At 44.2% G+C, this 51326-nt stretch overlaps 1 protein-coding gene across 1 annotated transcript; it reads left to right on the top strand.

Moving 5' to 3' along the window:
- Positions 1-23038: 23038 nt before the first annotated feature.
- On the top strand, positions 23039-47754 carry LOC116572757 (zinc finger protein 791-like). The gene is made up of 5 exons (XM_032312036.1): positions 23039-23224; positions 42809-42930; positions 43266-43392; positions 43577-43637; positions 44791-47754. Exons 2-5 carry the CDS (start codon positions 42928-42930, stop codon positions 46523-46525), a joined length of 1926 nt encoding a protein of 641 aa, XP_032167927.1. The 5' UTR covers positions 23039-23224; positions 42809-42927; the 3' UTR covers positions 46526-47754.
- The last annotated feature ends 3572 nt before the right edge of the window (positions 47755-51326 follow it).

The following is a 51326-nucleotide window of genomic DNA, read 5'->3' as shown; positions in this document are numbered from 1 at the left end:
TCGATCCCACCACCCTGAGATCATGACCCGAGCCGAAGGCAGCGGCCCAACCCACTGAACCACCCAGGCGCCCTAGTAGGTTTTTTTTTTAATTAAAAACAGAATAACCATACAACGCAGCAATTTCATTTCTGGATATAGACCCATAATAGTTGGAAGCAGAGTCTCAAAGAGATAGAAACCTGTGTTCACGACATTATTCCTCAAACTGGCCAATGGAAGTGACCCAACGTACACCAACGATGAATGCCAGAGCAAAGGGTAGTGCATCTGTACAATGGAATAGTATTCAACCTTTAAAAAGTAGGACATTCTGGGGTGCCTGGGTGGCTCAGTGGGTTGGGCCTCTGCCTTCGGCTCAGGTCATGATCCCAGGGTCCTGGGATCAAGTCCCGCATCGGGCTCTCTGCTCAGCGGGAAGCCTGCTTCCTCCTCTCTCTTCTGCCTGCCTCTCTGACTACTTGTGATCTCTCTCTGTCAAATAAATAAATAAAATCTTAAAAAAAAAAGTAGGACATTCTGGGAAATTCAAATTAAAACCACATTGAGATACCACCTTACACCAGTTAGAATGGCCAAAATTAGCAAGACAGGAAACAACGTGTGTTGGAGAGGATGTGGAGAAAGGGGAACCCTCTTGCACTGTTGGTGGGAATGCAAGGGGGTGTAGCCACTTTGAAAAACAATGTGGAGGGCGCCTGGGTGGCTCAGTGGGTTAAGCCGCTGCCTTCGGCTCAGGTCATGATCTCAGGGTCCTGGGATCGAGTCCCGCATCGGGCTCTCTGCTCAGCAGGGAGCCTGCTTCCTCCTCTCTCTCTGCCTGCCTCTCTGCCTACTTGTGTTCTCTGTCAAATAAATAAATAAAATCTTAAAAAAAAAACAATGTGGAGATTCCTCAAGAAATTAAAAATAGAGCTTTCCTATGACCCTGCAATTGCACTACTAGGTATTTACCCCAAAGATACAGATGTGGTGAAAAGAAGGGCCATCTGTATCCCAATGTTTATAGCAGCAATGGCCACCGTCACCAAACTGTGGAAAGAACCAAGATGCCCTTCAATGGACAAATGGATAAGGAAGATGTGGTCCATATACACTATGGAGTATTGTGCCTCCATCAGAAAGGATGAATACCCAACTTTTGTATCAACATGGATGGGACTGGAAGAGATTGTGCTGAGTGAAATAAGTCAAGCAGAGAGAGTCAGTTATCACATGGTTTCACTTATTTGTGGAGCATAAGGAATAACATGGAGGACATGGGGAGATGGAGAGGAGAAGGGAGTTGAGGGAAATTGGAAGGGGAGGTGAACCATGAGAGACTATGGACTCAGAGAAAGAATCTGAGGGTTTTGAAGGGGTGGGGGGTAGGAGGTTGGGGGAACCAGGTGGTGGGTATTATGGAGGACACCTATGGCATGGAGCACTGGGTGTGGTGCATAAACAATGAATTCTGTTACCCTGCAAAGAAATTAAAAAAAAAAAGGACATTCTGACCTATGCTACATGTTCAAAAATTGTGGTGCTAATAGGCTGTTTTGATCAATGTACTGAAAACCTTTGAGCTGTACACATTGTACACATTTCAAAATCTCTAGGCACACACTGAAAAGCTGAATTTCCTGCCAGTTTAAAACGGGTACCTGGGAGTTTTAATGAACTCAGCTCACAGGTTATGGTTGGAGGAGTAGAGTCCCTGCGATGAGGCTCAGGCTGCGGGGTTCAAACCCTAACAGAACCAAGTGCTTGGGAGGTCACGGAATCCTTCTGCTGAAGTACTGGGAGTCTGGGTGGAGAAGGGATGGGCGGAGTCTCGTCACTGCTCACAGGTAAAGATCAATAGGGAGCCAGTCTTCATTGTGTCCAGTGAGGTAATTGCTTTCTTAAGATTTTATTTATTTATTGGAGAGGGAGAGAGAGAGAGAGAGCACTAGCGGTGGGGATGGGGTGGGACAGAGGGAGAGGGAGAAGCAGACTCCCCGCTGAGCAGGGAGCCCAGGGCAGGGCCTCCATTCCCGGACCCTGGGATCCTGACCTGAGCTGGGCAGACGCTTAACCAACTGAGCCGCCCAGGCGCAGCGGGGGGTGAAGTCATTTTTAAGGGTGTTTGTCAAAAAGGGTCATATTACATAAGAGTCACTTTGCAGCCTCATGCCAACCCCCTAGTTCCCGTCTGGCCTGGTCTAGCCTGGTCCGGGGCCCTCTTGCTCTGAATAAGGGTGTAGCTCCCCTGAAGGGACTCTAGAACTCACTGCGCATATCTGCGTCCCCACGTTTAGAAGGAGCTGCAGGAAGACGCCACTGTCCCTCCAGGGTCCGGACCAAGTATTGTCTAAAAGCCAAGGGCGTCTGGGTGGCTCAGTGGGTTAAAGCCTCTGCCTTGGGCCCAGGTCATGGTCTCAGGGTGCTGGGCTCAAGCCCCACATGGGGCTCTCCGTTCAGCAGGGAGCCTGCTTCCCCTCTCTCTCTGCCTGCCTGCCTGCCTCTCTGACTACTTGTGATCTCTTTCTCTGTCAAATAAATAAAAATCTTAAAATAAAATAAAATAAAATGAAAGCCAACGTCCAAGGAGGGGGCGGGTTCCCCACCCTCAGCAGAGAGACCCCTGCGCGGGAGAGATCTGGACCTCCTGCCCTGTTGTCACTCAGGAGCGGAGGGGCGGGTCCTTGCGAGCGGTCCAATCAGGGGCGCTGCCGGGGCAGGTGGGTGTGGCGACGCCCCGCAGCCACGTGGACGCTTGTGATCTTGCAGTGGGTGAGTCTCACCTGCTCTTAGCGGTTCCAGGTGGCTCTGCTGCCGCGTCTGTAGCGTGGAGACCTCCACTGGGTGCGGGAGCCATAGGGAGGACGCCTGCGGACCGAGAAGCCGGGGAAATGGTGAATGTGCGGGGCCGGGTGTGCCAGGAAGGGGCGGAAGGTGCTGGCGACGGGCGGTGGCGGGGACCCAACCTCCTGCAGGAGCTTCCGTCTGCGGAGCCGAGTCCGCGGTGGCGCCGCTCGGACCTTAGCCCCCTCCGGCGCGCGGGCTGGGCTGGCAGTCGGGACCCCGGCGTCCTGTCCCGTCCCTGCGCGCGGCCGCGTCTCCCCGGATCGTGCGGTGACCACGGGGAGGTAGGATCGTCAGGGGACAGTTTTGACTCGGCCTCCGGGGTTCGTGCGCGGGAGGTGCTGTGGTCCGGGGCCCCAGTCCCTCCTTTCTGTCGAGGGGCACCCGTTTCTCCTGAGTGTTCCCGATGTTCGGGAAGCAGAGGGTCGAATCCACGACCCTGTCCCTCGGCCTATCCTTTCCTTGGACTGGCAATGAATGCTTGTTTCCCAGTCCCGCCCGCCTGCCCCGACGCCAGCTTCCCCTCTTCAGTTCACCGCATCAGCATCAACCGTTTGTCCTCCGCGGTGCAATTCACTCAGCTCAGTATTTTAATTGTACATCATTTATCTACAGTCAGTGGATGGCTCGTTTTAAAAAGTTTATTTTTTGTTTCTGGATATTTTACACGAGAGAAAGCCCAGAGTAATAATCTGGAACAACGTTGCGTGATATCCTCTCCCCAGGGTCTTTCCTGGGCTCAGCTATGCTTTGGAACTTTGAACAACCTTTGAAACTTTCTTGGATGGTCTGTTCTGACCCCACTGCCCCTTCCTGGGTTTGTCACATAGAAAACATTTATTTCACTCTTTTAAAGTCTCTCCTGTACGATAAGTGTAAAACATATTAAATCAACAGTCCTTGAGAACCAGTGTATTTCCAGAGGCAAGAAAAAGGAGAAATTCGGGAAAAAATAGTATTATATTGCATGTGTTAAGGTTTTTTTTTTTTTTAAGATTTTATTTATTTATTTGACAGGCAGAGATCACAAGCAGGTAGAGAGGCAGGCAGAGAGAGGAGGAAGCAGGCTCCCCAGCTGAGCACAGAGCCTGATGCGGGGCTTGAACCCGGGACCCTGGGACCATGGGAACTGGGACCATGACCTGAGCCTGTTAAGGTTTTTTTGCTTCTCTTTTTCTTCCCCTAGACGGTGGAGTTTGTTTCTGAGGTCTCTTCCTTCCTTTTGGGTGATTTCAAATGAAATTCCAGGGCTTAGACTTGCAACACCAGAGTGTTCTAGCATGATCGTTTATAAAACGATGTCCTACCATGCAAATAATAATGAATTAATTATTCTTTAACACAATAGTGCAATAATGACATCTTTATTTTCTGAAAGCAGGATATAATTGTGGGTTTTCTTGTTAGAAAAATACCTGACAGTTTTCTTCTCACCTTTTACATAATCCCTGGGTTTGAGGGATTTTTTTTTCTTTAATATTTATTTACTTATTTGGGAGAGAGAAAGAGCACACACGCACCCGCACCCGCTCGAGAGAGCGAGGGACAAGCTATATGCAGCCCAAGGCTGGGGTTCAGCCTCACCACCTGAGCTCATGACCCCAGCTGAAATCAAGAGTCAGACTCTCAACCACGAGTTTCCCAGGTGCCCCGTGTTTGAGGGATTTTGCTGGATTGTTCAGACACTGGGTTTGTTACTTCAAATAGCAGCGGTGGTCTTGAGCCACTCTGGGGGGTGTCAGAGGCATTCACCTCTAAAATAAGGTCCATCCTGCCCTCAAAGTACTTCAAGGCCCAGTCAGTTCTTTCTGTGGAGCTCCCCCTGCAGGTGTCCTATGCACTCAAACACACCCAAGAAGGAGCCCTTTATTTATTTATTTATTTATGTTTTAATCTTCAATTTATTTCTTTTTTTAAATTTTTAAAAATTTTTTATTTTCACCATAACAGTATTCATTATTTTTGCACCACACCCAGTGCTCCATGCAATCCGTGCCCTCTATAATACCCACCACCTGGTACCCCAACCTCCCACCACCCCACCCCACCCCCGCCCCTTCAAAACCCTCAGATTGTTTTTCAGAGTCCATAGTCTCTCATGGTTCACCTCCCCTTCCAATTTCCCCCAACTCCCTTCTCCTCTCTTTCTCCCTATGTCCTCCATGCTATTTGTTATGCTCCACAAATAAGTGATACCATATGATAATTGACTCTCTCTGCTTGACTTATTTCACTCAGCATAATCTCTTCCAGTCCCGTCCATGTTGCTACAAAAGTTGGGTATTCATCCTTTCTTATGGAGGCATAATACTCCATAGTGTGTATGGACCACATCTTCCTTATCCATTCGTCCATTGAAGGGCATCTTGGTTCCTTCCACATTTTGGTGACCGTGGCCATTGCTGCTATAAACATTGGGGTACAGATGGCCCTTCTTTTCACTACATCTGTATCTTTGGGGTAAATATCCAGTATTGCAATGGCAGCGTCATAGGGAATTTCTATTTTTAATTTCTTGAGGAATCTCCACACTGTTCTCCAAAGAGGCTGCACCAACTTGCATTCCCACCAACAGTGGAAGAGGGTTCCCCTTTCTCCACATCCTCTCCGACACATGTTGTTTCCTGTCTTGCTAATTTTGGCCATTCTGACTGGTGTAAGGTGATATCTCAATGTAGTTTTAATTTGAATCTCCTTGATGGCTGGTGATGATGAACATTTTTTCATGTGTCTGATAGCCATTTGTATGTCTTCATTGGAGAAGTGTCTGTTCAGATCTTCTGCCCATTTTTTGATATGATTGTCTGTTTTGTGTGTGTTGAGTTTGAGGAGTTCATTATAGATCCTGGATATCAACCTTTTGTCTGTACTGTCATTTGCAAATATCTTCTCCCATTCCATGGGTTGCCTCTTTGTTTTCTTGACTGTTTCCTTTGCTGTGCAGAAGCTTTTGATTTTGATGAAGTCCCAAAAGTTCATCTTCACTTTTGTTTCCTTTGCCTTTGGAGACATATCTCGAAAGAAGTTGCTGTGGCTGATGTTGAAGAGATTACTGCCTATGTTCTCCTCTAGGATTCTGATGGATTCCTGTCTCACATTGAGGTCTTTTATCCATTTTGAGTTTATCTTTGTGTATGGTGTAAGAGAATGGTCGAGTTTCATTCTTCTACCTATAGCTGCCCAGTTTTCCCAGCACCATTTATTGAAGAGACTGTCTTTTTTCCACTGTATATTTTTTCCTGTTTTGTCGAAGATTATTTGACCATAGAGAAGGAGCCCTTTATACTGAGAGAAAGTACGGAGCCCTGGAAAGCGGGGGATGGGAGTGCATGGGGTTGGGGGTGGTGGTCGGTGAGACACTCTTTCTGAGTTTGCAACGCTTTTCTTTGGGCCATTTCTAAACCTAAATTGGAGTTTTGCATTCCCAATGTAGAGGAACTCAGAGTGTAAATTGTTTCCATTGTGAAAGTCAAGTTCTGTGTTCTGGGTTAGGGTCAGTGAATGGGGAACTTGTTCGGCTAAGAACCTTGAACTGAATCCTCGTGAGAGTTTCCTCATTCGGGAGAATGGAAGCCGAAGGGAGGGAGCAGTTCCATTTCACCCTGGGGAGGGGAGGGTGTGCAGGACTCCCAGGGTTCATGCCTGTGGCTTCTTAGGTGCCCCTGCCTCCTAGGTGACACCCTCCCTCACCAGGGACAGACGCACTCTGAGGCTTCTGTCCCCACTGGCTGAGTCTAGAATGTGGAACCTTCTGTCCCCACTGGCTGAGTCTAGAATGTGGAACCTTCTGAACGTGCCTTCCCCTTCTGTCCTGGGGGAAGCCGGCTGCCCCTCTGTGCTGAATCCCATGTTTGTTTCCTGGATTCCTTTCCTGATCCAAACAGTGCAGCGCTTTGGCTCTGGCTTCCCTCAGCACTTGGGCTCCTGGGCTGTCAGTTGATTGAGAGACAGGGTAGAAAGCTAGAACACTAGGGAAACCAAGTAGAATTTGTGATCTGCTTAGTCAAGTGAACCTCAAGATGGGAGATGAATGTATTTAAGTTCTCAGGTTATTTTTCATTTTTGGATCAGCTTTTGTTTATAGGTGTCCCTGGAGAACACTGACATTCAACAGGCTACAGCAATTGAATAACTATTTTAATCGATGTGAAGAAAATGGCCCAAATCTTATGGAAATCTTTGAAAATCTAGTGCATTTAAGGAGCTAAACTCAGGGCTCCTGGGTGGCTCAGTCGTTAAGCATTTACCTTAGGCTCAAGTCATGATCCCAGTGCCCTGGGATGGAGCCCTGCACGAGGCTTCCTGCTCCCTCTCCCACTCCCCCGTCTCTTTTTGTCAAATAAATAAATAAAATCTTAAAAAAAAAAAAGGAGCTAAACTCAAACCCCTAAAGCCTTAAAATATGCTACCTATTCCTGAAAATATCCTGAGTGTGGCTTAAGGATAGGATGCACCGTTGATGGAAGATTGCTGACCACAATGGTCAAGAAAGAATTCTTGTGATGTTTTATGGTGCGAAAAGTAGTTTTTGTTAGAGCACAGGGACAGGACGTGTGGGCAGAGAGCCACACTGTGATTGTGAGGAGTCACTGATTACACAGGGTTTTCTCTCCTTTGGAGGTGAAGGTGACGTTAGGGCCCCAGGAAATTGAGTCCCTCCGTTCCTGGAGGCCCATTATTAAGGTGGTGTTTTTCTTGTAAATCATTAAGACAGCAACTGGAGTGTAGTTTCAGGTTCTAAATAACTGTGATTTTTATCAGCTGATCATTTGTTTTTCCCCTGCCTTTGTTCTCGGGCACTACTAGTGCCTCAGGAACATCCTGTGTACATCCCACCGTAAAGGGGGTGGTTTCGGGGCACCTGCGGCTCAGTGGGTTAAGCCTCTGCCTTCAGCTCAGGTCATGATCTCAGGGTCCTGGGATCGAGCCCCAAATCGAGTTCTCTGCTCAGTGGGGAACCTGCCCCTCCCCCCATCTGCCTGCCTCTCTGCCTACTTGTGATCTTTTTCTGTCAAATAAATAAATAAATAAATAAATAAATAATTAAATCTTTAAAAAGGGGGTGGTTTCAGGGTGTCTGCTCCCGTTTTGCCCTCAGCTTGCCTCTGGCTCTCTCATCAGTGATGTGGAACCGAACTAATGGGAGTTTGCTCCTAGGAAGTTCGGCCAGAGGTGTGCTAGGGCGAGTGGAGCCGGGAAGGCACAGATCACAGAATAGCTGGGGACCTAACACAGCCTCTCTTGGGTCATGAAAACCGTGTCTCATCTTTCTTTTGCTGGGGACCCGTAACTGTCTGCTTGACGATGCCATGTGCTCTTTTACTTAGAGATTTGGAAATGTTCTTCGTATGGTTTACACTTTTGTAATTGTTAGTGTTTAAGGAAACTCTGGGACGCCTGGGTGGCTCAGTCAGTGAAGCGTCTGCCTTCCGCTCAGGTCATGATCCCAGGGTTCTGGATCGAATCCCAAACTGGGGTTCCTTCCTCGGCAGAGAGCCTGTTTCTCCCTCTCCTTCTGCCTGCTGCTGCCCCTGCTTGTGCTCTCTCTCTCTGTCAAATAAAGAAAATCTCAAAAGAAAAAATTTTACTTGAGCCTCTTTATGCTATTCTGTGCAAATTGGCCCACCTTGAATGAGCCTGCCCACCCCACAGAAGGCTCCAGAGTGTTTAAACCGCTAGAGAAGACATACTCCTGTTAATGCCCCCAGGTTCTCCTTTTCTCTCAAGGCTCCAGGGACCTCTCATGCCTCTGGAGTTACACATGTGGCTTGAAGTTGTCTGTAGGCTTCCGAGGCAAGAACCTGCCACTTTCCACCCACACTATATGCCATTAGAGGTGCAGTTACCACGAGGTACTGGGCTTTCCTGAAAACAGACGTTCCCCTGGACCCTGAGCATGGGACCACCCAGTTGTCCATTATGCGCTTGGTCCTGGAAACAGCCACCCATGAGCTCAGCACAGCTGATGAGACCCTGAGACACAGGAAGCAAACCCAAGCCCCCAGCATGCTGCTGCAGGAGGGCTGGCCCTCCCCTCTCCTCAGTGCCCTGCTAAGTGCCGTTGTTCTAGAAGAGGTCACCCCTGTCCCAGACCCACTGGGTCCTTGGTAAGCTCCTTGGGTTTAACTGAGTAAATTGCAATAGGGAGTTTATCTTTTTGAAGACTGTTTATTTGAGAAAGAGAATGAGAGAGAGAATGAGAGGGGGAAGGGTCGGAGGGAGAAGCAGACTCACCGCTGAGCAGGGAGCCTGTTGCGGGCCTCAATCCTGCGACTCTGATGATGGCAGTTGCTTAACCAACTGAGCCACCCAGACACCTGGGAGTTTACCTTTTTGGATGACATCACCACATTCGTACATGATGGGGCTCAGTGAGATTTGCTGCTTTTTATCACTTTCTTGGGGCATCCTTGATAAAGAATGGGACCCGGACATAACCCAAACGAACAACCCAAATTAACAAACATCAGTCAGTGATATTGTTTTAAAACTTCCTTGATAAATTAGAAAAAATGCGAGGAAAATGGGAGGAAAAATGATCAGTTAATGAAACTACAACTTACAAATTTTTTTTTTTTTTTAAAGATTTTATTTATTTATTTGACAGAGAGAAATCACAAGTAGTCGGAGAGGCAGGCAGAGAGAGAGAGAGAGGGAAGCAGGCTCCCTGCTGAGCAGAGAGCCCGATGCGGGACTCGATCCCAGGACCCTGAGATCATGACCTGAGCCGAAGGCAGCGGCTTAACCCACTGAGCCACCCAGGCGCCCTACAAATTTTTTTGATAAGGATCGGAGAAGATCCCATCTGAGGTTCTATTCTCTTGAAGATAATAATCATGGAAACAGAATATTGCATTACAAACATTGTTTCCAGTTCTTACAATTTCCTTAAGAATAGTAGAACAGGGGCGCCTGGGTGGCTCAGTCATTAAGCATCTGCCTTTGGCTCAAGTCCTGATCCCAGGATCCTGGGATCAAGCCCAGCATCAGGCTCCCTGCTCGGCAGGAAGCCTGCTTCTCCCTCTCCCACTCCCTCTGCTTCTGTTCCCTCTCTCGCTGTGTCTCTCTCTGTCAAATAAATACAATCTTAAAAAAAAGAATAGTAAAATAATATACTTCTATTCTTGTGACAGCTTCTCCCCCCCACCGTAGCTTTATTATGACATAATTGGCAAATAAAATTTGCATATATTTAAGATGTATAATGTACAGATATGCACATATACTGTGAAGTGATTTCCACAATCAAGCTAATGAGCACATCTATGATTCAGTTAAAAAAAAAAAGACAAAAGAAATAATGGCTGGAGATGTCCCAGATCTTGGGAGAGATATGGATACCCTGGTAAATGAAGTCAAATGTCACCAAATGGGTTCTACCCAAAGAAAACTTCACAGACACATTATCATCAAATCATCAAAAATCAAGACCGAATTTTGAAAGTAACAAGAGGAAAGTGACTCATCATAAACAAAGGAATCCCAGTTACACCGTCAGTGTACTACTCAGTAGAAACCCTACTTACAACCCAGAACAGAATTAAATGCTATATTCAAAGTGCCGAAAGAAAGAAACAACCAAGAATGCTTTTCCTAGTAAAGCTGTCCTTCAGGATTGAAGGAAAGAAAAACTTTCCCAGACAATCAGTCCCTGAGGGGGTTTTATCACCAGTAGACCTACTGGTGATGAAATAGCATTAAGAGAAATGCTATAGGGAGTTCTTCAAGCTTAAATGAATGGATGCTAATTAGCAACATGAAAAAAATGTGGAAGTATGGGGTGCCTGGGTGGCTCAGTGGGTTAAAGCCTCTGCCTTCAGCTCAGGTCATGATCCCAGGGTCCAGGGATAGAGCCCCTCGTCGGGCTCTCTGCTTGGCAGCGAGCCCGCTTCCTCCTCTCTGCCTGGCTCTCTGCCTACTTGTGATCTCTGTCAAATAAATAAAGAAAATCTTAAAAAAAATATGGAAGTATGAAACGGGTCTAACTAATATTTTGTTTTGTTTCAGGATTTGATTTTTAAAAAATTATTTATGAGATAGAGAATGAGCAGGGGAGGGGCAGAGGGAGAGAGAGAGCGAGTGAGAATCACAACCAGACTCTCTGTTGAGCACAGAGCCTGACATGGGCCTCCATTTCAGTACCCTGAGATCATGACCTGAGCCGAAATCCAAGAGTCAGATGCTCAGTTGAGCCACCCAGATGCCCCTTAAAGATCTGATTTTTAAGTAATCGCTACATCCAACGTGGGGCTCAAACTTACAACCCTGAAATCAAGAGTTGTATGTTTCACTGACCGAGCTAGCCAGGCACCCCTATTTTTGTTTGTTTTTAAGATTTTTATTTATTTATATGACAGATCACAAGTGGGCAGAGAGGCAGGCAGAGAAAGAGGAGGAAGCAGGCTCCCCACTGAGCAGAGAGCCCGATGCAGGGCTCGATCCCAGGACCCTGGGATCATGACCTGAGCCAAAGGCTCAGTAGGCTCTATGAGCAGGGTGGAGCCTCATGTGGGGCTTAAACTCACGACCCTGAGATCAAGAGTTGGACGCTTAACCGACTGAGCCACCCAGTAGGTTTTTAAGATAAACCAAACTGACAACCTTTGGCTAGACTAAGAAAAAAGTATTGAATATTCAGACGACTGAAAGCAGAAATGCAAGAGGAGAAACTGACATCACAGAAATACAAAGGATGGTCAGAGACTATATACATGCAAACAAACGGGTAACCTAATATATTTGGATAAATTCCTCAAAGCATACAACCTACCAAGACTGAATCACGAAGAAACAGAAAATCGTAGAGACCAATAATGAGTAAAGAAATGGCATCATCAATAAAGTCCCGACAGACAAGCCCAGGACCAGATGACTTCATTGGTGAATCCTACCAACCATTTAAAGAGGAATTAATACCAATCCTTCATAAACTCTTGCAAAAACTGAAGTGGAGGGAACAACGCTTCTAAAATTACTTTATCAGGCCAGCATTACCTGGATACCAAAGCTGGACAAATCAATGAGCTATGCCACATTAACTGAATGAAGGATAAAAATCACATGGTCATCTTCAAACATGAAGAAGAAGCCTTTGACAAAACTCCACCCTTTCGTGTGAAAAATTTCCCACAATTTAGTATTCAAGAAACTTTATAGATTCTGCTTTTTTTTTTTTTTTAAGATTATTTATTTATTTATTTGTCAGAGGGAGAGAGAGTGAGCACAAGCAGACAGAATGGCAGGCAGAGGCAGAGGGAGAAGCAGGCTCCCTGCCGAGCAAGGAGCCCAATGTGGGACTCGATCCCAGGGCGCTGGGATCATGACCTGAGCTGAAGGCAGCTGCTTAACCAACTGAGCCACCCAGGTGCCCCTAGATTCTGCTTTATAAAAAAGATTTTATTTATTTGACAGAGATCATAAGTAGGCAGAGAGGCAGGTAGAGAGAGAGGAGGCAGGCTCCCTGCTGTGCAAAGAGCCCAATGTGGGGCTCGATCCCAGGACCCTGAGACCATGACCTGAGCCCAAGGCAGAGGCTTAATCCACTGAGCCACCCAGGCGCCCCTACAGATTCTGCTTTAAGCAAATCCATGCGCTATTCTTTCTGTGTCTGACTCATTTCGCTTAGCATAATGTCCTCCAGATTCATTCAGGTTGTACAAATGTCAGGATTTCCTTGTTCCATAAGGCTGAAAGTATTCCTTTGTATATATATGCCCCACTTTCTTTAACACCTAGGTTGTCTCCATGTCTTGGCTATGATGTACAATACTGCAGTGAACATGGGAATACAGACATGTTTTCAAGAAATAACAGGTGTTGGCGAGATGTGGGGGAAAGGGAATCCTCCTGCACTGTTGGTGGGAATGGAAATCGGTGCAGCCGTGTGGAAAACAGTGTGGCGGTTTCTAAAAAATGACAAGTGGAACTACCATACAGTCCAGGAATTTCACTTCTGGGTATTTACCCGAAGGAAGTGAAAACACTAATTTGGAAAGGTATATGCACCCATATGTTCATTACGTTATTTGCAATAGTGGAGATACGGAAGCAACCTAAGTATTCAGTGATAGATGAATAAAGATGGTGTGACAGATAGGTATAAAATGGAAGGCTGGTTACCGTCTGTCACCGTACAAAATTATTACGGTATTATTGACTATATTCCCTGTGCTTTAATTTACATCTCCGTGACTTACTGTGTTTTATAACTGGAAGTTTGCACCCCTTAATAACTTTTACTGATTTCATCAATCACCCAGACTCTTCCCTTTTGGTAACCACCAGTTTGTCCTCTGTATTTATATTTCTGTTTTGTTTTTTAGGTTCCACGTACACATGAAATCACGTGGTATTTGTCTTTCTCTGACTTTTTTTCACTTAATTTAATACCTTCTAGGCTCATCTGGGTTGTTACACATGGCAAGATTTTACTCTTTTTTTTTTTTTTTGTCTTTGATACTAGCCATTCTGAGAGATGTGAAGTGATATCTCACTGTGGTTTTGGTTTGTGTTTCCCTGATTTTCCCTGATGCTGGGTATCTGTTTCTGTGTCTGTTGGCCATCTGTGTGTCTTCTTTGGACATATGTTTCTTCAGGTCCTTTTCCCATTTTTATTTTTATTCTTTTTTTTTTCTTTTCAAGATTTTATTTATTTTACAGAGATCACAAGTAGGCAGATGCAGGCAGAGAGAGAGAGAGAGAGAGGGAAGCAGGCTTGCTGCTGAGCAGAGAGCCCAATGTGGGGCTCGATCCCAGGACCCTGGGATCATGACCTGAGCCGAAGGCAGATGCTTTAACCTACTGGGCCACCCAGGTACCCCTTGTTTTTATTCTTTTTAAAGATTTTTTTAATTTGTCATAGAGAGCACAAGCAGGGGGGCAGCAGGCAGAGGGAGAAGCAAGCTCCCTGCTGAGCAAGGAGCCCAATGGGGGACTCAATCCCAGGACTCTGGGATCATGACCTGAGCCAAAGACAGAGGAGAGGCTTAACCCACTGAGCCACCCAGGCGTCCCCCTTTGACCATTTTAAAATAAGACTTTTTTTGGTGTTAAGTTGTATGAATTCTTTTCTTTTCTTTCTTTCTTTAGATTTTATTTATTTGAGTGACAGAACGAGTGTGAGAGACAGCACATGAACCGGGGCAGAGGAAGAGGGAGAAGCAGGTTCTCCTGCTGAGCAAGGAGCCCGACATGAGGTTCAATCCCAGGACCCTGGGATCATGACCTGAGCCGAAGGCAGATGCTTAACTGACAGAGCCACCCAGAAGCCCCAAGTTGTAAGAGTTCTTTATATTTTAGATATTAACTACTACTTTGATATATCATTTGCAAATATTTTCTCTCATTCAGTGGTTTGCCTCTTCATTTTGCTGATTGTTTCCTGTGTTGTAAAAATCCTTTTACTTTCTGCTTATTTATTTTTGCTTTTGGTGCCCTTGCCTGAGGAGACCTTCAAAAAGGTACTGCTGAGACCAATGTCCAAGATTTGTAGCCCATGTTTTGTTTTGTTTTTGTTTTAGGAGTTGTAGTTTCAGGTCTTTAATTCATTTGGGGTTTATTTTTGTATGTGGTATGAGAAAGTGGTTTGGTTTCATTCTTTTGCAAGCTGAGGTCCAGTTTCCCCAACACCATTTATTGGTTTTTTCCTAATCATATATTCTTGCCTCCTTTGTCATAGATGACCTTGTAAGCGTGGGTTTGTTTTTGTATTCTGCTCCACTGATCTGTGTTGTCTGTTTGCATACTAGTGCATACTGTTTTGATTATTATAGCTCTATGGTATAATTTGAAACCTAGGAGCATGATAACCTCCAGCTTTGTTCATTCTCAAGATTTCCTTGGCTATTGAGAGTCTTTTGTGGTTCCATAAAATTTTAGGATTATTTGTTCTAGTTCTGTGAAGAATGCCAAAAATGCTATTAGTATTTTGATAGAAATTGCACTTAATCTTAGACTGCTTTCGGTAGTATGGACTTTAATAATATTAATTCTTCCAATCCATGAACATGGTATAGCATTCCATTTATGTGTGTCATATTAAACTTCTTCCATTATCTTATCATAGTTTTTAGAGTACAGGTCTTTCACCTCCTTGGTTAAATTTATTCATGGGTCTTGGGGCGCCTGGGTGGCTCAGTGGCTTAAGGCCTCTGCTTTCAGCTCAGGTCATGATCTCAGGGTCCTGGGATCAAGCCCCGCATCGGGCTCTCTGCTCAGTGGAGAGCCTGCTTCCCTCTCTCTCTGTGTCTGCCTCTCTACCTACTTGTGATCTCTGTCTGTCAAATAAATAAATAAAATCTTTAAAAAAAAATTTATTCATGGGTCTTTTTATTCTTTCAGATGTAATAGCAAATGGAATTTTTTTCTTAATTTCTTTTTTAATAGTTATTGTATAGAGATGCAACAGACTGTATATTAGTTTTATACCCTACAACTTCACTAAATTTATTTATTAGTTCTAATAGTTTTTTGGTGGAATCTTTAGGATTTTCTACATATTATATCATGTCATCTGCAATAAGTGATAGATTTACTTTTTCCTTACCAATTTGGATGTCATTTATTTACTTATTATCTATTTTCCTATTAATTAATTAATTGATTTTTAGAGGGGAGGTGAGGCAGAAAGAGAGGGAGAGAAAGAATCTTATGTAGGCTTCATGCCCAGAATGGAGCCCACTGTAGGGCCTGATCTCCCTTCTGGCCTGCTAAGTTTCTGTTGAAAAATCAGCTTATGGTCTTATGGGTGTTCTTATATGTGACTAGTTGCTTTTTTTTCTGCCTTTAAGATTTTCTTTCTCTTTAATTTTTGACATATTAATATATGTCTTATGTGGAGTTCATTGGATTCATCTAGCTTCTCACTTTCTGTGCTTCCTAGACCTGAATGTCTGTTTCCTTCTCCAGATTAGGGAAGTTTTCAGCCATTATCTTCAAATATGTTTTATGCCCCTTTCCCTCTCTTCTCCTTCTAAGATCCCTACAATGTGAATGTCAATGTTTGATGTTATCTCAGAGGTCCCTCAAACTATCCTCATTTCTATTATTCTTTCTTCCTTTTTGCTGTTCAGTTTGGATAATTTTCATTACCCTATCTTCCACATTCCTGACTTTTTTTTGCATCCTTTAATCTGCTGTCAATTCCCTCTAGTGTATTTTTCATTTCTTACTTGTATTCTTCAGTTCTGATTGGCTCATTTTTAATAGTTTCTCTTTGTTGAAGATTTCACTGTGTTCACCCATTCTTCTCCTGAGTTTGATGAGCACAGGACCATTACTTTGAACTCTTTATCAGGTAGATTACCTCCATTTCATTTATTTCTTTTCCTGAGGTTTTGTCTTGTTCTTTCATTGAGAATTTCTTCTTCTCTCTCCTTAATTTGCCTGATTCTGTGTTTGTTTCTCTATTTTAGGTAGATCAGCTATGTCTCCTGGTATTGAAGGAGTAGTCTTATGTAGAAGGCATCTTTTGGGGCCCAGAAGTACAGTTCCTCTAGTCACCGGAACCAGGCACTCCAGTGGTGTTACCTACGTGGACTGCCTATGCCCTCCTCTTGCGGATGGGCCATGACTGCAGCAGACTTGCTTGTGGGAAGGTCCTGCTGTGATTGTTGTGGGAAAACTGGTGCATGGGGCCTCTCGCACCCACCAGTATAGGAGGTGTTTGGAGGGGGACCAGTCTATGTTTGATGCATGCTATGTTTGATGGTGGAGATGGGTGCAGGAGCTATGAGGGGTGTGCTGACCAAGGCCAGCTGCTGGATATGATGGTGCAGTAGCTGCTTCTGGGGGGCTTTGGTCCTAAGATGTGTCTGGATGGCACCTGCCAGGGTGGGCAACTTCAGTAGGGTAGGTCTGCAGGGGACACCGGGGTGAGGGGAACAGTGCTAGCAAGGCAGATGGAGAGTGTCACAACTGGCACCTGCTAGCATCGGTCAGCTAGTCTGAAGGAGCACAAGAAAATTGGTTCTTGGCAGTGCCTCCTTCCTTGGGGAACTTCCTACAGATTCCTGTCCCTGTGGCACAATCCTTAAAATTAGTCAGTAAATCTCTCTCTTTTTTTCTTAAATATTTTATTTATTTATTTGACAGATAGAGATCACAAGCAGGCAAAGAGGCAGGCAGAGAGAGAGAGGAGGAAGCAGGCTCCCCGCCGAGCAGAGAGCCCGATGCAGGGCTAGACCCCGGAACCCTGAAGATCCGTGTCTGACAATTTGTAGATCTCCATTTCTGTGGGTTTGGTCACTGAAAAAATATTGTGTTCTTTTGTGGTATCATTTTTCCTTGTTGTTTTGTGTTTCTTGAAGTCTTGTGTTGCTGTCTTTGCATTTGAAGACGTGGTCAGCACTCATAGTATTTACTGACTGACTTAGGCAGAGAAACACCTTCTCCAGTCAGCCTAACTAGATATTCTGAGGCTGTCCCAAACCTTTTCTATGGATACACCCACATCATGCCTCTTTTGCTGCCTCTTTGGGGGAAATTATTTTTTTTAAGATTTTATTTATTTATTTGACAGAGAGAGATCACAGGTAGGCAGAGAGCCAGGCAGAGAGAGAGGAAGGGAAGCAGGCTCCCCGCTGAGCAGAGAGCCTGCTGTGAGGCTCGATCCCAGGACCTTGAGACCATGACCTGAGCCAAAGGCAGAGGCTTTAACCCACTGAACCACCCAGGCACCATCTTTGGGGGAAATTTTTTTTTATTAATTTCTTTTCAGCGTAACAGAATTAATTGTTTATGCACCACAACCAGTGCCCCATGCCATAGGTGCCATCCATAATACCCACCACCTGGCTCCCCCAACCTCCCACCCCCTGCCCCTTCAAAACCCTCAGATTGTTTTTCAGAGTCCATAGTCTCTCATGGTTCACCTCCCCTTCCACATTCCCTCAACTCCCTTCTCCTCTCCATCTCCCCTTGTCCTCCATGTTATTTGTTATGCTCCACAAATAAGAGAAACCATACGATAATTGACTCTCTCTGCTTGACTTATTTCACTCAGCATAATCTCCTCCAGTCCCGTCCATGTTGCTACAAAAGTTGGGTATTCATCCTTTCTGATGGAGGCACAATACTCCATAGTGTATATGGACCACATCTTCCTTATCCATTCGTCCGTTGAAGGGCATCTTGGTTAAGAAACTAAAAATAGAGCTTTCCTATGACCCTGAAATTGCACTACTGGGTATTTACCCCAAAGATACAGATGTAGTGAAAAGAAGGGCCATTTGTCCCCCATGTTTATAGCAGCAATGGCCACGGTCGCCAAAATGTGGGGAAAATTTTTTAAAAAATTTTATTTATTTATTTGACAGATAGAGATCACAGGCAGAGAGGCAGGCTGCGGGGGGGGTGGGGGGGCGGGTAGCACGCTCCCCGATGAGCAGAGATCCCAATGTGGGGCTCGATTCCAGGACCCTGGGATCATGACCGGAGCTAAAGGCAGAGGCTTAACCCACTGAGCCACCCAGGCGCCCCTTTGGGGGATATTCTTAAGGCTCTAGGCCTTCTCTTGCTCTTTCAAAGCCAAGATGGGTGCTGAGAGCTTCTCTCTGTCCTCTGAAATACTCAATATTCTCAGTGAAATATTTCTTCTGTCCTCTGAAATACTCAAGTGTCTGTGTCTTCTCCCAACTCTTCCAAGTCAGACTGGCTGAATGCACATGCTTGAAAGACATCTGCTTGTGCTCGCCGTCTCCGGGTTTGCAGGGAGCTGGACACAGGGTTGGAACTGAGGCACGTAGAGCATCAGGCACACCCATAAGCCAGTCGGAACTGTCTCCAGCAGCTGCTCTGGGAGCCTCCTGATGGTGTTTGTAGCAGACACTAGGGTCTGCAGCCTTTTAAAAAATTTCCAGGTCCCGGATGGTATGAGCCCTGCAGACTAGCCAGTATCAGCCTTCCAGCTGCCCATCCATTGCCATCCTGTACATATTCATTCTTTCTTCCTTCCTTCCTTCCTTCCTTCCTTTCTTTCTTTCTTTCTTTCTTTCTTTCTTTCTTTCTTTCTTTCTTTCTTTCTTTTTTAAGATTTTTCTGTATTTGGGAGAGAGAACACACAAGCATGGGAAGGGGCAGAGGAAGAGGGAGAGGCAGAGTCCCCACTGAGCAGGGCGCATAGTGCAGGGCTCCATCCCAGGACCCTGGGATCGTGATCTGAGCTGAAGGCAGATGCTTAACTGACTGAGCCCCCCAGTTCGCCCCTGTGAACATATTTCGCCCCTCCCCTACATGTTTTTAGAGAAGAAAGCAATGGGTCTCTTTTGCAGTGTCCTGTACCACTGGAGAAGCCAGTGCTCAGTCACTTTGCTCTCTCTTTCCCCATGGAAGGAATCCCAGGGCAACCTGAGGGGGGGTCTCACCAATGAGGTGTGCTGCTCTGAGGGCGGGGGCGGGGGGACGCAGGTGAAGTGAAAGTGTTCTTCGTACTCTCTGCAGTCTGTCTGCTCTCAGTTTATCTGCTCCGGTTTGTGCTGGAAACTCGCCCCCGGACTTCCCGAAAGGTATTCTCAGCTTTGGGTGGTTGTCAAAACTCGTGCACTGGGAGATTTTAGGAGAAAAGTCTTAATCTACCTTCTTTGTGATGTCATTCTTTTTTTTTTTTTTTTAAAGACTTTATTTATTTGACAGATGGAGATCACAGAGAAGCAGGCAGAGAGAGAGGAGGAAGCAGGCTCCCTTTGGAGCAGAGAGCCCGATGCGGGGCTCAATCCCAGGACCCTGGGATCATGACCTGAGCCGAAGGCAGAGGCTTTAACCCACTGAGCCACCCAGGCGCCCCTGTGATGTCCTTCTTTTATCGACTCATACGTAATTTAAAAGTGTGTTGTTTAATCTCACAGTATTTGGGGGTTTTCCAGCTATCTTTCTATTACTGATTTCTAGATTAGTACTCTTGTGCTCTGCAGAATATTTGGTATGATTTCTTTTCTTTAAATTTTTTAAGCTCTCTTTTATGTTGAGACATAAAGTATGGTCTGTTTTGGTGAATGCTTCATGTGAACTTGAGAAGCATGTATATCCTGCTGTGTTTGAATGAAGTGCTTCGTGGATTTCAATTATATCCCCTTGTTTGACGGTGCTGCTTAATTCAACTATGTTCTTCTTGATTTTCTTCTTGCCAAAACTCTTAATTACTGACGGAGGATGGTAAAGTCTCCAACTATGAGTGGATTCATGGATTTCTCCGTGGATTTTAATGAGCATGTGTCCTTGGACTGTGACCTTCTTTGGTATAATAGGAAAGATATTTGGTCTTTGTCCATGGTTCCCAGCCAAGACTTCCTAAAGCCCTTGGACTTTCTGAGTGGTAAGGGTGACCGGAGCATCTTATGTTCTAAGGAGGTAATTGTTTGCTGGTCCCTAGATAGCTTCAGGATGGGAGTGAGTCACCAGGAAGACCAAGCTTGGATTTGGAGGCTTTGAACCTTTAGCTCAGCCCCCAGCCCCTGGGTAGTGGGGAGAAAGGAGTTGGAGACGGAGTTATTAGCTAACTGCCAATGATTTAGTCATTCATGCTTACGTAAGGAAACTCTATAAACCTCCCGAAACCTCAGGATTCAGAGAGATTCTCAGATCAGTGTGCTGGAAGTGTGTTGCATCTGGAGAAGGCATGGACGTTCCCACCTCCCCCACATCCTTTGCCCCGTACGCCCCTTCCATTTGGCTGTTTCTCACTTGTACCTTTTACAATGAATCAGTAATAATAAGAGCATTTTATTAGTTGTAAAGTGTTGCTGTCAAATTAACAAACATGATTCAGGGAACTTTTGAATCTGTAGTTGGCCATGCAGAAATGAGTGTAGCCAGCCGCCTCTCCCCTGTTTGTGGCTGCCTTCCAGTGTGGGGGCAGTTTTGTGGGACTGAGCCCTTAAACTGTGGAATGTGATGTTAACTGTATTTTGTGTCAGAGTTAAATAGAATTGTTGGGATGCCTGGGTGGCTCACTCGGCTAAGCACCTGCCTTCGGTCAGGTCCTTCGGTCAGGACTCTGATCGCAGAGTCCTGGGAGCGAGTCCTGCGTCAGGCTCCCTGCTCAGCAGGCAGCCTGCTTCTCCTTCTGCCTGCCGCTCCCCCTGCTTGTGCGCTCTCTCTCTCTCCCCCCCCCATCTCTGACAAATAGATAAAATCTTTAAAAAGAAAAAGAAAAAAAAGAACTAAATAGAATTGTAGGCCACCTTCACCCTTAGTGTTGGAGAGCTGGGAAAACCAGTGGTGAGAAACACACCATGTACTTGCTCTCAGGAGTTAGAAAAAACAAAAACAAAAACCCTCTCAACCTTACAAGTGTTTCTAAGCCCCACCTCCCCTCAGCACAGGTCGTGGAGGAAAGCTAAAGGGAACTCAGGTTGGCTGTTTCATCCCCCCCCCACCTCCCCATGCCCGCCGTGTCAGGTTGATTCTGGCAAAATCCCAAGTCAGGCAGGCTCTTGAAAAGCAGATTATATTAAGGATAGGGACAGGTCTTGTTAAAGAGAAGGATATGGGCATATGTCAAAATGGCTACATTTCTGTCTCTTGTTTCCAATTCTAGAGACCGCAGTTTGCCCTGTGATTAGTGCTTTCACAGTTACATGGTGTTGATTTTAAGGGATAGGAATGTCCCCTCTAAGTTCCTTACATACCAGATGACAAACCAGAGGTCTCTATTTCTTAATGTCTGTTGGCTGACACCTGTAAAAGCCTCATTCCTCCTCCTCCTTGTGCCCTGCATCTGAACAAGGTGACAAGAAAGTCCGGCTGCTCACTGCTCTGGTGCCGACAAGACATTCCATCCCGGGAGGCCCTGCCCTTGTGCCCAAACTCTCATTCTAGACAACCCTGGAACGTCAAGAAAACCTAGGACAGGCTCTTTCCCTTGCAGTTTTTTTTCCTTTTTCTTTCTTTAAAGACTTTATTTATTTATTAATTGGGGGGGTAGAGGGAGAGGGAGAGTCTTAAGCAAACTCAGTGTTGAGTGTAGAGCCCCAACATGGGGCTCGATCTCATGCCTCTGAGATCAGGACCTGAGCTGAAACCAGGAGTCAGTTGCTTAACTGTGCCACCCAGGTGACCCCTTTCCTTGCTCTTTCAAGGCACTTCCCACCTGCTTGGGAGGCCTGCCCTCCCTGGACACTTCCATAATCAAAGTAACTAACCTTTTCATTTGTTCCCGGAAGGGATATGTTGTCAACCAAACCTAGAGTGACCCCCACCCCCCACCCCCAGCCTGACTCTTCAGGTGACAGTTACAGGAGGGGTAACATGGTATATATGTTGTAATACACTTTACTTAATTATTCTATTAATAAATAGTCCAGATCTTTTCATATCAATACGTGCCACCCTTTGTTTTCAAAAAAAGTAGGTACGATAATGAGTTTATGCAAAAAATTCTTTCTAAATAGACAGTTGGATTTTAGCCAATTTTGCCACCAAAACCATGAGTAAAAACTCAGATTGCCAAATTACAACAAACATAAACAAATTGTGTTCTTTTCAAACAGAATTTCTTAAGATGTTTATCATCACATATATTGAGGAGAGAATGTAGAAAATGTTTTGCGGTAGGATTTGCTAATGATACAAACATCCCCGAAGTCATCATCAAGATTCCTAAGTGTGGGCAGTAGTGAGAGTCTCATGTTCCCCTCCGTGGCTCGCCTCTGTCCTGCCCCTTCGATGACCGCTGTCCCCATGCTTTATCCTCGGTACCTTCACCGTCTCTTATTTGTCCCTAAGCGGTTTCCTCCTTTGACCTTTGAGCAGGTAAGTATCCACAGAATGACGCTGAAAGGCTTTCCAGTGGGTTTTTGCCTCAGTAGGTCTCTGACCTGCGAGCACCTGAGGCTTCGGGGCTGGTCTAGGACTGTGGGGTTCAAACCTCCCAGCACGCTAAGTGGCCCAGGGCTTCGAGATTCTTTCCATACAAACGAGTGCGGTTGGGGGGCGTGGTGGGCAGAAGACTCCCTGATGGCAGACGGTCCAGGATCCAAATGGAACCAGACTCCGCACTAAGTGAGGTCACTTGGGTCCGTGTTTGTGAGGAAGGGTCCCGGCTCCGTGAGTGGCCTGGCGGCCTCGCGGTTCAGAGCGAGGTCCTCGCAGAGACCAGGTGGCAGCCCGCCGCCCGAGCAAGGTCGACTCAAAGACGTGACCTCCGCCCCGCTGTCACTCAGGCGGGCGGGGGCGGGGCCTCGCGAACGGCCCAATCAGGGGAGTCGCTGGAACGGTACGTGCGGGCGACGCGCTGTGGACGGTGGGGACTGGGTGCCGTCGCCGCTGTCCGGCTGAGGCTCGCATCACCTCGCGCTGTCCTGAAAGGCTTGGGCAGCTTCCGCCACATCCTCTGTGGCCGTGAGCTCCGCCGGCCGCGGCAATCGCATGGTGGTCTACCCGGTACCCCAGAAAGCAGGCAATGGTGAGTGTGCGGGGCCGGGAGTCGGGAGAGGGGGGCGGTGGGACCGGCTGGAATCGGTCGAGCGGGGGAACCTGGCTTCCCCGCGGTGAACTCCGGAGGGGACCCGAGGCCGCGGATGGCGCGGCACGCAGCGCGGGGCGCCCCGGCCGCAGGAACCCATGCCATCCTGTCCCGTCCCTGCGTGGCCGCGATCCCCTCAGATCGGGCGATGACCACAGGGAGGGTCATCAGGGGACGGTCATGCCTCGGTCTCCCAGGTTCGTGCGTGGGAGATGCTGTGGTCTGTGGGGTCTCCTTCCTCTCTCCCTGGGGGGACCCAGTATCCCTGCACTTTTCCAAACACTTGGGGAGTAGGGTCTCAAAGTCACGACTCTGTGCCCCCAGCCTAGCTCTTCATGGGACTGGCAATAAATGCCTCAATTTCCAGATCTTTCCGTGTTTTCTGAAACGCCATCTTTCCTCTCCAGTTCAGAGCATCATTATTAACTATTTGTTCTCCGGGATGCATTTCATATTACGCAGTATTTTATCATTTACCCACAGAGCCATGGATGGCTCTTTTTAAAGATTTATTTTTGTGGGTATTTTACATGAGAAGAAAGCGGAGAATAACCACCTGGAACTGTTTTATGAAATCTTTGTGTCCCGACCCCCAGCAGGATCTTTCCTGGACACTGACATCCTGTCGGATGTCCTTTGAGTGGAGGTTCTTCCTTAAAACTTTCCTGGTGATCTGTCCTGTCAGCATTGCCCCTCCTTGCATTTGTCATTCTGAAAAGATTTATTCACTTGAGACTTCACTTGGGAGACAGTATAAAGTATTTCCAAAAAGGTGAATTTCAGAAAAAAAGAATTATTCCTTCGTATTTGTTACAGTTAGTTCCCTTTTTTCTTCTAAGTGGGTACAGTAATATTCTGAGATCTTTTAGTTCTTTCAGGTGATTTTAAATGGCATAGCAGGGCCTAGACCTGTGACAATAAGTATCCCAACCCAGTTATTTACAAATCGGTTTATTTTCTTGGAAATAATGGACATTTTCATTTTCTGATAGTAGAAAGTTGGTTTTCTTGTTGAACTAGTACAATTCCTTAAAATTTTCTTTTCTCCTTCACACATAAACACTGATGTGTGAGATTTTGCGGGATTCTTGAACCCCTGGGTTTCTGTCATTTAAATGACCAGTGGTGGTTGGGATCGTTGTGATTGGGGAGCAGAGGCCTGGGACCAGTAACTCCCAAGCTGAGACCAGCTCTGAGCTGGCAAAGGCACAGGGCGTTTTCTCAGTCCTGGATGTTTTTGCATGTTTGGGTTTTGCATCCGTGATACAGGTGCACTCAGAGTGGAATTTGTGTACTGAGAAATTGTGAGAGTCTGGAGTTCTGACTCCTGGACAAGATGTTTATGAATTTGGGCATTTATTAGGGTCACAACCTTAAACTGAATCTGCCTGAGAGTTTCCTTTCCTGGGGGAGGAAGTTCCCATAAGCTTCCCGGAGAAAGGAGGGTGTGTGGGGCTCCCAGAGCCCATTCCTGCAGGTTCTTGGGTGATCCTCTCCTGCACCGGGGCTGACCCCCTGTGGAGGTGCTGTCTCACCTGGGAATGTCTAGAGCCCAGCTTGGAAGTGGGTTTAATTTCTGAATATGGGTTTTCCTTCTTAGCTCTGGGTAAGCAGGCTGCTTACCTGAGTGGCCTTGAATGTTTGCATTTCTTTCCGTGGCATTCTTTTTTATCTGTTGCATATTCCAGTCCTTTCAGTCTAGTCTTCCTTAGTAGTTTGCAGTTTTATATCCTGTCTGAATGGGTACGATTTTTTATTTTTATTTCTCTGGCTTGGAAAATGTAAGTTGATTGAGAAAAATGTGTGAGGCAAGAAAATCTTGAAACCAAACAATTTTTATTCCTTTTAGGCACAGTCTCAAGCTGTGAGGTGGGCATATTGAAGTTCTCAGGCACATTTTTTCATCTTTATTATTTTTTAATATAAATATTTTATTTTGGGGGCGCCTGGGTGGCTCAGTGGGTTAAGCCTCTGCCTTTGGCTCATGTCTTGATTTCAGGGTCCTGGGATCGAGCCCCGCATCGGGCTCTCTGCTTAGCAGGGAGCCTGCCTCCCTCTCTCTGCTGTTCTGCCTACTTGTGATCTCTCTCTCTAATAAAGTCTTTTATTAAAAATATTTTATTTAAAAATAATTTTTTAAAGATTTTATTTGACAGAGAGAGAACATGAGAGGGGGAAGGTCAGAGGGAGAAGCAGCCCCCCTGGTGAGCAGGAAGCCAGAGCTGGCCTCAATCCTCGGACTCCAGGATCATGACTTGAGCTGAAGGCAGTCACTCAACTAACTGAGCCATCCAGGTACCCTAAAGATTTTATTTTATTATTATTTATAAAAGATTTTATTTATTTATTTGACACACAGAGAGATCATAAGTAGGCAGAGAGGCAGGCAGAGGGAGACAGGGGAAGCAGGCTCCCTGCTGAGCAGAGAGCCAGATGTGGGGCTAGATCCCAGGACACTGAGATCATGATCTGAGCTGAAGGCAGAGGCTTAACCCACTGAGCCACTCAGGCGCCCCTAAAGATTTTATTTTTAAGAAATCTCCACATCCAACTTGGGACTCGAACTTAAAACCCCAAGATCAAGAGTCGCATGCTCTACTGATTGAGCCCGCAGGACACCCCTCATTTCTCACATATAGAGCCGTTTTTGTATGTGCAGGTCTCCAGGGAACTTTGATGTTTAAAAGGCTTTACTATTTTTTAAGGCAAATGAATTTGTTTTAATTGATGTCAGAAAAACTACCCGAGCTTATGTAAATCTTAAAAATCCTAGTAGGTTTCAGGATTTAAATGCAGTCCCCTAATGCAGTGCAACATACTGTTCATTCCTGACAGTATCCCTAGTGTGACATATGGCAGAGGGACAAACTGTGGTGTCCCTTGTCCTTTTAGTTAGAGCACTGAAATTTTTCATTTTTTATGGGCTGCACTTTTATACTGGCTAGTACTTAAAGAATTAGATCTTAGAATGATATCCTGTGTAGAAAAGTTTAAATTAATTTTTTAAAAAGATTTTATTTATTTGACAGAGATCAGAAGTAGGCAGGCAGACAGAGAGGGGGAAGGTGGCTCCCTTTGGAGCAGAGAGCCCGATGCGGGGCTCAATCCCAGGACGCTGGGATCATGACCTGAGCCGAAGGCAGAGGCTTTAACCCACTAAGCCACCCAGGCATCCCAAGTTTAAATTAATTTAAAATTGAATTTAAAGTAGCAAAAGTTGAAAACACTATTAAGTAGTAAAATATAGTGTATATAAGTTTGTTTCTTTTGTATTAATTGCATGCTAAGGATTACAATTCTTAAAAAACTAGTAGACCAGAAAAAATTTCAAGATACGAAAAGACGAGAGTTCAGGGTTTTTTTGTTAGAGCATTTTATGTTTACGGAAAAATTGATCACAAAGTACAGAGGTCCCACTTGACCTCTCTGCATCCACAGTTTGCAGTATTTTTTACATCTCCTGTTCCTGTGGTGTATTTGTTACAACTGATGGAGCAGTAGTCCTGGCCTGAAGTCCGCTGTTCATACAAACATAGATGTTTTGTATTCAGTACAATCTGTGGGTTTTGGCAAAGGTACAATGACAAGTGTCTATCATTTCTTTTTAAGATTTATTTACTGATTTTGGAGAGAGCACGTGCATGTGTGGGGAGAGGCGGGGTGAAGAGGAGGGAGAGTGAGAGTCTCAGGCCGACTCTGCTGAGCGTGGAGCACGGCGCGGGACTCCATGCCAGGACCTGAGATTGCGACCTGCGCCAAAACGAAGAGTTGGGCGCTTAACCAACTGCTTCACCAGGCACCCCGTGTCCATCATTTCTCTCTAGTATAGAATAGTCTCTTGCTTTCCTAAAAATAGCCTGTGCTCCCCCTGTTTGTTCAGTCAGCATTCCCTCCAACACCCCAGTCTCTAACCGGAAAGATTTTTACCGTGCAGAATGTCCTGCGCTTGGAAACTGCGTTTCACCTTGTGCGAGTGTCTTCTTTCACTTAATATACTTTAAAGGTTCCTGCTGGTGTTTTGTTGGCTTTATCCTTTAGTTCTTTTGATCACTAAGCAGTATTTGTCACATGCATATATCATGGGTGTTTGCTCATTCTGCTACTGTAGGATATCCTGCTGAACTCTTGGCAGTTATGAATAAAACATCCGTAAACATTCATTTGCATGTTTCTGTGTGAGTACGAAGTTTCAGTTAATTTGAGGAACTACCAAGGAGTATGATCACTAGATCCTTTGGTGAGAGTATGTTTAGTTTTATAGGAAACTGCCTGTCTTCCTAAGTAAGCTTACCATCTTCCTTTCCTACCAACAGTGAATGAGATTCTTGTAGGTTTACATCGTCACCCGTGGTTGGTGTTCTGAGTGTTTTGAAAAATTGTATCCTTATAAATAAGTGTCTAGTGACACCCATTTATATTCTAATTCCCTGATGACATTAGAAGTTAAACTTCTTTTCATATGCTTATTTGCAGTCTGTGGTGTACAGTCTTTTGTGGTATGTGTTCAGATCATTTGCTTTTGTTTTAATCATTTGCCCATTTTAAATTGGATTGTTTGTCTTAGTTTTAAGAATTCTTTGGACATTTTGGGTGTCCTTTATCAGATAACTGTTCTGTAAGAATTTTCTCCCTGTATGTGACTGTTCATTTTATTTTTCTTTTTTCAAGATTTTATTTTTATTTGAGATAGAGTGAGAGAGAGAGCACAAGCAGGGGGCGCAGCAGAGGAAGAGGGAGAAGCAGGCTCTCCACTGAGCAGGGAGCCCGGCACGTGGCTGGATTCCAGGACCCTGGATCATGACCTGACCAAGAGCAGATGCTTAACCCACTGAGCCACCCAGTGACTATTCATTTTCTTACCACTCTATTTTGTAGAACAGGATTTTTATTTTAATGAAATTAAACTTCCCATTTTTTTCTTTCATGGATCTTGCTTTTGGTATTGTATCTTAAAATACATCAGTTAATCCAGGATCATCTCCTATGTGATCTTTTACGAGTTTTTTTTTTTTTTTAAGATTTTATTTATTTGACAGACAGAGATCACAAGTAGGCAGAGAGGCAGGCAGATAGAGAGTGGGAGAAGGAAGCAGGCTCCTTGCCGAGCAGAGAGCCCGATGTGGGACTCGATCCCAGGACCCTGAGATCATGACCTGAGCCGAAGGCAGCGGCTTAACCCACTGAGCCACCCAGGCGCCCCTTTTAGGAGTTTTTAACTTTAGATTTACAATATATTTTTGGTTGAGTTTTGGGAAAGACATAAGGTCAGTGTCTAAATTCTTTTTTTGTTTGTTTGTTTATCCTTTGCATGTGGATAGCCACTCTTTCTAGCACTGTTTGTTTAAAAGAATTTTTTCAGGGCGCCTGGCTCCCTCAGTCCATGAAGTATTCGACTCGTAATCTTGGCTCAGGTCATGGTCCCAGCATCCTGGGATTGATCCCCACGTTGGACTCCACACCCAGCACAGAGTCTGCTTCAGATTCTCTCTCTCCCTCTGCCCCTACCCCTGCTCATGCATGCGTTCTCTCAAAATCTTTTCTTTTTAAGATTTTACTTATTTATTTGACAGAGATCACAAGTAGGCAGAGATGCAGGCAGAGAGAGGAGGAAGCAGACTCCCTGCAGAGCAGGGAGCCTGATGTGGGGCCTGATCCCAGGACCCTGGGATTATGACCTGAGCCAAAGGCAGAGGCTTTAACCCACTGAGCCACCCTGGTGCCCCAAATCTTTTTTTTTTTTAAAAGGCTTTTTCTCTACGTATTGCCTTTTTGTCCTTTATCGAAGGTCAGTTGACTGTATTTGTGTGAGTCTGTAGGAAAACAGTTGACTGCTGCTTCCTTTTTGTTTATACCGTGAAACGCTTCCACAGTTTAAGTCTAGTTAACATCCTTCATTGCACATAGTTACAGTTTCTTTACTTAGCATAGAACTTTTAACACCTACTCTCTTAGCAGCTTTCAAATATTCAGTGTTAACGGTGTTAAGAGCTGTGGGTACCATGTCGCATGCTGCATCCCGTGACTTATTTTATTACCATAAGGTTTTTTTAAATTTAATTTAATTTTATTTTTATTTTTAAGATTTTTTTTTTTTTATTTGCGAGAGAGAGAGAGCATGAGAGGAAAGAGGTCAGCGGGAGAAGCAGACTCCCCACTGAGCAGGGAGCCCGATGTGGGACTCGATCCCGGGGCTTCAAGATCATGACGCTAGCCGAAGGCAGTTGCTCAACCAAATGAGCCATACAGGCGCCCCTATGACCAGAAGTTTGTACCTTGTGACTCCCTTCACCCATTTTCCCCACCCTTCACCTCTGGCAACCACCAGTTTGCTTTGCGTATGAGTTTGTGTTTTTGTTTTAGTTTTTATTTTTTTGTAGGATTTATTTACAGAGAGAGCTTGTGTGCACGCATGGTGGGGAGGGGCAGAGGGAGAGAGAGTCTCAAGCAGACTCTGCCTAAGCACGGAGCCCGACGTGGGTCTTGATCTCACGACCCTGAGATCATGACTGGAGCCAAAACCAAGAGTGGGATGCTGAACCGACTGTGCCACCGGCTCCCCTGTGGTTTTGTTTTCAGATTCCATGTATAAGTGAGATCATACAGTATTTGTCTTTCTCTTCTGACTTTTCCTCGTAGCATAATATTCTCAAAGTTTATGTGTTAAAAATAGTAAGACTTTGGGGTGCCTCAGTGGGTTGAGCCTCTGTCTCTCGATTTTGGCTCAAGTCGTGAGATAAGGCCCCACGTGGGGCTCCGCACCCTGGAGCCTGCTTAAGTTTGTCTCCCTCTGCCCTTCCTGCTCTCTCAAAGGGGCAGTATTTTATTCTTTTTCATGGCTGAATAATATTCTATTAATATATATCAGTTTGTCCATTGGTGAACACTTGTTTCCATATCTTGGCTATTGTAAGTAATAATGCAGTGAATATAGGTTGCTTATATTTTTTAGAGTTAGTTTTTTTCTGATAAATACCCAGAAGTGGTATTATTGGATCACGTGGTCATTGTAGTGCACAAAGGTTCCCTACATCCTCACCAACACTTGCTATTTGTCTTTTTGATGCCAGCTGTTCAGACAGGTGTGAAGTGATAGCTCATTGTGGTTTTGATGTGCCTCTCCCTGGTGATCATGACATAGAGTACCTTCTCATGTACCTGTTGGCCACCTGTGTGTGTTCTGTGGATAAATGTCTGTTTAGATCCTCTGCCCGTTTTTGTTTTTGTTTTTGTTTTTTAAAGATTTTATTTATTTATTTGACAGAGAGAGTGATCACAAGTAGGCAGAGAGGCAGGCAGAGAGAGGGGAGAAGCAGGCTTCCTGCTGAGCAGAGAGCCCGATGCAGGGCTCGATCCCAGGACGGTGAGATCATGACCCGAGTTGAAGGCAGAGGCTTTAACCCACTGAGCCACCCAGGCGCCCCTCCATTTTATTTTTTAATTGGGTTCTTTTTTTGGTGTTGAGTTTTAGGGGTTCTTTATGTATTTTGGATATAACCCCTTGGATATAACCAGAGATACAATTTGTAAATAATTTTCTCCCATCGAATAGGATTTCTTTTTAAGGATGATTTAAGGATTTCATTTAAGGATGATTTCTTTTGCTGTGCAGAAGCTTCTTAGTTTGATATAGACCCACTTGTTGACTTTTGCTTTTGTCGTCAGATCTAAATAGTCATCTTTAAGATTGATGTTAAGGAGCTTATCACCTGTTTTCTTCTAGAAATTTTATGGAGTCATGTCTTACACTCAACGTCATTAATCCATTTAGAGTTGAGTTTTGTGTATGGTGTAAGAAAGTGGTCCAGTTTTCCCGGGACTGTTTATTGGAGAGACGGTCCTTTTTTCCATTGTAAATGTTTATTTCCTTTGCTGTAAATTAATTCACCACAGAGTGTGGGTTTATTTCTGTATTCTCTGTTCTATTCTATTGATCCGTATGTCTGTTCTATGCCAATGCCTTATTGTTTTGATTACTAGGGCTTTGTAACACAGTTTGAAATAAGAGAATGTTATGCCTCCAGATTTTTCTTAAGATTGCTTTGGCTATTCAGAGTCCTTGTGGTTCCATGCAGATTATAGGACTGTTCTATTTCTGTGGAAATGCCATTGAGATTTTGACAGGGATTGCATTGAATCTGTAAATTGCTTTAGATGGTGTGGATATTTTAACAGTAGTAATTCTTTCAATCCACTGAGCATGGAATATCTTTGCATTTATTTTGTGTCATCAATTTCTTTAATCAGTGTCTTACAGTTTTCAGTATATATGCCTTTCACCTTTTTGATCAAGCTTATTCCTATTCTTTTTGATGCAATTGTAAGTGGACTTCATTTATTTATTTTAAAAAAGATTTTATTTATTTATCCGAGAGATAGTGAGTGAGCACAAGCAGGGAAAGCAGCAGGCAGAGGGAGAAGCAGGCTCCCTGCTGAGCAAGGAGCCCAATGAGGGGCTCCATCCCAGAACCCCGGGATCATGACCTGAGCTGAAGGCAGATGCTTAACCAATCTGAGCCACTTAGGTGTCCCCTGGACTATTTTTTAAATTTTATTAAGTTTTTCATTTTAATTTCAATATAGTTAAGATACCTTTAAATATTTTTATGGAGTTAAGGTGGATTGTTTTCTTAATTTCTGATTGTTCCTTATTAGTGTAGAGGAATGTAACCATTTGGGGTTTTTTTTGGTGGAATCTTTAGAGTTTTCTGTATACAGACAGTTCCCAACTTAATGATGGTTCAGCTCAAGATTTTTTGACTTTTTGATGGTACAAACGCGACATACATGCAGTAGGAACCATATTTTGAATTTTGATTTTTTCCGTTCTCAGTATGCAGTTCCATGTTCTCCTGCCCTGCTGGGTGGCAGAAGCAGCCCCAGCTGTAGCTTCCAGTCAGCCCCACAATTGTGAGGGTAAATGACTGTTACTGTTAAAACCCTTCTGTCTCTATACAACCAGTCTGGTTTTTTTTTTTAAAGATTTTATTTATTTATTTGACAGACATATCACAAGTAGGCAGAGAGGTAGGCAGAGAGAGAGGAGGAAGCAGGCTCCCTGCTGAGCAGAGAGTCTAATGCGAGGCTTGATCCTGGGACCCTGGGATCATGACCTGAGCCGAAGGCAGAGGCTTTAACCCACTGAGCCACCCAGGTGCCCCAACCATACTGTTTTTCACTCTTGGTATGGTATTCAATAAACAACATGAGAAATTCAACACATTGTTAAAAATAGACCTTGTTGGGCACCTGGGTGGCTCAGTCAGTTAGGTCATGATCTCAGGGTCATGGGATTGAGCCCTGTGAAGGGCTCTTCACTCAGCAGGGAGTCTGCTGGAGAGTCTCTCTCTTGCTTCCCCTTTATCCCTTCCCCCAAACAAATCTTTTTTAAAAAGGCTTTGTAAAAAATAGGCTTTGTAAAAAAAAAAAATTTGACTTTGTGTTAGATGATTATACCAACTACAGGCTAATGTAAGTGGAGTATGATTAAGGTAGGTGACACTAAGCTTGTATGCTCATTAAGTTAGGTATATTAAATATATTTTCAGTATTTTTTTTAAAAAAATTTCATTTGAGAGAGTGAGAGCACATGAGCTGGGGAAGGGGGCAGGCAGAGGAAGCATACTCCCCACTGCGCTGGGAGTCCAGCTTGGTGCTTTGGTCCCAGGACCCTGAAATTATGACCTGAGCTGAAGGCAGGTGCTTAACCTTCTGAGACACCCAGCTGCCCCTACATTTTCAATTTAGAGATATTTCCAATTAATGATGTATCAGTACATAACACAGTCATAAGTTGAGGAAGATCTGCAGAATATCCTATCATCTATAAACAAACCACTTCACCTCATTTTTTCTAAACTGGGTACCATTTTTCTTTTTCTTGCATAATTGCCCTGGTAGAACTTTCCAGCTTTGTGTAGTGGGCATCCTCCTCTTGGTCCTGATCTTAGTGGAAAAACTTTCCGCTTTTCAGCACTGAGTATGAGGTTATCTGTGAGCTTGTCATGGCCTTTACTATGGCCTTTATTATGCTGAGGTATTTTCTCTGTATACCACTTTGTTGAGAGTCTATCATAAATGGATATTGAATTTTGCCATATGCCTTTTCTGCCTCCATTGAGAAATCATGACTTTTGATCTTCATTTTGTTAATACGGTTTATCACATTGATTTGTAGATGCTGAACCATACTTGCATCATGGAATTAATCCCACTTGATTGTGGTAGATGATCTTTTTAGTGTGTTGTTGGATTCACTTTGCTAGTATTTTGTTGAGGACTTTTCTAGCTTATGTTCGTCTGGGATACTGGACTGTAATGTTCTTATGGCATCTTCTGGTATTAAGGTAACACTGGCCTCATAAAATTAGGTTGGAAGTATTCCCTCCTATTTTTTAGTAAGCGTTTGAGAAGGATTTGGTATTACTTTTTCTTTGAATGTTTGGTAGAGTTTACCAGTGAAGCCATCTGGTCCTGGACTTTGATTTGTTGGGATGCTTTTGGTGACTGGTTGACTCTTTTTACTAGTAATCAGTCTGTTCAGATTTTCAGCTTTTTCATAATTCAGTCCTGATATGTATTTTGTTTCTAAGAGTTTATCCATGTCTTCTAGGTTGTCCAGTTTTTGGTGAATAATTGTTCATAGTAGTCTCTTATGACCCTTTGTATTTCTGTTGTACCAGTTGTAATGTCTCCTCCTTCATTTTTTTTATATATTTGAGTCCTCTCTTTCTTTTCTTTTAGACTCTAACGAAAGGTCTATCCATTTTATTTATCAAAAAAAAAAAAAAAACAAACAAAACAATAGGGACACCTGGGTGGCTCAGTTGGTTAAGCGGCTGCCTTTGGCTCAGGTCATGATCCCAGAGTCCTGGGATCGAGTCCCGCATCCCAGCTCCCAGCTCCACAGGGAGTCTGCTTCTCCCTCAGACCCTCTTCTCTCTCACTGTCTCTCTCTCAAATAAATAAATAAAATCTTAAAAAAAAAAAAACCTCGGGCGCCTGGGTGGCTCAGTGGGTTAAGCCGCTGCCTTCGGCTCAGGTCATGATCTCAGGGTCCTGGGATCGAGTCCCGCATCGGGCTCCCTGCTCAGCAGAGAGCCTGCTTCCCTCTCTCTCTCTCTGCCTGCCTCTCTGCCTACTTGTTATCTCTCTCTGTCAAATAAATAAATAAAATCTTTAAAAAAAAAAAAAACCTCTTAGTTTCACTGATTTTTTTTTTCTATTTTTAATTTGCATTTTGTTAATTTCCACTATGATCTTTGTTATTTCTTCTTCTAGCTTTGGACTTTTTTCTTCTTTTTCTAGCTCCTTGAGGTATAAAGTTGGATTTATTTGAGATCTTTCTTGATGTAAGCATTAATTGCTATGAAATTCCTTCTTGGAACTGCTTTTGCTGCATGTTGTAAGTTTTGATATGTAGTATTACCATTTTCATTTGTGTCAAGGTATTTTTTGACTTCTCAAGTTGATTATTTTCACCTGTTAGTTTGGTAGCATGTTATTTCATCTGCACATATTTGTGAATTGTCCAGTTTTCTCCTTGCAGTTGATCTGTAGGCCCACCATTGTGATTGGAAAAGATGGTTGATGTGACTTTAATCTTCTTTAGTTTATTAAGACTTGTTTTGTGGCCTAATATATGATCCATTGTGGAGAATGTTCTATGTGCATGTAAGAATGTGTATTCTTTTGCTTTTAGATGGAAATGTCTGTTAAAAATGGGTCACTTAATTTCCTTACTGTTTTTCTTTTTTTCTTTTTTGGTGTGGATGATACATCTAATGATAGTTAAGATATTAAAGTCCCCCACTATTATTGTATTGCTGTTTCTTCCTTTAGATCTGTTACTATTTGCTTTATATATTTAGATGCTCCTATTTTGAGGGTATAAACATTCACAAGTAATATATCCTCTTATTCATGCCTTTATCATATAATGACCTCCTTTGTCTCTTATAGTCTTTGTCTTAAAGCCTATTTTGTGTCAGACAAAATAGCTAGTTTTTTTTTAAGATTTTATTTATTTATTTGACAGATCACAAGTAAGCAGAGAGGCAGGCAGAGAGAGAGGAGGAAGCAGGCTCCCTGCTGAGCAGAGAGCCTGATGCGGGGCTCGATCCCAGGACCCTGGTATCATGACCTGAGCCGAAGGCAGAGGCTTTAACCCACTGAGACACCCAGGCGCCCAGTCCATTAACATTTTAAAGTAATTATTGGTCGGTATGTACTGATTGCCATTTTGTTCACTGTTTTCTAGCTCTTTTTGTAATTTGTTCTTTTCTTGGTTCTTTTGTGATTTGCTGATTGTCTGTAGGACTATGTTTAGATTCCTTTCTCTTGTGTGTGTTTACTATCTGTCTTTGCGATTCCCATGAGTTTACTAGAATAGCTTATGTTTATAGTAATCTAAGTTGATAACAATTTAAGTTTGAGTGTTTTCTAAAACTCTGCATTTTTATTCTACCCCCATTTTATGTTTTTGATATCACAGTTTGCGTTTTTGTGTCTCAGTTAACAAGTTAGTATAGTTATTTTCATACTTTTGACTTTTAACCTCAACTTCATATGATTAACCTCCCACCTTTACATTAGTCTGAATTTCACTACATATTTACCTTTAATGGTGTAATTTGTACTTTCTTATTTTCCTGTTACTGATTAACATCCTTCCATTTCAATGTAAAGAAGTCCCTTTTGCATGGCTTGCAAGGCCAGTCTAATGGTGATGAATTCCTTTAGCTTTTGCTTCATTGGAGAACTCTTATTCTCCAATTCTGAAAGCTTTACTGAGTTGAGTTTTCTTTGTTAGCAGTTTTTTTCTCTTTTTAGAAAATATTTTAGGGGCCTGTGTGGCTCAGTGGGTTAAGCCTCTGCCTTCCGCTAAGGTCATGATCTCACGGTCCTGGGATCGAGCCCCACATCAGGCTCTCTGCTCAGCAGGGAGCCTGCTTCCCCCACCACCATCCCCCGCCTGCCTCTCTGCCTCCTTGTGATCTCTCTCTCTGTCAAATAAAAAAAAAAAAATCTAAAAAAAATTTTTTTACTTATTTTTCAGAGAGCATGAGCTAACACAAGCAGGGGGAGTGGCAGGCAGAGGGAGAAGCAGGCTCCCCAGTGAGCAAGGAGCTGGATGTGGGGCTTGATTCCAGGACCCTGAGATCATGAACTGAGTTGAATGCAGATGCTTACTCAACTGAGCCACGCTGGCGTCGCTGGCACTTTTTTTTCCTCCCCCCACCCAGCACTTTGGATATGTCACACCATTCCTTTCTAGACTGCAAAGTTTTTGCTGAAAAAATCTGATGATCTTATGGGAGTTATCTTGTACATAACACGTTTGGTTTCTCTCTCTCTCTTGCTGGTTTTAAGTGCCTCTCCTTATACTTTAGCTTTGACACTAAATGTAGTGCTTCTTGGTGTGAGTCTCATTGGGTTCATTGTATTTGGAGCTCTCTGGGATTCCTGGATTTGCTGTCTGTTTCCTTCTCCAGGTTAGGGAAGTTTTCGGCTATTATTTAAGTTTTCTGCTCCTTTCTCTCCTCTTTGGGAATCCAATAATGCAGACATTGGTCAACTTGATGTAGTCCCTTAAGTCCCTTAAGTTGTCTTCACTTTTTTTCGTTCCTTTTTCTTTATACTGTTCTGATTGGGTAAGTTCTGCCCTGTCTTCATTTTTCAGTTCAGTTCTTCTTCAGCTCTATGACTTCTGTTTGGTACTTTGTTTTCTTCTGCTTGTTGGAATTCTTTCTTTTTTCATCCATTCTTCTCCTGAGCAAGGTGAGCATTTTTATTACTGTTATTTTGGACCCTTTATCGGATAAATTACCTATCTCCTTTTTGTTAAGGTCTTTTTCTAGGGTTTTATATTTTGCTTTTTGGGGGAATACATTGTTCTGTTTCTTTGGTTTCCTTGACACTCTCTTGGTTTTTATGTGTTAGACAAAACAGCCCCCTCTCCCAGTTCTGAAGGAATGAACTCATGGAAGAGAGCCCTTTGTTGTCTCTCAGACCTTTGTGATTGTCCAAGAAGGCTACTTGTAATTGCTCCCAGTAACTGAGGGTGTGCCAAGGCCTACAGTGCCCCAAGAGGAGGATCTCCGTCAGCATCTAGATTCAGGCTGATTAGAAGGCAGACCCTCAGGCAGCAGCTTTTAAAGTTTGCAACATAACCTCTTGCAGGTGAAGACTGGGAGATGGACAGTTCTGCCTGCTTCCTCTGCTCTGAGCCGTGAGTAACAACCAGTTAGGAATGTTTTCTTTCTTTGGTCCCAGGGCATTGACTGTAAGCCCTGCTGGCCACCAAGGGCAGGGTGTGAAGGGACTCCAGGGCTTCTATACAAGCTCTTATGTTGGACATTCATATGGCCTGGGGGGCTGGAGGGAGGACAGAGGGAGCACGGGAAGATGGTTTCCACTTATGAGGAGATGAGGAGAGACCGTGAAGTATCCTTCAAACGGAGAAGGTGCTTTGAGACCAAAATCAAAACAGGCCACTTCACACAGCTGACAGAGTTGTATTCCGGGTAACTTACTGAAGGAAGAGCGGTCAGAGGCTGGGCCACGGCAGCTGCATAGCTGTCCACAAGCCCAGGCCTCAGTCCACAGATTTTATAGAGGAAGGGGACACACGGAGGGACACTGTAGCGAGATCAGAGGGCTGCACGTACCTCAGAGAACATGCATGCCCCCGACTGACTACTGACCTTTCCTCGGCTCCTGGGGCACCACCTGTGTGCCAGGAAGGGGGATGGCAGTGTTATCTCTGCCAGATGGGTGAAAGGCCAAAGCAATTCTCCCCTCATTCTGGCCTTGGTGGGCATTCCTAACGTGTGTATATTAATCTCTGAGGGGCCAGGAACACGAAGCCCAGCTTTGGAGGGCCAAAGCTGGAGTCCGTGTTGGCAGCCCTCCCACACTGCTGTCTTCCCCAGCTTCTGGTCCTAGGTGTGTGTTTAATTAGAAGCTACGAAGGTAAACTAATAGGCCTCTTTCACAGAGACTGGGTGCCTTTCTTTGCTGTGCCCTGGGAACGGTGTGGCCAGTTCAGAACTCTTTCTGCATTCCTTACAGTCTCGTGGGGCCCAATGGGCGTTAGCCCTCTGACCACCAGAGCCAAGCAAGCGAGAGGGGTTTCCTGGGCAGCAGAAATTTTCTGCAAAAATCAAGAGTGTCAGGCAAGGGCACATACTCCTGGGAGATACTGGAGAGCTGGAGGGAGACAGAGGAGGAGCGCAAAATTGTCTGTTTTGGGAGGACATTTCAGTAAGCCCTTAGATGTGTGTTAAATCAGATTCCTGTCTTTCAAGCTGACACTTTAAGATAAGCAAGAAGACTCGTGTTTTGTTTTGTTTTTTGTTTTGTTTTGTTTTAGAGCAGGGAGGGGCAGAAGGAAAGGGAGAAAGAGAATCCTAAGCAGGCTCCATGCCCATCTCACGACTTGAGCTGAAATCAAGAGTCAGATGCTTAACCGAATCAGCCACCCTGGCACCCCCAAGCAGGCCTCTTCAACAGAAAAGTGGGGGTGCTTTTCAGTCAACTGCCTCTATGCCGGGTCCTGGGCTGGGTGAGTCTGCACACGTGAGTCTTTTAATAACTGTGTCAGGTTGTGTAGCCTTCTTGGTCCCATGGATGCAGGCTCCATTGGCTTTCAAAGGTAGATGTTTGGGGGCTTATCTTCAAGTTCAGGTCTTAAAAGTTGGGGGTACCAGATGTGGTTCAGAACCTTCATTCCTCAGGGAGAAGCTTGGGATTCTGAGTTCCCTCCTGACTGTGGGTTCCTGCACACGTTGTGGGTGATTGTGGGTGGGGTTTATGGCAAGATTGTCTGTCAGCCTTTCTGACCTGCCTTCCTGTGGGTTGTTTCCTCATTCAACAGTATGCAGGAGTTGCTTAGCTAGTTTTGGGGGTTTGGATTTTTCCAAGGAAATTATTCCATAGGTGGGTGTAGATTCAGTGTGTCTGTGGGAGAAAGTAGGTAGAGGGTCGTTTCATGTCACCGTCTTGAACTGGACTATTTTATTCTGCTTAAGGTTTGTTCTTTATTGTTTGCTCAAGTAGTAGCTTACATTACTGTCGATTTTTTTTGCCTTTATTTGTTTATTGTTAAGGGGTATAAACTTCCTGCTAGGCTCCTACAGTTGCTACACCAGACAACTTTTAATAAATTCTATTTTCATATCATTCAAAATAATGATTTCTTCAGACTTTTTTGCTCCCAGTATTTAGAAGTTTTTATCTCCATGTCTTTGGGGTTTTCCAACTACTTTCCTGTTACTGATTTCTAGATTAATGCTGCTGTTTCCTGAGAACATAATTGTAGGATTTCTGTTGTTTCAAATTTAAGGTTTTTTTTAAATTTTTTTTTCTCAACGATTTTATTCATTTATTTGACAAAGAGAAAGAGAGATCACAAGTAGGCAGAGAGGCAGGCAGAGAGAGGGGGAAGCAGGCTCACTGCTGAGCAGAGAACCCGATGCAGGGCTCAATCCCAGGACCCTGAGATCATGACCTGAGCCAAAGGCAGAGGCTTAACCCACTGAGCCACCCAGGCGCCCCACAAATTTAAGGTGTTTTATAGCCCAGAAGGTGGTTTGTCCTGGTGAGGGTTGCATGTGCACTTGAGAAGAATGGAAATTTGCTGTTCATGACATATCCCATGGATTTCAATGAAACCTGTTGCTTACTGGTACTGTTCAATGTAACTAGTCTTTCCTGATTTTCTTCCTGCTGGAACTTTTGCGTTACTGATACGGGGTTGTTGACAGGCCCATTTTTTGCCTAACATATTTTGCTATTCTGTTATATATATGAAAGGGTTGTTAAATTTTCTTGGAGACTTGACCCAGTGATCATTACATGATTCCGTCTTTATCTGAAATTTCCTTGCTTTGACATAGGCCTTGTCTGAAATTAATCTGCTCTGCTGGCTTTCTTTTGGTTACTGTTGGTGTGGTACATCTCTCTCCCTCCTTTTATGTATATTTGTGTCTTTATCTTTAGTTCTTTTTAATGTGCTGTTACAGTATCCTTCAGCTGTAGGATTTAGACCATTGATGTTTAAAGTGGTTATTGATAATGTTGATTAGTAGCTACAGTGCTTTTTACTCTTTCTTGTTGTCCTTGTTTCTTTGGCTTCTGCCATTTTTCTGCCTTCGTTGGCTTTAATTAAACATTTTCTTTCTTCGTAGCATATCAATTATAGTTTTGTTTTTTTTTTTAAGATTTTGTTTTTTTATTTGACACAGAGAGAGAGAGATCACAAGTAGGCAGAGAGGCAGTCAGAGAGAGGAGGAAGCAGGCTCACCGCTGAGCAGAGAGCCCGATGTGGGGCTCGATCCCAGGGCCCTGGGATCATGACCCGAGCTGAAGGCAGAGGCTTTAACCCACTGAGCCACCCAGGTGTCCCTCAATTATAGTTTCTTAACTTTGTTTTCCCGAGTTTACCTCATGTCAGAGTATTCCTAATTTTCCCCTGGCCCATGTAACATGGTCATTCATTTCACTTACCCGAAAGCTTATTACTGAATGCAAAAGTGAGGTCTATCAGATTTGTTAGTAAAAGAAAAGGTATTTTACCTTCATTAGTTTCTTTCCTAATGCTCTTTCTTACGTACCTCCCAGTGAATTTCTTCTCGTGTTCTTTGAAAACCAGGTGCACTCGTGTCAAATTCCTCAATTTTTGCCTCAGAAAGTCCTTATTTCTTCTTCATTTTTGAAGAACAGTTCTAACCGAATTGTAGGGTGGTGGTGGTTTACTTTTCAACACCTGAAGTGTTTCACTCCAGTCTCTTTCTTGCTGAAATGGTTTTGGAAAGAAGTCCTGTTTGATTCTGACCTGCGTTTCAGTGTGACCGAGGTTGGTTCCTCCCCTCGCACGCCTGGCTTCCTTCACTGTATTCTCTTCATTTTGTATTTTTCTGCAGTTTGAATAGGATGTGCTTGAATTTGCGTTTTCAGTTGTTTGGGGTTTTCTTTTCCCCCCTTCATTTTCCCTTTTGTCTTCTCTTAGCTTCTCTCGAATGGTAGGAAGATTCACTTTTTCTGTTCCTTTCTGCCTTTCTTTTCCATCAATTAGTCCCATTTTGTGTATTTTATCCTTGTCATTATCCCAAAGTTCTTGGAGAGTGTGTTGTTCTTTTTTTTTCCCTGTTTGCTTAGGCCCCAGTGAAACATTCTTCTGAGGACAGGCCTTGTTAAGAATAGAATATTCTGGGCATATTTCAAAATAGCTTCTTTTTTGTCTCCAATTTTGAAGACTGTGGTTTGCCCTGTGTCCTCAGTTCTCTGGGGGAATCTAAGAAGAGTTGTTTCATTTTAAGTTTTTTGCTTTTTCCTTGTGAGGGAGAGACTGCTTCTGAGTTCATTATTTGACAAACAACAACCAGATCTCTGGCTCTGATTTTTTTTTTTAAAGATTTTATTTGTTTATTTGACAAACAGAGATCACAAGTAGACGGAGAGGCAGGCAGAGAGAGAGAGAGGGAAGCAGGCTCCCCGCTGAGCAGAGAGCCCGATGCGGGACTCGATCCCAGGACCCTGAGATCATGACCTGAGCCAAAGGCAGTGGCTTAACCCACTGAGCCACCCAGGCGCCCTCTGGCTCTGATTTTTGATGCTTGATGTGTACAGCTTTGAAACTCCTCCCTCCTCCTCCCTCCTTGGTCCGCTTCTATCCAAGACAGGGAGAAAGCCTAGTGCTTCCTGCTTTGGCAGCGGCAAGAGGTTCTGTTCATACAGGCTCCTGCCCTTGTGTGTGAGCCTTTAGTCCACTCAGAGCCTCAGGAAAAAAGTCTGCCTGCTTTTCCCTGGTCTCTCAAGCCATTTCATGCCAGCGTGAGAGGCCTGCCTTCCTCCCCGGAGACCTCAGTTCCGGAGTGAACATGCTTATCCCCTCGCGGCAGTAGCTGGTGTCCTCAGCTGAGGGATTCCTGTACTCGGGGGTTGGCTGTGGTGCTTCTGTGCACCACGTCGCAGCTCATAAATGAGAGAAAATGAGAGGGGGGTCCCCTCTAGAGGGACTGGTCGGGAACTTCCTCCTGAAATTGGAGGATGGAGATTTTATGTTCTCTTGGAGGAGAGCACTGCTGAATCCCTTATTTCCTCCTCATGAACAGACTCACCATCAAACCATTGTGGATGCTCGTGAGCTCCCTTACAACCCGCAGCTCTTAACGTGTTCGTCAAGGTTAGCCTGGGCCAAGGACGCTGTTATGGTTTGACCAAAAAGAGTTCTTCTAGCACTTTCTTAACTCAGCATGTGTCCTAAAAAGTGAGAAGCAGCCCTGAGGCTCATTGGACGGGGTTTCTGTGGAGAACTCTGAGCCGTCGCTTCTGAGTAACTTCTGGCTAGGTGAACGGGACGGAGATACGGAAAAACGGATGCAGTAAGTACCGCAGTGGTGCAGAGTAGGGCTTCTGCACAAGAATATTTGCCTTTGTCCAGCTACGTCTGGCTACCTCTGATGGCCTGGAGGACTTCCGGCCGACACGGAAAGCTGATCCTTGTTACAAGTTGCATTTCCACAGGCCTCCGGGACGCTCGTGGCTGGTGCTGGGACTAGAACAAGCCTCCTGTTCTTCACTGTGTTTTACTCATTAAAACCTCGTGCAGACTCGAGCCCGTGCGTCATGGAGTGCTGAGTTAAATGGTACGTAAGAAGGAAGGAGATGAGAACGTCCTTCTCAACAATAATGAGTGTGCTTAAAATAATACTGGTCTCATTTGTATAGCATTTCGCTCATTCCTCCAAGGTGCTCTGGACCCCGCCATTAGAGAACAGTAACATTTCAAGTGATCACAGTAACGATGAGTAAATAATTTGCATGTGTTCATGATACTGTTAAATTTATGAGGAAGTGGAAACAGAAAGTAAATTCTCATGGCCAAGACGTAAATGTTTGGAGACCACAGAATCACATACATAACACAACCTTCCTATAAATTGGGTATAAATCCCCAGTGCTGTCATTTGGGATGTTTTAGGATTCAGTGACCTTTGAGGATGTGGCGGTGAACTTCAGCCTGGAAGAGTGGGTTTTACTGGATTCTTCGCAGAAGAAACTTTACAGAGATGTGATGCGGGAAACCTTCAGAAACCTGGCCTCAATAGGTAAAGATGATGACATTCTTACTGAACATTAGCAGTTAGAGAATAAGTATTTCTTGCTCATCAGTCTTGTTCTAACATGTGGGAAAAGCATACATTAGTAAGCTAAGCTCACATAGACCTAAAATCTAGTAATTTTTTATAATTTCTAAAAACATGGAATTATTTTTCTCCATTTGCATTTTAGGGAAAAAATGGGAAGATCAAGACACTGAAGATGGGTACTATATGCAGGGGAGAAAACTAAGGTGAGTCACACAGTATAGCAGTGTCCCACGTGAGAATCCTTCTGTGGCATGAATTTTTTTTTAAGATTTTATTTATTTGACAGAGATCACAAGTAGGCAAAGAGAGAGAGAAGAGGAAGCAGGTTCCCCGCTGATCAGAGCACCCGATGTGGGGCTCAATCCCAAGACCCTGGGATCATGACCCGAACCGAAGACAGAGGCTTTAACCCACTGAGCCATGCAGGCGCCCCGGCATGAATTTTCAAAAACCAAATTATTCAGAGGTGCCAGAGGCTCAGTCAGTTCTATGTCTTCCTTCAGCTCAGGTCATGATCCCAGGGTCCTGGGATGGAGTCGCATAGGGAGCCCTGTTTCTCCCTCACCCCCTGCTTGCCACTCCCCCTGCTTGTTCTCTCTCTGTCAAATGGATAAATAAAATCTTTAAATAAATAAATAAAGCCCAAAGTGTTCAAATTTATCCTTAAATTTTTTTTCACTGAAAATATTTACCTAAATAGGACATAGGTGTTCAGTGTTTGCAAAACTGTCCACTTGGAAACAGCGTAAAGAAAATCCCTGTATGTTGAGATCCCTGGGTGGCTCAGTCTGTTATGTGCCTGCCTTGGGCTCAGGTCACGATCTCAGGGTCCTGGGATCAAGTCCTGCATCGGGCTCCTTGCTCAGTGGGGAGCCTGTTTCTGCTTGCCACTCCCCCTGCTTATGCTCACTCACTCTCAGTCTCTAATAAATAAACAAACAACCCTGTATGTTAATAATCTTTGTTTATGTGATAACTGTGGTCAGTTCTATTTATGAAACATTCAGTCTATTAACTTTCAAACACTTCAGAAAGGGCAGGAGACCTTCATTTTGCTGTAAATTATAAAAAATGTAATTCTAGGGGCACCTGGGTGGCTCAGTGGGTTAAAGCCTCTGCCTTTGGCTCAGGTCATGATCCCAGGGTCCTGGGGTTGAGCCCCGCATCAGGCTCTCTGCTTAGCAGGGAGCCTGCTTCCTCCTCTCTCTCTGCCTGCCTCTCTACCTACTTGTGATCTCTGTCTGTTGAATAAATAAATAAGATATTTTTTAAAAAAAGATTTTAAAAAGTGTAATTCTAGTATCCTGCTAATACAAATAACCAAGAAATCATTCATATATTTCTCATTTTTTACAGAATTCATATGGTAGAAAAACCTTATGAAAACAAAGAGGATCACTGTGGAGAAACCATCACCCAGACTCCAGATCTTAATCTGAACAAGGAAAGTACTTTTGGAATAAAACCATCTGAAGGTCCTCAGTATAGAGAAACCATCACCCAGACTCCAGATCTTATTCTGAACAAGAAAACACCTTCTGTAGTAAAATCACCTGAAGGTCATCAGTGTGGAGAAACTATCACCCAGACTCCTCCAGACCTTAGTCTGAATAAGAAAAGTCCTTCTGGAATAAAACCACCTGAAGGTCTTCAGTGTAGAGAAACCATCATCCAGACTCCAGATCTTAATCTGAACAAGGAAACGCCTTCTGGAGTAAAACCATGTGAATGTAGCGTGTGTGGAAAAGTCTTTGTGCGTCATTCGTCCCTTAGTAGGCACATTAGATCTCACAGTGGACATAAGCCATATGAGTACCACGAATGTGAAGAGAAGCCATACAAGTGTAAGGAATGCGGGAAAGCCTTCAGTTACCGCAAATCTGTTCACAGACACGAGAGGACTCACACTGGGGAAAAGCCCTACGAATGTCAGGAATGTGGGAAAGCTTTCACGTGGCTCACGACTTTCCGAAGACACATGATAACTCACACAGGAGAGGGACCTTACAAATGTAAGGAATGTGGGAAGGCTTTCAGTTGTTCTACTTCGTTGCGAACACATGAGAGAACTCACACTGGAGAGAAACCCTATCAGTGTAAACAATGCGGTAAATCCCTCAGGTCCCCTCTGGGTCTGCGAATACATGAAAGAAATCACACTGGAGAGAAACCCTATGAATGTAAGCAGTGTGGGAAAGCCCTCAGTTGTCCCAGTTCCTTTCGAAGACACGAAAGGACGCACACTGCAGAGAAACAGTATGAATGTAAACAGTGTGAGAAAACCTTCAGCTCCCCTCTAGGTTTGAGGATACATGAAAGAATTCACACAGGAGAGAAACCTTATGAATGTAAGGAATGCGGAAAAGCCTTCATTTCTCTGTCAAGCATTCGAACCCACATGATCACACACACTGGGGATGGACCTTACAAGTGTAAGGAATGTGGGAAAGCCTTCATTTGTCCCAGTTCCTTTCGATCTCATGAAAGGACTCACACTGGAGAGAAACCCTATGAATGTAAACAGTGTGGGAAAACCTTCAGTTGGCCCAGTTCCTTTCGAATACACGAAAGAACGCACACTGGCGAGAAACCTTATGAATGTAAGGAGTGTGGCAAAACCTTCATTTATCGCACAACCTTTCAGGGACACATGAGAAAGCACACTGGAGAGAAACCCTATAAATGTAAAGAGTGTGGGAAAGCCTTCATTTCTCCCTCGAGCGTTCGAACACACATGATAATGCACACTGGAGATGGACCTTATAAATGTAAGGAATGTGGGAAAGCCTTCAATTTTCCCAGTTCCTTTCGCATACACGAAAGGACTCACACAGGAGAGAAGCCCTATGAATGTAAACAGTGTGGTAGAGCTTTCAGTTGTTACACGTCCTTTCGGACACATGAGAAAACGCACACTGGAGAAAAACCCTATGAGTGTAAGGAATGTGGAAAGGCCTTCATTTATCGCACTACCTTTCGAGGACACGTGAGAATGCACACTGGCGAGAAACCGTACAAATGTAAAGAATGTGGAAAAGCCTTCAGTCGTCCCAACTCATTTCGAAGGCATGAGCGATCTCACACTGAATAGAAACTTCCTGAATGTAAGCAGCGTGGGAAAAATGTCAGTGGACCTTCATCCTCACATGTGAAAGCCCCACGGGAAAGCAGTCCAACAAATATAAGAAAGGCTGATACACATGAATCCCTATGTAATGTTCCAGAACATTATATGTAACCTCAATCATTGTAAAAGTTATAAATATATTGTATTTATCAGTGCCTCATTCTTAAAGTGGATCTCTGGACTGTGGATATTTACTACTTAATTTCAAAAATGAACATTGAGGTGAGATAATTCTGTAAGTACTCTTTTTACTGTTGTTTAATGATTAATAGATACTTGTTTTCTCCTCAAATCAGTAACATTTTTCTCTTTCCATTTTGGAGTCTGATGCATGGATGAATCGAGGTGGTTTCTAAATGTGTGAGTAGGTTTAATTTTAAAATAATGGTTTAGAATTGTTGATAAATGACATTTTGGTATTTGTTGGGATTTTCCCACTGGCCGCCTCTGTCAGCTACTGGATCTCCATTACCCATCAAATATTCCATCTTTCTTAGGAGAAAACGAGTTTTTGTCACCTGGGTAATGTGACATTTCCTAGAATCTGTTCCCTTCGTGATTCTACCTGTAGCCTCACTTGCATGAGGTTTGGAAGGCCGGAGTACTGGAGGCGTTAGGTTTCAGAGCTGACAGACAGACAGAAGCTGTATAGGAGCTTGGAGGATAACCTGCTTATAACCTGTTTTCCTGATCGCTTGCCCTGCCAGTCAAGAGTGCCCTCAAAACCACAATTAACTGCCTGACTTCCATTTCTCAGAGGTCCAGGTTTCCACATACACCTTCACATGTTCTGCATCAAAGATCCACCACAGCTTGGATTTTCCTGCCAGCGCTCGTGCATCCAGGCGACTAATTGGAGCTTTCATGGTTGGGAGTATTCTCTGCTGCTCAGACTCTCCTCTCCTCTATACTGCATTCATTTAAGGTCTAATTTGTGTAGTAAACACCTTGTTTTGGTAATACTGCTAGTGACCACGTGTTCCTGATTCCACTGCAATAGCTACAATGATGCCATCCAAAAGAACCACCTTGGACTTTGGTCCTCTGCTGTGCCCCGACTGTGAGAACTGGCCCCTCCCCCGTATCAGGCTGATTATGGATGTTTCCCTTAGTTCACAGCTGTGTGTAGTTCCTCAGTGTGTCTTCCAAGTATGTTTGTATGTGATTAAAAGCAATGCATTTGTCAAACAAAACCTTCCATAGTCATTTCTTAAAACATTAACTGGGGCACCTGGGTGGCTCAGTGGGTTAAGCACCTACCTTCGACTCAGGTCAAGATCTCAGTGTCATGGGGTGCTTGGGTGGCTCAGTGGATTAAACCTCTGCCTTTGGCTCAGGTCATGATCTCAGGGTCCTAGGATCAAGCCCCACATCGGGCTCTCTGCTCAGCAGGGAGCCTGCTTCCCGCTCTCTCTCTGCCTGCCTCTCTGCCTACTTGTGATCTCTCTCTCTGTCACATAAATAAAATATTTTAAAAAAAAGATCTCAGGGTCCTGAGATCAAGCCCCCTGATAAGCTCTGTGCTCAGTGGGGATTCTGTTGCTTTTGCTCCCTCTGCCCCTCTCCCCAACTTGTGCTCTTGAGCTTGTCGTTCTCACTCTCAAAATCTTAAAATATTTTATTAACTGTTTTAATACAATTTGTATGCTACCAAATACCGAGTCTCTCATTTCCTGAGAGTATATATTAAAATATCCCATTGTAATTATGAATTTTCAGATCAGCTTTGTAATTTTGTCAAGTTTAGCACGCATTCTCTCTTTTTTTTTTTAAAGATTTTATTTATTCATTTGACACAGAGAGATCACAAGTAGGCAGAGAGGCAGGCAGAGAGAGAGAGAGGAGGAAGAAGGCTCCCTGCGGAGCAGAGAACCCGACGCGGGACTCGATCCCAGGACCCCGAGATCATGACCTGAGCCGAAGGCAGCGGCTTAACCCACTGAGCCACCCAGGCGCCCAGCACGCATTCTCAATATTAGCTTGTGTGTACGTGCTGAGGTACTTTCATTCTTTTACAGGTATAGTCTCTGTCATGAAAATAACTTCTCATTTGGTCAGTGTCCTCTTGCTAGACAAAACCCACTGTGTTTCCATCAGCAGTCAGCAGCAGTGTGATCAACTTCAGGAATAACGGGCGCCTCAGTGGCTTAGTTGGTTGAGCATATGACTCTCAATCAGGTCGTGGTCTCGGGGTTGTGAGTTTGAGCCCCATGTTGGGCTCCAAGGTGGGCCTGGAGCCCTACTTTAAAAAGGACTACAAACCCTAAATGACTGATTTATAAGTAAGAGAGTGTTAAAAGAACTAACATGATTTGGGGTTTTGCTAGGTGATTTGATTACTATTTAGTAAAGGCAAGAAGTTTCTGGATGTACTGGATGCTTTGTGGAGGTAAACTTAATTCCACCATTTTTTTACCTTCCAGAAAATGATTATGATTACCAGTATAGTGGGGCTAAGCCTATAAGAAGCTCCACTCAGACATATTTTTAAGAAGAGGAGAATTTTGGTCATTTTTGTGACTTAAAACTGTCTTTTTCCCATTTTGAAAAACATAGTTAAAAAATACCCTTCTTTTTTTCTTGATTCATCACGATCACCAAACTGCTTTGGTGGAAGTATTTGGTATTTTCCTCTTCAACACAGTACGATTTGGCAAGGCCAGCACCAGTCTCCTACAACTGTTGCCCTTCCCACTTGTTATCTAAACACCAATATATTTCCTACAGTGAACTGACGGACACTATTTACCACAGAGAACCTCAGTGAAAATATGTAAATTCTCTCCTTAGTAAACTATGTTTAATATCTCCTTTTTAATGTCACTGAGCCTGTAAGTTTAGGTAAATTGTGAGAGAACAAAACCTAATGGGCGAAGAAAAGAGAACACTACTGTTCTGATCACGCCTTTCTTGCTCCGCGACTACCTTTGATGCTAATTTTTGAACATCCCTCCTCTGTCAGACACTGTGTACTCAAAACATACCCAAGGTAGCAAAAATAGTAAAATCAGCGTGGGATTTCAATATAGAAGCATTAAACACAAGTTCTTGCAGTCTTGGTGCTCATATTTTTGTGGGAAAAGACAGATGGTTAACAAATAGTAACATTTGGGATAATAAGAGAAGTACGGGCTTTGATAGAAAGAAACGACATTAAATAACAGGGAAGCTAGGAGTGTATATTACTTTTCTATGAGGATAGGAGCCTGAGTGAGCGGGGATGTCACTCAGTAGTGAGTGACCCCTGGAATTCCCACCATGCAGTACGTCTTCAACACTTATCAGGAACAGCTTGGGTGTGGAAGTACACAGAGGGCAGTAGAAATGGAGAAAGTCCGGCATTGCTGTGATTAACAGTAACGATTCCCCATAAAGATACAGTCCTGGCTCATCTTCCTTTTTGCAGTTTTCTGTATGTAATTTGTGATCTTGGGTTTGGCCTGGGTATCTGGGGCTTGAAACTTAACCACTGATTTGGGCCACAGATATCTATGGTATTTTTTCATGTTTACTGTCATTTTTGAGAGCGTTTCAATTTACCTGTATTTAAGTTTTACAGTATTTGGCACCTAAATTTTGCTTGTGTACTAACTGCATAATATAAACCCCCATTAAGCCCTGGGGTGTCTCCCAGTTTGAAAAAGGGTTATGATAATCTGCCTGTTCTAGTTCTTCCGTTTATTCTGTGCAGAGAGAGCTATTTACACAAGCCCACTGCGATTTCCCAGTGGAAACACCAGAAATAGCTAACTTTAGAAGGCAGTTAGTTATTCAAGGAATAACTAAGGAAAGCTGCAGACACAAAGTATAATTTTGAGTAATACCCTAATTTTATGTAAAAGGAAATACAGGAAATAATATCTTTCTGTAAGAGGAGTAATTGGAAGCTTTCTGTTTGACCCACAAAGCCCCACGGCCCACCTCTGTCCACATGTGTCATTTCCAAATGCTTACACTTCCAGCACGTGTGACAAACTAGACGGATATAAAAGTGACCATCGTGAATTTTACGAGCAAAGGAAAGTCAATCTTGTTCATTTTTTAGTACTGACATTTTTTTTTTTAGCATTGTCGCGGTAAGTTCACGATTATTAGTCTCTCTTTGGACGCCTTCCAGCATTCCTTCATCTCACAAAAGAAAAACTTGCGCATAGGAGAGCAGGGTCCAGGATCACAGCTCACAGTAGTGGACTTGCTCCCATTTGGAGGTCTGATGGGTGCTACCTACTTAACTAGGCATCGTCACAATTTTAAACTCAAAAGCACTGCGAGAAATTTCCACTTTGACAAATTTGCCATCAAGTTCCACAAATGACTCTGAGGGCAGTGTGTTTCTGGGAAAGGCAAACTTGGGAGCCTAACGCAGATGAGTGTGGCCAGTGGTGAAGGGGTTTAGTACAGGAGTGTCCTGGGGTTCATCCTTTGTGGTGTTACTACACACTTCTGAAAACCCCCCCACTACACTTTAAATAGTGTGCATGTATAGACTAAAAATGAGTAACAGAAGACGACAAAAATGCTTTCATATGCTGGGAGAATCTTGAATTTTGCCGAACCCCGACTGTCATGTGTGCAGCTCTTCTTTCCCCCACACCGGGGCTACTACTTAGGAGGAACTAACGGACTGAGAAGGGAGGACTCGGTCCCCATCAGGCCTTTGCTTGCCATCCCGTCGGCACCTCGACTGAAGTGTGAGGGCTCCGAGAATCTAAATTCCTCAGGCCATCTGTGGAAATACTATGGTTCTGGAACATGGCGGCGCACC

This window comes from Mustela erminea, chromosome 1, assembly GCF_009829155.1.
Source record: "Mustela erminea isolate mMusErm1 chromosome 1, mMusErm1.Pri, whole genome shotgun sequence".
NCBI lineage: Eukaryota > Metazoa > Chordata > Mammalia > Carnivora > Mustelidae > Mustela > Mustela erminea.
The sequence above is the reverse complement of the archived record's forward strand: the minus strand, read 5'-3'. Positions and strand labels throughout refer to the sequence as shown.

Excerpts from the sequence above, each read along its gene's own strand:
- LOC116572757 (XM_032312036.1), top strand. Across the intron at positions 43,393-43,576 it reads CAGAAACCTGGCCTCAATAG|GGAAAAAATGGGAAGATCAA; the intron begins GTAAAGATGATG and ends TTTGCATTTTAG. Across the intron at positions 43,638-44,790 it reads ATGCAGGGGAGAAAACTAAG|AATTCATATGGTAGAAAAAC; the intron begins GTGAGTCACACA and ends CATTTTTTACAG.